The sequence below is a fragment of the Microchirus variegatus genome (assembly GCF_963457635.1).
Source record: "Microchirus variegatus genome assembly, chromosome: 10".
NCBI lineage: Eukaryota > Metazoa > Chordata > Actinopteri > Pleuronectiformes > Soleidae > Microchirus > Microchirus variegatus.
Window position 1 is genome coordinate 4,048,056 of NC_139811.1, and position 56,354 is coordinate 4,104,409.

The 56,354-nt window shown below is 39.6% G+C and overlaps 2 protein-coding genes across 2 annotated transcripts; one reads left to right on the top strand and one right to left on the bottom strand.

The window, feature by feature from the left end:
- Positions 1 to 22,902: 22,902 nt before the first annotated feature.
- LOC310932594 (TANK-binding kinase 1-binding protein 1-like) lies at positions 22,903 to 37,431 on the top strand (the record flags this gene model as incomplete). The annotated part of the gene is given in 14 exon segments (XM_083895920.1): positions 22,903 to 22,970; position 27,642; positions 27,646 to 27,906; positions 28,024 to 28,155; positions 29,198 to 29,302; positions 29,417 to 29,567; positions 29,895 to 30,085; positions 31,020 to 31,084; positions 31,177 to 31,283; positions 32,255 to 32,445; positions 33,204 to 33,506; positions 35,172 to 35,252; positions 35,338 to 35,595; positions 37,303 to 37,431. Coding segments are annotated over 14 exon segments (2,043 nt in total).
- A 1,798-nt stretch (positions 37,432 to 39,229) lies between these two features.
- On the bottom strand, positions 39,230 to 50,541 carry LOC310932621 (oxysterol-binding protein-related protein 7-like; the record flags this gene model as incomplete). The annotated part of the gene is made up of 22 exons (XM_083895947.1): positions 39,230 to 40,143; positions 41,589 to 41,711; positions 41,827 to 41,953; positions 42,774 to 42,924; positions 43,035 to 43,179; positions 43,752 to 43,830; positions 43,923 to 43,986; positions 44,076 to 44,213; positions 44,293 to 44,507; positions 44,603 to 44,677; positions 45,249 to 45,429; positions 45,847 to 45,939; positions 47,429 to 47,562; positions 47,669 to 47,825; positions 47,917 to 48,003; positions 48,307 to 48,425; positions 48,521 to 48,662; positions 49,497 to 49,667; positions 49,780 to 49,893; positions 49,986 to 50,039; positions 50,125 to 50,268; positions 50,377 to 50,541. 22 exons carry the CDS (start codon positions 50,539 to 50,541, stop codon positions 40,035 to 40,037), a joined length of 2,787 nt encoding a protein of 928 aa, XP_083752073.1. The 3' UTR covers positions 39,230 to 40,034.
- Between the last annotated feature and the right edge of the window lie 5,813 nt (positions 50,542 to 56,354).

A 56,354-nucleotide genomic window follows, 5' to 3' on the forward strand; every position in this document is an offset into this window, starting at 1 on the left:
TTTTGGGCTAAAAAAAACTATTTTTTATAAATTTGCAGATTTTGGCGACATAGTATCGCATGTCGTTTTTGTCCAATTTTGGACCACACAGAGCCGTGACACAGCCAGGATTTGAACCCATGATCTATAACTTGAAAGGCAAGTGACTTAACCACTACACCAATGTGTGGGTAAGTTTCAGAGGACATAGCATAATATGAAATTTCGGTCAAAGACATAGTATAGAATGACATTGAGGTCGAAGACATAGTATAGTATGACGTTTTGTCACATTTTGGGCTAAAAAAATGTTTCCAAAATGTTTACAGATTTTGGACGACATAGTATAGTATGTTGTTTTTGTCAAATTTTGGACCAAATTTGTTTTTTCAAAAAAATTGTCAGATTTTGGACGAAATAGTGCAGTATGACATTGAGGTCAACGACATAGTATAGTATGACGTTCTGTCACATTTTGGGCTAAAAAAATAAATCTTTTTTTTTTTGCAGATTTTGGATGACATAGTATAGTATGTCTTTTTTGTCAAATTTTGGACCAACATTTTTTTTTCAAAAAAATGGTCAGATTTTGGACGAACTAGTGCAGTATGACATTGAGGTCGACGACATAGTATAGTATGACGTTCTCTCACATTTTGGGCTAAAAAAAATAAATAAAAAAAATTTGCAGATTTTGGACGACATAGTATAGTATGTCGTTTTTGTCAAATTTTGGACCAAACACTTTTTTTTCAAAAAAATGGTCAGATTTTGAAGGAAATAGTGTAGTATGACATTGAGGTCGACGACATAGTATAGTATGACGTTCTGTCACATTTTGGGCTAAAAAAATAAATCTTTTTTTTTTTGCAGATTTTGGACGACATAGTATAGTATGTCCTTTTTTGGCAAATTTTGGACCAACATTTTTTTTTCAAAAAAATGGTCAGATTTTGGACGAAATAGTGCAGTATGACATTGAGGTCGACCACATAGTATAGTATGACGTTTTGGTCACAATAAGTGCTAAAAAAATAAATAATTTTTTTTTTGCAGATTTTGGACGACATAGTATAGTATGTCGTTTTTGTCGAATTTTGGACCAACATTTATTTTTCAAAAAAATGGTCAGATTTTGAAGGAAATAGTGCAGTATGACATTGAGGTCGACGACATAGTATAGTATGACGTTCTCTCACATTTTGGGCTAAAAAAATAAATCTTTTTTTTTTGCAGATTTTGGACGACATAGTATAGTATGTCGTTTTTGTCAAATTTTGGACCAAACACTTTTTTTTCAAAAAAATTGTCAGATTTTGAAGGAAATAGTGTAGTATGACATTGAGGTCGACGACATAGTATAGTATGACGTTCTGTCACATTTTGGGCTAAAAAAATAAATCTTTTTTTTTTTGCAGATTTTGGACGACATAGTATATAGTATGTCGTTTTTGTCAAATTTTGGACCAACATTTTTTTTTCAAAAAAATGGTCAGATTTTGGACGAAATAGTGCAGTATGACATTGAGGTCGACCACATAGTATAGTATGACGTTTTGGTCACAATTAGTGCTAAAAAAATAAATAATTTTTTTTTGCAGATTTTGGACGACATAGTATAGTATGTCGTTTTTGTCAAATTTTGGACCAACATTTATTTTTCAAAAAAATGGTCAGATTTTGAAGGAAATAGTGCAGTATGACATTGAGGTCGACGACATAGTATATTAGACGTTCTCTCACATTTTGGGCTAAAAAAAAAAACTATTTTTTTAAATTTGCAGATTTTGGCGACATAGTATAGCATGTCGTTTTTGTCCAATTTTGGACCACACAGAGCCGTGACACAGCCAGGATTTGAACCCACGATCTATAACTTGAAAGGCAAGTGACTTAACCACTACACCAATGTGTGGGTAAGTTTCGGAGGACATAGCATAATTTGAAATTTCGGTCAAAGACATAGTATAGAATGACATTGAGGTCGAAGACATAGTATAGTATGACGTTTTGTCACATTTTGGGCTAAAAAAATGTTTCCAAAATGTTTACAGATTTTGGACGACATAGTATAGTATGTTGTTTTTGTCAAATTTTGGACCAAATTTGTTTTTTCAAAAAAATGGTCAGATTTTGGACGAAATAGTGCAGTATGACATTGAGGTCGACGACATAGTATAGTATGACGTTCTCTCACATTTTGGGCTAAAAACAATAAATAAAAAAAATTTGCAGATTTTGGACGACATAGTATAGTATGTCGTTTTTGTCAAATTTTGGACCAAACACCTTTTTTCAAAAAAATTGTCAGATTTTGAAGGAAATAGTGTAGTATGACATTGAGGTCGACGACATAGTATAGTATGACGTTCTGTCACATTTTGGGCTAAAAAAATAAATCTTTTTTTTTTTGCAGATTTTGGACGACATAGTATAGTATGTCGTTTTTGTCAAATTTTGGACCAACATTTTTTTTCCAAAAAAATGGTCAGATTTTGGACAAAATAGTGCAGTATGACATTGAGGTCGACCACATAGTATAGTATGACGTTTTGGTCACAATAAGTGCTAAAAAAATAAATAATTTTTTTTTGCAGATTTTGGACGACATAGTATAGTATGTCGTTTTTGTCAAATTTTGGACCAACATTTATTTTTCAAAAAAATGGTCAGATTTTGAAGGAAATAGTGCAGTATGACATTGAGGTCCACGACATAGTATAGTATGACGTTCTCTCACATTTTGGGCTAAAAAAATAAAAAAAATTTTTTGCAGATTTTGGACGACATAGTATAGTATGTCGTTTTTGTCAAATTTTGGACCAACATTTATTTTTCAAAAAAATTGTCAGATTTTGAAGGAAATAGTGCAGTATGACATTGAGGTCGACGACATAGTATAGTATGACGTTTTGGTCACATTTAGTGCAAAAAAAATAAACAATTTTTTTTTTGCAGATTTTGGACGACATAGTATAGTATGACGTTTTGGTCACATTTAGTGCTAAAAAAATAAATAATTTTGTTTTGCAGATTTTGGAAGACATAGTATAGTATGTCTTTTTTGTCAAATTTTGGACCAACATTTTTTTTTCAAAAAAATGGTCAGATTTTGGACGACATAGTATAGTATGTCGTTTTTGTCAAATTTTGGACCAAACACTTTTTTTTCAAAAAAATTGTCAGATTTTGAAGGAAATAGTGTAGTATGACATTGAGGTCGACGACATAGTATAGTATGACGTTCTGTCACATTTTGGGCTAAAAAAATAAATCTTTTTTTTTTTGCAGATTTTGGACGACATAGTATAGTATGTCGTTTTTGTCAAATTTTGGACCAAATTCGTTTTTTCAAAAAAATGGTCAGATTTTGGATGAAATAGTGTAGTATGACATTGAGGTCGATGACATAGTATAGTATGACGTTCTGTCACATTTTGGGCTAAAAAAAATTTTAAAAAAAATTTGCAGGTTTTGGACGACATAGTATAGTATGTCGTTTTTGTCAAATTTTGGACCAACATTTTTTTTTTCAAAAAAATGGTCAGATTTTGGACGAAATAGTGTAGTATGACATTGAGGTCGACGACATAGTATAGTATGACGTTCTGTCACATTTTGGGCTAAACAAAATAAATAAAAAAAATGTGCAGATTTTGGACGACATAGTATAGTATGTCGTTTTTGTCAAATTTTGGACCAAATTTGTTTTTTCAAAAAAATGGTCAGATTTTGGACGAAATAGTGTAGTATGACATTGAGGTCGACGAAATAGTATAGTATGACGTTCTGTCACATTTTGGGCTAAAAAAAACTATTTTTTTAAATTTGCAGATTTTGGACGACATAGTATAGTATGTCGCTTTTGTCCAATTTTGGACCACACAGAGCCCTGACACAGCCAGGATTTGAACCCACGATCTATAGCTTGAAAGGCAAGTGACTTAACCACTACACCAACGTGTGGGTAAATTTTAGAGGACATAGCATAAAATGAAATTTCGGTCAAAGACATAGTATAGAATGACATTGAGGTCGAAGACATAGTATAGTATGACGTTTTGTCACATTTTGGGCTAAAAAAATGTTTCCAAAATGTTTACAGATTTTGGACGACATAGTATAGTATGTTGTTTTTGTCAAATTTTGGACCAAATTTGTTTTTTCAAAAAAATGGTCAGATTTTGGATGAAATAGTGCAGTATGACATTGAGGTCGACGACATAGTATAGTATGACGTTTTGGTCATATTTAGTGCAAAAAAAATAAACAATTTTTTTTTGCAGATTTTGGACAACATAGTATAGTATGACGTTTTTGTCCAATTTTGGACCAAATTAGTTTTTTCAAAAAAATGGTCAGATTTTGGACGAAATAGTGTAGTATGACATTGAGGTCGACGACAGGGTATAGTATGACGTTCTGTCACATTTTGGGCTAAAAAAATAATTAAAAAAAATATGCAGGTTTTGGACGACATAGTATAGTATGTCGTTTTTGTCCAATTTTGGACCAAATTAGTTTTTTCAAGAAAATGGTCAGATTTTGGACGAAATAGTGCAGTATGACATTGAGGTCGACGACATAGTATAGTATGACGTTCTGTCACATTAAGGGCTAAAAAAAATAAATAAAAAAAATTTGCAGATTTTGGACGACATAGTATAGTATGTCGTTTTTGTCAAATTTTGGACCAAATTAGTTTTTTCAAAAAAATGGTCAGATTTTGGACGAAATAGTGTAGTATGATATTGAGGTCGACGACATAGTATAGTATGACGTTCTGTCACATTTTGGGATAAAAATTTTTTTTAAAAAATTTGCAGGTTTTGGACGACATAGTATAGTATGTCGTTTTTGTCAAATTTTGGACCAAATTAGTTTTTTCACAAAAATGGTCAGATTTTGGACGAAATAGTGCAGTATGACATTGAGGTCGACGACATAGTATAGTTTGACGTTCTGTCACATTTTGGGCTAAAAAAAAATAAAAAAAAAATTTGCAGGTTTTGGACGACATAGTATAATAGTATGTCGTTTTTGTCAAATTTTGAACCAAATTAGTTTTTTCAAAAAAATGGTCAGATTTTGGACGAAATAGTGCAGTATGACATTGAGGTCGACGACATAGTATAGTATGACGTTCTGTCACATTTTGGGCTGAAATTTTTTTTAAAAAAAATGTGCAGGTTTTGGACGACATAGTATAGTATGTCGTTTTTGTCAAATTTTGGACCCAATTAGTTTTTTCAAAAAAATGGTCAGATTTTGGACGAAATAGTGTAGTATGACATTGAGGTCGACGACATAGTATAGTATGACGTTCTGTCACATTTTGGGCTAAAAAAATAAATCATTTTTTTTGCAGATTTTGGACGACATAGTATAGTATGTCGTTTTTGTCAAATTTTGGACCAAATTTGTTTTTTCAAAAAAATGGTCAGATTTTGGACGAAATAGTGCAGTATGACATTGAGGTCGACGACATAGTATAGTATGACGTTCTGTCACATTTTGGGCTGAAAAAAAAAATTAAAAAAAATGTGCAGGTTTTGGACGACATAGTATAGTATGTAGTTTTTGTCAAATTTGGACCAAATTAGTTTTTCCAAAAAAATGGTCAGATTTTGGACGAAATAGTGCAGTATGACATTGAGGTCGACGACATAGTATAGGATGACGTTCTGTCACATTTTTGGCTGAAAAAAAAAAAAAAAAAAATTTGCAGGTTTTGGGCATCATAGTATAGTATGTCGTTTTTGTCAAATTTTGGACCAAATTAGTTTTTTCAAAAAAATGGTCAGATTTTGGACGAAATAGTGCAGTATGACATTGAGGTCGACGACATAGTATAGTATGACGTTCTGCCACATTTTGGGCTGAAAATTTTTTTTAAAAAATTTGCAGGTTTTGGACGACAGAGTATAGTATGTCGTTTTTGTCAAATTTTGGACCAAATTCGTTTTTTCAAAAAAAAGGTCAGATTTTGGACGAAATAGTGCAGTATGACGTTTTTGTCAAATTTTGGACCAAATTAGTTTTTCAAAAAAATGGTCAGATTTTGGACGAAATAGTGCAGTATGACATTGAGGTCGACGACATAGTATAGTATGACGTTCTGTCACATTTTGGGCTGAAATTTTTTTTTAAAAAAATGTGCAGGTTTTGGACGACATAGTATAGTATGTCGTTTTTGTCAAATTTTGGACCCAATTAGTTTTTTCAAAAAAATGGTCAGATTTTGGACGAAATAGTGTAGTATGACATTGAGGTCGACGACATAGTATAGTATGACGTTCTGTCACATTTTGGGCTAAAAAAATAAATCATTTTTTTTGCAGATTTTGGACGACATAGTATAGTATGTCGTTTTTGTCAAATTTTGGACCAAATTTGTTTTTTCAAAAAAATGGTCAGATTTTGGACGAAATAGTGCAGTATGACATTGAGGTCGACGACATAGTATAGTATGACGTTCTGTCACATTTTGGGCTGAAAAAAAAAATTTAAAAAAATGTGCAGGTTTTGGACGACAAAGTATAGTATGTAGTTTTTGTCAAATTTGGACCAAATTAGTTTTTCCAAAAAAATGGTCAGATTTTGGACGAAATAGTGCAGTATGACATTGAGGTCGACGACATAGTAAAGTATGACGTTCTGTCACATTTTTGGCTGAAAAAAAAAAAAAAAAAAAATTGCAGGTTTGGGGCATCATAGTAAAGTATGTTGTTTTTGTCCAATTTTGGACCAAATTAGTTTTTTCAAAAAAATGGTCAGATTTTGGACGAAATAGTGCAGTATGACATTGAGGTCGACGACATAGTATAGTATGACGTTCTGCCACATTTTGGGCTGAAATTTTTTTTAAAAAAATTTGCAGGTTTTGGACGACATAGTATAGTATGTCGTTTTTGTCAAATTTTGGACCAAATTCGTTTTTTCAAAAAAATCGTCAGATTTTGGACGAAATAGTGCAGTATGACATTGAGGTCGACGACATAGTATAGTATGACGTTCTGTCACATTTTGGGCTAAAAAAAAATAAAAAAGATTTGCAGGTTTTGGACGACATAGTATAGTATGTCGTTTTTGTCCAATTTTGGACCAAATTAGTTTTTTCCAAAAAATGGTCAGATTTTGGACTTAATAGTGCAGTATGACATTGAGGTCGACGACATAGTATAGTATGACGTTCTGTCACATTTTGGGCTGAAAAAATATTTAAAAAAATTTGCAGGTTTTGGACGACATAGTATAGTATGTCGTTTTTGTCCAATTTTGGACCAAATTTGTTTTTTCAAAAAAATGGTCAGATTTTGGACGAAATAGTGCAGTATGACATTGAGGTCGACGACATAGTATAGGATGACGTTCTGTCACATTTTTGGCTGAAAAAAAAAAAAAAAAAAATTTGCAGGTTTTGGGCATCATAGTATAGTATGTCGTTTTTGTCAAATTTTGGACCAAATTAGTTTTTTCAAAAAAATGGTCAGATTTTGGACGAAATAGTGCAGTATGACATTGAGGTCGACGACATAGTATAGTATGACGTTCTGCCACATTTTGGGCTGAAAATTTTTTTTAAAAAATTTGCAGGTTTTGGACGACAGAGTATAGTATGTCGTTTTTGTCAAATTTTGGACCAAATTCGTTTTTTCAAAAAAATGGTCAGATTTTGGACGAAATAGTGCAGTATGACGTTTTTGTCAAATTTTGGACCAAATTAGTTTTTCAAAAAAATGGTCAGATTTTGGACGAAATAGTGCAGTATGACATTGAGGTCGACGACATAGTATAGTATGACGTTCTGTCACATTTTGGGCTGAAATTTTTTTTTAAAAAAATGTGCAGGTTTTGGACGACATAGTATAGTATGTCGTTTTTGTCAAATTTTGGACCCAATTAGTTTTTTCAAAAAAATGGTCAGATTTTGGACGAAATAGTGTAGTATGACATTGAGGTCGACGACATAGTATAGTATGACGTTCTGTCACATTTTGGGCTAAAAAAATAAATCATTTTTTTTGCAGATTTTGGACGACATAGTATAGTATGTCGTTTTTGTCAAATTTTGGACCAAATTTGTTTTTTCAAAAAAATGGTCAGATTTTGGACGAAATAGTGCAGTATGACATTGAGGTCGACGACATAGTATAGTATGACGTTCTGTCACATTTTGGGCTGAAAAAAAAAATTTAAAAAAATGTGCAGGTTTTGGACGACAAAGTATAGTATGTAGTTTTTGTCAAATTTGGACCAAATTAGTTTTTCCAAAAAAATGGTCAGATTTTGGACGAAATAGTGCAGTATGACATTGAGGTCGACGACATAGTAAAGTATGACGTTCTGTCACATTTTTGGCTGAAAAAAAAAAAAAAAAAAAATTGCAGGTTTGGGGCATCATAGTAAAGTATGTTGTTTTTGTCCAATTTTGGACCAAATTAGTTTTTTCAAAAAAATGGTCAGATTTTGGACGAAATAGTGCAGTATGACATTGAGGTCGACGACATAGTATAGTATGACGTTCTGCCACATTTTGGGCTGAAATTTTTTTTAAAAAAATTTGCAGGTTTTGGACGACATAGTATAGTATGTCGTTTTTGTCAAATTTTGGACCAAATTCGTTTTTTCAAAAAAATCGTCAGATTTTGGACGAAATAGTGCAGTATGACATTGAGGTCGACGACATAGTATAGTATGACGTTCTGTCACATTTTGGGCTAAAAAAAAATAAAAAAGATTTGCAGGTTTTGGACGACATAGTATAGTATGTCGTTTTTGTCCAATTTTGGACCAAATTAGTTTTTTCCAAAAAATGGTCAGATTTTGGACTTAATAGTGCAGTATGACATTGAGGTCGACGACATAGTATAGTATGACGTTCTGTCACATTTTGGGCTGAAAAAATATTTAAAAAAATTTGCAGGTTTTGGACGACATAGTATAGTATGTCGTTTTTGTCCAATTTTGGACCAAATTTGTTTTTTCAAAAAAATGGTCAGATTTTGGACGAAATAGTGCAGTATGACATTGAGGTCGACGACATAGTATAGTATGACGTTCTGTCACATTTTGGGCTGAAAAAAAAAATTTAAAAAAATGTGCAGGTTTTGGACGACATAGTATAGTATGTAGTTTTTGTCAAATTTGGACCAAATTAGTTTTTCCAAAAAAATGGTCAGATTTTGGACGAAATAGTGCAGTATGACATTGAGGTCGACGACATAGTATAGTATGACGTTCTGTCACATTTTGGGCTAAAAAAAAATAAAAAAAATTTGCAGGTTTTGGACGACATAGTATAGTATGTCGTTTTTGTCCAATTTTGGACCAAATTAGTTTTTTCAAAAAAATGGTCAGATTTTGGACTTAATAGTGCAGTATGACATTGAGGTCGACGACATAGTATAGTATGACGTTCTGTCACATTTTGGGCTGAAAAAATATTTAAAAAAATTTGCAGGTTTTGGACGACATAGTATAGTATGTCGTTTTTGTCCAATTTTGGACCAAATTTGTTTTTTCAAAAAAATGGTCAGATTTTGGACGAAATCGTGCAGTATGACATTGAGGTCGACGACATAGTACAGTATGACGTTCTGTCACATTTTGGGCTAAAAAAATAAATCTTTTTTTTTTTGCAGATTTTGGACGACATAGTATAGTATGTCGTTTTTGTCAAATTTTGGACCAACATTTTTTTTTCAAAAAAATGGTCAGATTTTGGACGAAATAGTGCAGTATGACATTGAGGTCGACCACATAGTATAGTATGACGTTTTGGTCACAATAAGTGCTAAAAAAATAAATAATTTTTTTTTGCAGATTTTGGACGACATAGTATAGTATGTCGTTTTTGTCAAATTTTGGACCAAATTCGTTTTTTCAAAAAAATGGTCAGATTTTGGATGAAATAGTGTAGTATGACATTGAGGTCGATGACATAGTATAGTATGTAGTTTTTGTCAAATTTTGGACCAACATTTTTTTTTTCAAAAAAATGGTCAGATTTTGGACGAAATAGTGCAGTATGACATTGAGGTCGACGACATAGTATAGTATGACGTTCTGTCACATTTTGGGCTAAAAAAAAATAAAAAAAATTTGCAGGTTTTGGACGACATAGTATAGTATGTCGTTTTTGTCCAATTTTGGACCAAATTAGTTTTTTCAAAAAAATGGTCAGATTTTGGACTTAATAGTGCAGTATGACATTGAGGTCGACGACATAGTATAGTATGACGTTCTGTCACATTTTGGGCTGAAAAAATATTTAAAAAAATTTGCAGGTTTTGGACGACATAGTATAGTATGTCGTTTTTGTCCAATTTTGGACCAAATTTGTTTTTTCAAAAAAATGGTCAGATTTTGGACGAAATCGTGCAGTATGACATTGAGGTCGACGACATAGTACAGTATGACGTTCTGTCACATTTTGGGCTAAAAAAATAAATCTTTTTTTTTTTGCAGATTTTGGACGACATAGTATAGTATGTCGTTTTTGTCAAATTTTGGACCAACATTTTTTTTTCAAAAAAATGGTCAGATTTTGGACGAAATAGTGCAGTATGACATTGAGGTCGACCACATAGTATAGTATGACGTTTTGGTCACAATAAGTGCTAAAAAAATAAATAATTTTTTTTTGCAGATTTTGGACGACATAGTATAGTATGTCGTTTTTTTCAAATTTTGGACCAACATTTATTTTTCAAAAAAATGGTCAGATTTTGAAGGAAATAGTGCAGTATGACATTGAGGTCGACGACATAGTATATTAGACGTTCTCTCACATTTTGGGCTAAAAAAATAAATCTTTTTTTTTTTGCAGATTTTGGACGACATAGTATAGTATGTCTTTTTTGTCAAATTTTGGACCAACATTTTTTTTTCACAAAAATGGTCAGATTTTGGACGAAATAGTGCAGTATGACATTGAGGTCGACGACATAGTATAGTATGACGTTCTCTCACATTTTGGGCTAAAAAAAAAAAATAAAAAAAATTTGCAGATTTTTGACGACATAGTATAGTATGTCGTTTTTGTCAAATTTTGGACCAACATTTTTTTTTCAAAAAAATGGTCAGATTTTGGACGAAATAGTGCAGTATGACAATGAGGTCGACCACATAGTATAGTATGACGTTTTGGTCACATTTAGTGCTAAAAAAATAAATAATTTTTTTTTGCAGATTTTGGACGACATAGTATAGTATGACGTTCTGTCACATTTTGGGCTAAAAAAATAAATCTTTTTTTTTTTGCAGATTTTGGATGACATAGTATAGTATGTCGTTTTTGTCAAATTTTGGACCAACATTTATTTTTCAAAAAAATTGTCAGATTTTGGACGAAATAGTGTAGTATGACATTGAGGTCGACGACATAGTATAGTATGACGTTCTCTCACATTTTGCGCTAAAAAAAATTAATAAAAAAAATTTGCAGATTTTTGACGACATAGTATATAGTATGTCGTTTTTGTCAAATTTTGGACCAAAGTTTTTTTTTCAAAAAAATTGTCAGATTTTGAAGGAAATAGTGCAGTATGACATTGAGGTCGACGACATAGTATAGTATGACGTTTTGGTCACATTTAGTGCAAAAAAAATAAACATTTTTTTTTTTGCAGATTTTGGACGACATAGTATAGTATGACGTTTTGGTCACATTTAGTGCTAAAAAAATAAATAATTTTGTTTTGCAGATTTTGGAAGACATAGTATAGTATGTCTTTTTTGACAAATTTTGGACCAACATTTTTTTTTCAAAAAAATGGTCAGATTTTGGACGAAATAGTGCAGTATGACATTGAGGTCGACGACATAGTATAGTATGACGTTCTCTCACATTTTGGGCTAAAAAAAATAAATAAAAAAAATTTGCAGATTTTGGACGACATAGTATAGTATGTCGTTTTTGTCAAATTTTGGACCAAACACTTTTTTTTCAAAAAAATTGTCAGATTTTGAAGGAAATAGTGTAGTATGACATTGAGGTCGACGACATAGTATAGTATGACGTTCTGTCACATTTTGGGCTAAAAAAATAAATCTTTTTTTTTTTGCAGATTTTGGACGACATAGTATAGTATGTCGTTTTTGTCAAATTTTGGACCAACATTTATTTTTCAAAAAAATGGTCAGATTTTGGACGAAATAGTTTAGTATGACATTGAGGTCAACGACATGGTATAGTATGACGTTCTGTCACATTTTGGGCTAAAAAAAATAAATAAAAAAAATTTGCAGATTTTGGACGACATAGTATAGTATGTCGTTTTTGTCAAATTTTGGACCAAATTCGTTTTTTCAAAAAAATGGTCAGATTTTGGATGAAATAGTGTAGTATGACATTGAGGTCGATGACATAGTATAGTATGTAGTTTTTGTCAAATTTTGGACCAACATTTTTTTTTTCAAAAAAATGGTCAGATTTTGGACGAAATAGTGTAGTATGACATTGAGGTCGACGAAATAGTATAGTATGACGTTCTGTCACATTTTGGGCTAAAAAAAACTATTTTTTTAAATTTGCAGATTTTGGACGACATAGTATAGTATGTCGCTTTTGTCCAATTTTGGACCACACAGAGCCCTGACACAGCCAGGATTTGAACCCACGATCTATAGCTTGAAAGGCAAGTGACTTAACCACTACACCAACGTGTGGGTAAATTTAGAGGACATAGCATAAAATGAAATTTCGGTCAAAGACATAGTATAGAATGACATTGAGGTCGAAGACATAGTATAGTATGACGTTTTGTCACATTTTGGGCTAAAAAAATGTTTCCAAAATGTTTACAGATTTTGGACGACATAGTATAGTATGTTGTTTTTGTCAAATTTTGGACCAAATTTGTTTTTTCAAAAAAATTGTCAGATTTTGGACGAAATAGTGTAGTATGACATTGAGGTCGACGACATAGTATAGTATGACGTTTTGGTCATATTTAGTGCAAAAAAAATAAACAATTTTTTTTTGCAGATTTTGGACGACATAGTATAGTATGACGTTTTTGTCAAATTTTGGACCAAATTAGTTTTTTCAAAAAAATGGTCAGATTTTGGACGAAATAGTGTAGTATGACATTGAGGTCGACGACAGGGTATAGTATGACGTTCTGTCACATTTTGGGCTAAAAAAATAAATAAAAAAAATATGCAGGTTTTGGACGACATAGTATAGTATGTCGTTTTTGTCCAATTTTGGACCAAATTAGTTTTTTCAAGAAAATGGTCAGATTTTGGACGAAATAGTGCAGTATGACATTGAGGTCGACGACATAGTATAGTATGACGTTCTGTCACATTAAGGGCTAAAAAAAATAAATAAAAAAAATTTGCAGATTTTGGACGACATAGTATAGTATGTCGTTTTTGTCAAATTTTGGACCAAATTAGTTTTTTCAAAAAAATGGTCAGATTTTGGACGAAATAGTGTAGTATGACATTGAGGTCGACGACATAGTATAGTATGACGTTCTGTCACATTTTGGGCTAAAAAAAATTTTAAAAAAATTTGCAGGATTTGGACGACATAGTATAGTATGTCGTTTTTGTCAAATTTTGGACCAAATTAGTTTTTTCAAAAAAATGGTCAGATTTTGGACGAAATAGTGCAGTATGACATTGAGGTCGACGACATAGTATAGTTTGACGTTCTGTCACATTTTGGGCTAAAAAAAAATTAAAAATTTTTTTACAGGTTTTGGACGACATAGTATAATAGTATGTCGTTTTTGTCAAATTTTGAACCAAATTAGTTTTTTCAAAAAAATGGTCAGATTTTGGACGAAATAGTGCAGTATGACATTGAGGTCGACGACATAGTATAGTATGACGTTCTGTCACATTTTGGGTTGAAAAAAAAAATAAAAAAAAATGTCCAGATTTTGGACGACATAGTATAGTATGTCGTTTTTGTCAAATTTTGGACCAAATTAGTTTTTCAAAAAAATGGTCAGATTTTAGACGAAATAGTGCAGTATGACATTGAGGTCGACGACATAGTATAGTATGACGTTCTGTCACATTTTGGGCTGAAAATTTTTTTTTAAAAAATGTGCAGGTTTTGGACGACATAGTATAGTATGTCGTTTTTGTCAAATTTTGGACCAAATTAGTTTTTTCAAAAAAATGGTCAGATTTTGGACGAAATAGTGTAGTATGACATTGAGGTCGACGACATAGTATAGTATGACGTTCTGTCACATTTTGGGCTAAAAAAATAAATCATTTTTTTTGCAGATGTTGGACGACATAGTATAGTATGTCGTTTTTGTCAAATTTTGGACCAAATTTGTTTTTTCAAAAAAATGGTCAGATTTTGGACGAAATAGTGCAGTATGACATTGAGGTCGACGACATAGTATAGTATGACGTTCTGTCACATTTTGGGCTGAAAAAAAAAATTAAAAAAAATGTGCAGGTTTTGGACGACATAGTATAGTATGTAGTTTTTGTCAAATTTGGACCAAATTAGTTTTTCCAAAAAAATGGTCAGATTTTGGACGAAATAGTGCAGTATGACATTGAGGTCGACGACATAGTATAGTATGACGTTCTGTCACATTTTTGGCTGAAAAAAAAAAAAAAAAAAAATTTGCAGGTTTTGGGCATCATAGTATAGTATGTCGTTTTTGTCCAATTTTGGACCAACTTTGTTTTTTCTAAAATATAGTCAAATTTTAGACCACGTGCCACACAGAGCCCTGACACAGCCAGGATTCAAACCCACGATCTATAGCTTGAAAGGCAAGTGTCTTAATCACTACACCAATGTGTGGGTCAGAATTAAGAGGACATACCATATTATGAAATTTCGGCCAAAGACATAGTATAGAATGACATTGAGGTCGACGACATAGTATAGTATGACGTTTTGTCACATTTTGGGCTAAAAAAATGTTTCCAAAATTTTAACAGATTTTGGACGACATAGTTTGGACCAAACACCTTTTTTTTTCAAAAAAATGGTCAGATTTTGAAGTAAATAGCATTGTATGACATTGAGGTCGACGACATAGTATGACATTCTGTCACATTTTGGGCTAAAAAAATAAATAAATTTTTTTTGCAGATTTTGGACGACATAGTATAGTATGTCGTTTTTGTCAAATTTTGGACCAACATTTTTTTTTCAAAAAAATGGTCAGATTTTGGACGCAATAGTGTAGTATGACATTGAGGTCGACGACATAGTATATAGTATGACGTTCTGTCACATTTTGGGCTGAAAAAATAAATAAAATAAATTTGCAGATTTTGGAGGACATAGTATAGTATGTAGTTTTTGTCAAATTTTGAACCAAAATCTTTTTTTTCAAAAAATTGTCAGATATTGGACAAAATAGTGTAGTATGACATTGAGGTCGAAGACATAGTATAGTATGATGTTCTGTCACATTTAGGGTTAAAAAAAAAAGAATTCAAAAAAATTTCCGATTTTGGACGACATAGTATAGTATGTCGTTTTTGTCAAATTTTGGACCAAATTAGTTTTTTCAAAAAAATTGTCAGATTTTTGATGAAATAGTGTAGTATGACATTGAGGTCGATGACATAGTATAGTATGACCTTTTGCTCACATTTTGGAGCAACAGTTTTTTTTTTCAAAAAAATGGTCAGATTTCGGATGAAATAGTGTAGTATGACATTGAGGTCAACGACATGGTATAGTATGACATTCTGTTTAGCTCAGATAGTAGAGCACCCAACCAGCCCCATGTGTTGAGGTTGTAGTCCTCGCTCAGTGTCAGTCTCGTTGGGACAACCTCATCCGCTCTCTTTAACCATCATTTAAAACCACTTATTTTTTCCAACAAGTTCCAGTAGGGCAGCTTTAAATGATGTCACACCCAAAATGAAAGGATTGTCATGTCCAACATCAAAGGAGTGACAACAACAACAACAACAAGACACTTAAGAACACACGTTAATTTTCTGGATAATAATTCGTTTCTTCAAGACTTGTCTTAGTACTGCACTGCCACACAAAACATGAAGCAAGCATTCGGCACAAGGCACCCCAGAGAGGTGGCTTACCCGAATTTGCCCGAAGCCACGTCGGTGAGGCGCAAAAGGACGCCGCCTCCGCCGTGGAAGAACGCAGTCTCCCAAAGGAAAGCGAAAACTAAAACGGGCAAAGTGTACGACATCGAGAAGGTCAGTCGGATCGCGTCGCAGCCCATGCTCCAGAGGCTGGCGGAGGACAACGACATCAGGCAGATCGACTTTGCGGTCGGCGAGGCGAAATGCGACGCCATCCGCGAAAAGCAGATCCGAGAGAACACCAAGATCAAGGACGTCATCTCCAAGGAGAGCGACTACGACTTCAACGACCCGAACGGCATTAACAGGAAGTTCTGGGACACGATTGACACGAGAGAGCGGAAGCGCCAAGAGTTTTTATTGAAGGAACGGGAGCACATATGTAAGCAGTATCACCACATTATGGAGCTCAAGAAGCTGCGGGACCTGAAGAAAAAGCAGGACAAAGAAGAGATTAGTAAAATCCAGGCGTTACAGACGGAGGAAGACCGCAAGACCCTGGAGATGAAGAGGGAGGTGCAGAAGCGCTTGTGGGAGAACATTAATAAACACAATAGCGTCATCATGGAAAACAAGAACAAGCGAGACGAGCAGCAAAAGATCTCGGAGATGAAATCGCAGGACAAGACGCTGCAGTATCAACAGATGAAGGCGGAGAACGAGAGGAAGTGGATCCAAGCGCACAAAGACAAGGAGGAGAAGCGAAGGGCTCGCTACGAGAGCGTCGTGGCCGACTTGAGTCAGCGCACGGCGGCGGACAACAGCAGGAAGGCCATCTGGCGAGAGGACGGCGACCAGAAGTTCCAGCGCATCGACGAGCACAAGAGCAAAGTCATCCAGGAGATCAAGGAGGCGGGCGTCCCGGAAAAGTTAATATACGGAGCGAGCAGGAAGTCCAACATCATCATAAAGAAGGCGAAGGCTTCGGACCCCAGTCAAGTGCCTGGAGCCGTTCTAGCAACCGCCCTGCATGGGATGGACCAGGGCGACTGTAAGACCAACGAAGCAGCGCCCGCAGCGCCAAACCCCAACCCTGCGCCTGAAGGACACCTCCCTGATGTTTGACATCAGGATGTCCCGATAACAATGCTGTTCAGGGATGTGGCTGAAGGACTGGATCTGGTACAACAGTTTCCCGTTCATGCTCTGTTCTGTAATCAGTGAATTATTTTCCTCCCTCTTCCTCTTTCCCCGTTGTTTTTTATACATACACTACCGTTCAAAAGTTCGGAGTCGCCGATACAATTGTGTTGTGTTTTCCATTAAAAGTCACACTTTTATTCATCAAAAAGAGTTGCAAAGTGAATAGAAAATATAGTCAAGACGTTGACAAGGTTAGAAATGTTGTCAAAGAACCAGCAAAACTGTTTTCAGCTGTGCTAACATCATCGCACAAGGGTTTTCAAGGGTTTTCTAATCATCCAATAGTCTTCTAACGCCATTAGCAAACACAATGTACCATTAGAACAGTGGAAATGGGCCTCTATACACCTATGTACATATTCCATTAAAAACCAGACGTTTGCAGCTAGAATAGTCGTTTACCAAAGTAACAATGTATAGAGTGTATTTATGATTCATTTAATGTTATATTCATAAAAAAAAAAAAGTGATTTTCCTTCAAAAATAAGGACATTTCTAAGTGAGCCCAAAGTTTTGAACGGTAGTGTAAATATAGAGCTTGACCTTTGACGCCCACAATCGATTCATTTTATATTTAAATCCTAGTGTAAAAATGTGCAGCGACAGATAATAATAGGTCAATTCAATGCTAACAACAGGTAGCTTATCGGTAAACAAAGTGGGCAAGGTCAGTGTAGGGAATCACGGCGCTGTTTCGCAATGCTAACGTTGATGTAGAGGGGATGTTGATATGAAATGAAATTAAAGTTATGAATGGATTATCTATAGCGGGGGCTTTTGCTGATGCCTAGGGAAATGGGGCAAACCAAAAGCTGCATTAGAATGGGGGTAGTGAGGGTTGGGGTTGTGTTTCTTTGTAATGGAGCATCTGAGCAAATAAACATTGTTGATCACCACGTTCATTCCATTTTTCTGGCTTTCGTTGATGACATGGTTACATGTCAAACACAGAAGGATATGTGATGATTATGTAAATCTGAAACACGGAAATGCTTTAATAGTGTTTATATTTACATACGTGTTTATATTTACATACGTGTATAATATGTACATCCAGAAATGGGCTATATATCGCTGAGCAGATAACACCACCGGCTGTTATTTGTTTCTAGACTTCAGTCAAAAAGGCTCCGGCGTTGTGTATATGAATGACGCGTTTCCATGACGACTGACGGGAAAAAGACCCAATTGTTAAAATTATTCTCTAAAGCACATGTGTCAAACTCAAGGCCCGGGGGCCCAGATGTGGCCCGTCACGTCATTTTGTGTGGCCCGCGAGTGATTAATTGGTCTTAAAAGTCTGTGTTAAAATAGGTCTATGCTGCTTTATTTGGTGCGTTGACCATAAACTACATTTCCCACAATGCATGGCGATTGCGTTACCCGCAACGCGAAGTCAGCACCATCGCGGACCGGGTTAAATCTATAATGCATCGTATTTGTAACTTGAATAAGTAATAAATACAGAAAGTAATTTAAAAACATGTAACAGAGTACTTACATTTATTTTACGTTATATTTGGTTACATTTAGTTACATTTATTCTGTATGACAGTTACATCTTGGCCCTTTGAGGGTAACCATTATGCTGATGTGGCCCTCAGAGAAAATGAGTTTGACACCCCTGCTCTAAAGTAACGCAGTTCTTCGTGCCAAAAGTCCAGGCACTTTTTACCAGTTAGCTCCATTAGCTGCAAAAAGCAGCTTAGCCGCTAACGTCGCTAACGTGTCCAGCACTAGTATATTCTACGACGCTGCCAATCAAGAAGTGGTCCAGCCTTTTAGACCGTTGCTCTAATCCAGCGGTGTCAAACTCATTTTCACTGAGGGCCACATCAGCATCATGGTTACCCTCAAAGGGCCGAGATTTAACTGTCATACAGAATAAATGTAACTAAATGTAACCAAATATAATGTAAAATAAAGGTAACTACTCCGTAAAATATTGCTAAATAACTTTCTGTATGTATTACTTATTCAAGTAACAAATACGATGCATTATAGATGTAACCTGGTCCGCGATGGTGATGCCATCACTTTGCGGGTAACGCAATCACCGTGCATTGTGGGAAATGCAGCATAGACACTCGCGGGCCACATAAAATGACGTGGCGGGCCACATCTGGCCCCCGGGCCTCGAGTTTGACACATGTGCTCTAATCAATCATGACCCCCAGAGATGCAGAGCTTCCCTGGAAGTGATGTTTTTAATCCAATCAGGGTCTTTCTGTACCTCATAGAGACGACAATAGAAGCTGAGCGAGGAGAAAATGGCGTCAGGTGATCTGTGATGAATGTAATGGAAGTAGAAATGAAATGAAAACATAATAGTACATATTTGACCATTTATTTTATGACATGTTAAAGGAAGCAGAGCAATCACCTCTGATAACGTGCAACATTACACAATCAAACACTATCTCGTGACAACGACGCGTGGAATTTCACGTTTAACTCGAGCACAAATCCTCGTGTTTAATGATGTGATATCACTAAGATCAAAGGAATGCAATGATGACACGTCGCCGAGATGAAAGAAATGAAACCATGAATTTCCTGGACAACGATTGAACTTTTGTCCAAGACTTCATCCCTCAGTGCAGGTACTGTGTTGCCCACAACAACATGAAGCAAGCGTACAGCAACAAGCACAGCACAAAAGGTCCTAAATCTGAGCCGTGCAGAGTCTCAACGGCGGGACGGAAAAAGACAACGCCTCCGCGATGGACCAACAAACGCACCCAGGGCAACGGAAACAAATCAATGGGTTGCCAAATGTACGACATCGAAAAGGTCCGTGAGATCGCCTCGCAGCCGATGCTCCAGAGGTTGGCGGAAGACAACGACATCCGGCAGATTGATTTTGCGATACGAGAGGTGAAATGCGACGCCGTGCGCGAAAGGCAGATCCAGGAGATCTCCAAGATCAAGGACAAGCTGTCGCTGGAGTGCGACTACGATTACACCGACCCAAAGAGCATCAACAAAAAGTTCTGGGACTCCGTCGATCAGAGGGAGCAGAAGCGCCAGGAGTCCTTGCAGAAGGAGAAGGACCACATGTGTCAGCAGTATCAATACACCATGGAGGTGAAGAAGCAAATGGACCTGAAGACAAAGATGGATAAAGAGGAGATTAGCAAAATGGAGGAGATGAGGCGAGAGGAAGACCGCAAGGCCTTGGAGAGGAAGAGGGAGGTGCAGAAGCGTTCGCGGGACAACATTAACCAACTCAATAGCCTCTTAATGCAAAACAAGAATAAGCGAGAGGAGGAGCACAAGATGTTTGACATTAGATCCCTGGAGCAAAGCCTGCAATATCGGCAGATGAAGGCGGAGAACAACAGGAGGTGGATGCAGCGGTACAAGGAGAAGGAGAGAGAGAGGAGGGCTCGCTACGAGAGCGTCGTGGCCGACTTGAGTCAGCGCACGGCGGCGGACAGCACCAGGAAGCAGATCTGGCGGGAGAACGGCGAGAAGAAGAAGTTCCAGCGCATCGACGAGCACAAGGACAAGGTGCTGGAGGAGATCAAGGACGCCGGCGTCCCCGACAAACTGGTGTACGAGGCGAGCAGGAAGTCCAACATCATCGTCAACCGGGCCAAAGCGTCGGACCCCAACGCCAAAGCAGCAAAAACAAAAACAACCCAGACTCAACCTCAACCTCAACCTCAACCTTGACTCCGGCCCTAGAAATAGCACGGGACTGAACTCTGTTGCAAAAATAGAACCACTTTTCTGAATGTGTGATGTCATTTAAGGTTTGCATTTGTGTTTTTCTTTCGTTACAAAACCTGAGCGAGGACGTCAGGACGTCAGGTCGTCAGGACGTCAGGAGGTCAGGAAGTCAGGACGTCAGGATGTAAGGACGCCAGGACGCCAGGACGCCAGGACGTCAGGACGTCAGGACGCCAGGACGTCAGGACGTCAGGACGCCAGGACGTCAGGATGTCAGGACGTGAGGATGTCCCCCATCACAGCACTCGTCAGGGTCTGGTTTCCACGAGGGCTGGACATCTCTTGTTAGAGGCTGGTGCGATAGATACGTGATGCGACTGTCAACGATCTAAATTAAACATTAAAGATATATATAAGCACATACGCAGCAACCGTCAGAGCGATAAGATACAAGAAACGCTGTGAGACGACGTGACGAAATGGACGAAAAAGAAAAGAAATACCCCCCCTCCCCCCCTTCCGACCCCCAACAAAGGAACAGTATGTCAACAATACGATGTATGGCCAATAAATGCACATTGGTAGGTCAGTCAGTCCACTTCATGACACTACGTTTAACTCACTGTTAGGCTGGAGGTTTTTACTAATAAAGGAGGCTGCTTTTGTCACTGATTGTCCTGGAATGAGTCTGACCAATCTCAGGTAGAGTAGAGAGGCGAGCGGAAACGCACACAACAAGCTATGAGGGGCCGTGTAGGCCATAATTCCTTTTTTTTACCTCTCACATACACAATATTACCTCTCACATACACAATATTACCTCTCACATACACAATATTACCTCTCACATACACAATATTACCACTCACATACACAATATTACCTCTCACATACTCTCTTACCTTTCACATTCAATTGTTTACATGTGAGAGGTAAAAACATTTAATGTGAGAGGTAAAAACATTTAATGTGAGAGGTAAAAACATTTAAATGTGAGAGGTAAAATTGTGAATGTGAGAGGTAAAAACATTTAATGTGAGAGGTAAAATATTTAATGTTTTAATGTGTTTTTACTCCTCACATCAAATGTTTTAATATGTTTTTACTCCTCACAATAAATGTTTTAATGTGAGAGGTAAATGTTTTTACCTCTCACATTAAATGTTTTTACACATTACATGTGAGAGGTAAAACAATTGTATGTGAAAGGTAAAAGAGAGTATGTGAGAGGTAAAATTGTGAATGTGAGAGGTAAAAAAAAAAGCAATTATGGCCTACACGGCCCCTCGTAACAAGCGCTGCTCTAAATGAATGGTAGGGAACTTCAAACGGTGGCTAAGTCGGGTAGCTATTCGTTTGCGTCCAACATGGCGGCCTTGTCTTTGGATTCTGCCGTCATTACTACAGTAGATACAGCTGCAGCTCTATGACAGCGAAGGAAGCTCTGTTTCCTCTAAAATGTCATCCAATAAATGGTTAAATAAACGTTGGCGTTTACACGACATTGCTAAACGTGCGCGAGAACATGATGTGAATACTCAAGAGACCGAGAGCCACCGTTACTAGACATCCTCCCGATCGGCTTGTTTGCAGCAACTAGGGAGGTTTTTGACCATAAAAACAAGTTAATGTGTGTAAGTAGACCTCCATAACTCACATACATGTGCAACAGGACCACTCTATGTGAGCTATTAACGAGAAAATAATCGACATGTTCATCGATTGTGAAGATAATCGAATAAATTGGTCGCAGCCCGAGAGGCAGCGCACAGATAACGGCGCGTCATCAATTCACCAAAGTTACGTACTGCAGCTTTAATTTTTTTTTTTTTTTTTTTTGCAATTATCATAATAATCATGAATATTAGCGCTTATGTTGTGTCAGGATATGTAAAAAAAAAAAAAATATTTATATATATATATATAGCGCCTATTCCTAAATGTGGAGAACACAAGGAAGAGCCGTTTTCCCTCAAATGAAAACCATCACTCCCTCCCCTCCTCACTCTCTCTCACACACACACACACACACACACACACACACTGCTGATGTCACACTCCAGTCATGTGGACCCTCCTCAGCAGCATCAGCACCATCACGGCTCTTCTACAGATGCGTAAGTGAAGCGCTTTATCCTTCGCACGCGCTCCCTTTTTACAACCAACTTATATCTGTGTGTATATGCTATGTGCGCGCGCGCGCGTGTGTGTGTACATGTGGCTGCTAAATGATCAGTTAACCGCTGAAAACACACACACACACACACACACACACCGACACACACACATCTCTGTGTTTGTGTAAGCGGGTCAGGCTCGAGCTGCAGTGGTTTTGCTGAGACGCTGAAGCGGCGCGTGAATAAGGAGTCTGTTATTATGGGAGAGGAATAAAGACACACACAGACACACACACGGACACACACTGGACTGCGAATGTGACAAAGGGACAACAGCTCCATGATGTCTGGATGGGAACTCATGAATGTGCAATTTGTACCGTGTGTTGTTTTTTTTTATCCAGATTCCTGGGCCGTGGTTCGAACACGCGCACACACACACACGCGCACAATCATTACACGAGGCTTGATATGAGCATGGATGCACGTGCTGTCTTGTGGTGTCAGGTGTTGTGTCTATTTATTTATTTATTTATTTATTTTTTACACACAACGAATCAATGCTGGATTTTTCTGCTGCTCCAGAATGACAAATAAATCTGTCAGTTTGTTTCGACTATATCGACCTCGATTGCGTCCATTATGGATCAATCTGTTGGATTATTCTCTCTGATTAATATCAGAAAACATTAAAAAGAAATTAAAGGTGCCATATGTAAGAATGTGGCCAAAAACGGTTACTACATTCAAATTCAAAAATACCGAGGTCTTTTAGGTTTCGTTTTCTGACGTAACTGGCAACCCGTGGTTGCTCGGCAGCTGAGACTCTACTGACTGCAATGATCGGTAGACGGCGGTAGGTGGCGCCACATGCCAAAACATGATTTCAAAACATAAACATGATTTGCAGTCTGCAAAATATTATTTTTTTAATGCGAATATTTTGTCTGTACTGTTGTTGTTGGTGAGTTCAGTTTGTTATATGAACATTATTCCTGAGTCTCTGTGACATATTAGGAGGATTTTATGATTTATTACATAATGCACCTTTAACCTTAAAAAGGGCCAGAAAATGTCCTGTAAGTCAGTAGCTTTTGTCCAGTTTTGCTATCTATTTGAATATTTACAATTTACTGCATGTTGAAATATTCAAAACAACATTTGGTCCAGTTTTTGTCTCAATGTCCAAAAACAGGCCGAATCAAACCTGCCACCTTCCTACTGAGAGACAACTCACTCTCCCACTGAGCCACCGTAGCCATCGCTAAGTTCTCAAATGACAACTCCTATGGAAATTTCTCCCAGTTTTTAAATTAGCCTTTTTATATATATGCTGAACAATAACAATAACCACCGCAGGGCAAACCTTCGTCACTGGCAGTGAGAATAATCCTAATCTGCTATGTTAGCGAGTTCATTCAGGGTCCACAAACTCCAGGTAAACGTTCAGTATAAATGTAGTTTTACAGTAAATGTCAATGTTTGTATTTATATATATGGAACTTTTCTCATCTCCATGAAAACTCAAAGCTGCTTTTACAGAGAGATCGGATAAAGTGGTGTGCACTGTAACAGTGTGTGTGTGTGTGTGTGTGTGTGTGTGTGTGTGTGTGTGTGTGTGTGTGTGTGTGTGTGTGTGTGTGTGTGTGTGTGTGTGTGTGTGTGTGTGTGTGTGTGTGTGTGTGTGTGTGTGTGTGGGAGGAGGGTAAAGGTCACAGGATGTTTTACAACACTACAGAGTGTTTACTCAGCACCTGAGCACAAACACATGGAGTAGAGTGAAGAACACAAACACCGACCGACTGATGTGAGCTTTGGTCAGAGGATGAAAAGCTTCTCGTCAAAGCTACAGTGAACCTGACACAGAGAAAACACAACAACAACAACAACTACTAAATACTGTAACTGTTGCACAAAAACTAGATTAGATTAAGATATCCAGGATATCTAAGAAAGCAGGTCTTAACCAATGCTACTAAGTTCATCCTGACTTTACTCCATCACATCACAGAGATGCATTCAGTCCATTTTTCTCCTCACACTAAATGAACGTGCACAGTTTTCACATGCAGGAAGCCATCACATGATCACATGAGGAGGACAGAAAGTTCTTCTGCTGACCTTGTTTCACTGTATCACTCCCCCACTCTCTCTCTCTCTCTCTCTCTGTGTTCAGCCCACGCCACCCTCTCTCTTTCTCTTTCTCTCTCTCAGTGTTTCTCTTACACACCTCACTGCATCCAGTCTATCAGTGAAGCTGCACCAGGCTGCACACACACAGACCTGCATACATGCAGCCGTCTGCTGTTGAAAAGAGTGAAAATGATCAAAAAATTTGAGTCAAATCAGTACAAAACGTAAAAAAAAAAGCATTGTTACGCAATTTTCCCCGTCGACATCCGACAAAATAATAGTAAATATCTAACGTCAGATTTCAAATGTTAGATACTTTGAATTATTTGTTGGATGTCGACGGGGAACCAGTTCCAGACGGACAGTGACGACTTCCAGTCTATTGAGCTGTCGCTCCAAAACTCAGTAGCCAATCAGCCGGCGGCTTCCTAAGGCCCGCCCACAAACAAAAACCACGGTGCAAAGAACGAGTGAGGGAGTGCAAAGAATGAGTGAGAGAGCAAAGAACGAGTGAGAGAGCAAGGAACGAGTGAGAGAGTAAAGAACAAGTGAGGGAGTGCAAATTACGAGTGAGGGAGTAAAGAACAAGTGAGAGAGCATAGAACGAGTGAGCACAAAGAACGAGTGAGAGAGCAAAGAACGAGTGAGCACAAAGAACGAGTGAGAGAGCAAAGAACGAGTGAGAGAGCAAAGAACGAGTGAGCACAAAGAACGAGTGAGAGAGCAAAGAACGAGTGAGCACAAAGAACGAGTGAGAGAGCAAAGAACGAGTGAGCACAAAGAACGAGTGAGCACAAAGAACGAGTGAGCACAAAGAACGAGTGATCACAAAGAACGAGTGAGAGAGCAAAGAACGAGTGAGAGAGCAAAGAACGAGTGAGCACAAAGAACAAGTGAGGGGGTAAAGAACAAGTGAGAGAGCAAAGAACGAGTGAGAGAGCAAAGAACGAGTGAGAGAGCAAAGAACGAGTGAGCACAAAGAACGAGTGAGAGAGCAAAGAACGAGTGAGCACAAAGAACGAGTGAGAGAGCAAAGAACGAGTGAGCACAAAGAACGAGTGAGCACAAAGAACGAGTGAGCACAAAGAACGAGTGAGAGAGCAAAGAACGAGTGAGAGAGCAAAGAACGAGTGAGCACAAAGAACAAGTGAGGGGGTAAAGAACAAGTGAGAGAGCAAAGAACGAGTGAGAGAGCAAAGAACGAGTGAGAGGGCAAAGAACGAGTGAGCACAAAGAACGAGCTAGAGAGCAAAGAACAAGTGAGAGAGCAAAGAACGAGTGAGCACAAAGAACGAGTGAGAGAGCAAAGAACGAGTGAGGGGTAAAGAACAAGTGAGAGAGCAAAGAACGAGTGAGAGAGCAAAGAACGAGTGAGAAAGCAAAGAACGAGTGAGAGAGCAAAGAACGAGTGAGAGAGCAAAGAACGAGTGAGGGAGTAAAGAACAAGTGAGAGAGCAAAGAACGAGTGAGAGAGCAAAGAACGAACGATGGAGCGCAAAGAACGAGTGAGGGAGCAAAGAACAAGTGAGAGAGCAAAGAACGAGTGAGAGAGTAAAGCACGAGTGAGGGAGTAAAGAACAAGTGAGAGAGCAAGGAACGAGTGAGAGAGTAAAGAACAAGTGAGGGAGTAAAGAACAAGTGAGATCTGATTCCATTCAGCCTCACGATCGGCATCGGCATCATTTTTGTGCTCCTGCGAATTCAGAAGCTCAGTCAATGAACACAGACGACGTAAAGGAAGTGGTGAAACACAGATGACTCGCATTGCATTGTGGGTAATGCAGAGCGTTAGCGCATGAATAAGTGAAACAACCATATGATAAAGACATATGGCCGACTCTGATCTGCCCTTGGCTGACACAGTGTGTGTGTGTGTGTGTGTGAGTGTGCGAGCGTGTGTGCGTGCGCGCGTGCGTGCGCGTGCGCGTGCGTGCGTGCGTGCGTGTGTGAGAGAGAAAGAGAGGAATAAAGCAAGAATAAAGATAACAGAGTGAAGGAGAAGAGTGAGAGAGTCCTCAGCATTTTCTATTGCAGGACTCACACCATGATAAAGGAAAAGCGTGGGGTTTTTTAAAAAAAACAGTAAAAAGGATCATATTCTTTATATCTGTCCTTCAAAAATCTGATTTTAAAATAATAATAAATAAATATTATTGATTCGGAGGCTTTTATTCTGAAAAAAGGGCAGCATTGAGTCAAAGAGACTAAACACAGTCAGTAGACCATTTAAACAAAAGAAAATAAGAGTAGTAAACAGTGGAGCAGAGAGACGGTCACTGTGGAGGCAGAGGAAAAGGATGTGGCAGCTAAAAGAGTGAGGAGTGACGCCGCGTGGGCCGTCGTTTGGTGAGAAACACAGTGTGAAAACTTCAGATCCACACTTTCACACTGGTCCAAACGCTAAACAAAACAACCCCAACTGTCCACTGCTGAAGATGCATTCAAGGAACCCCCGTACAAACCGTACAGCCAAATAATTATTCTCTATTTTCCCCTCAAATATCTAAACTCTCACCTGCTTCTTCTCTGTTCTCACAGCTAACTGATGATGGATCTGTTTGGCAGAGGAGAGCTGGGGCTGCTGGGAGGAGGAGGAGGGGGAGGAGGAGGAGGAGGGGAGGGCCTGAGGGACGATGTGGGCGTGTCCGGGTTCGGCTGGTCGGCCAATCGGCTGCCGGACAACATGTACCCGTCGTCGGGACTGGCGCTGGCGGCGGCCTATCACGACATCAAGACTCGACTGGCCAGCCTGGAGCGAGAGAACAGCAGCATCAAGAGGAAGCTGAAGCACTATGAGGTCAAGGTGGAGAAAAAGCAACACACACACACACACACACACACACACACACACACACACAACACAACGACATGAACACACAACATAAAGAACAACAAATAAAGGATTTCTCTTCTCTTTCAGTTCCCCGTGATCAGTGAATTCGGCGAGGAGAGGATGGTGTGTTGCTCCTGCGAGCCGATAACCAAGGACACCAGTGTCCTCCAATCAGAGACCACCAACCTACAGCAGAGGATCAACTCGCTCACTCAGGAGGTACAGAGTCACATGATCACTGAAGCTACGGCTAATAGAAGGCCTAAAGACAAAGGTCAAAGGTCAAAGGTCAAAGGTCAAGGTTTCATGCTCTTTGCAAAGAAAAGGTCAATCTTCACACGAGGGGTTGACACTTAAACATTCATACCTGAGGGAACACACCTTTCAGATCCCTTTGTCTGTTGAAGGGGTCTGCCCCTCCAGGCCGTGCTTTCACAACACTTTTGTCTACCGCAGGTATCGGAGTCGACTCCCCCTGCAGGACGTTGTATTTAGGTCAGAGAGGAGCACTTTGTGAACAGGCAAGGAAGGCAACTGCTTGGGGCCCCGAGCTGATAGGGGGCCCCCCGACACTCGCAGCCTGAGGGCTGTTTTTACTGAAATGTGCAGTGACCATCCGCCTCCCTGTCCCCCTTAAACAACAATGACATCTCAGTAGGAAACCTCCCTAAAGGGGCCCCACCTCACTTTAACCTGTGTGAAGTTATCGTTCTGCAAGTTGGAAAATGAAGAGGATTATTTACAGTGTAATGCATATCTTTTTTACTCAGTTTATATATGTTTTTTTCAGTTATTTACAGTATTTTTGTTTATATATATTCTGTTCTATATATTTATATTGTTTTATAATGTTGGTTCTTTACAGTGTAATGTATTTTTTTACGAAGTTTATATCGTTTTTTTAAAAAGCTATTTACAGTATTTCATTGTTCTTTACATTTATATTTTCACATACTTTTTAATGACAAGGTTTTTCAATGTTATTTCATTCATTTCGAAAAAAAACTCATACATTTTTCGTTGGTGTCAGATTATTTATAACATAATGGTGAAGAACACTGGTTGGAAGGAAGGGCCCCCTGGGAATTTTATGCTTAGGGCCCCTACAGACTCTAGAATCGCCTCTGATTTAGGTGCACAGTTGAGTCTGGACGTCCTAATTTGAATACACAAAAGGACCTGGTATCTTGTGTTAGGAGACAAAGAAATGTAATTTAGCATTACACTTGACATTTGTGCATTTCTTGTTTCACCGTCTCAGCTTCATAAGACGAAAGAGAGGGAGGAGAGGTTGGAGGAAGTCATCCAGGCGTACGAGAAGATTCACCTGGAGAAGAGCAACGTCCAGAGAGACCTGGACAAGATGGTGAACACACACACAATCACAATTCAACGTAAGAATATATTGTGCCATTGTTTTTGGGGGGGAAAAGTGTTTAGTTTTTGTGTGTGTTTGTGTGTGTGTGTGTGTGTGCGGCAGACGACTCTAGTGGAGCAGCACATGGAGCGGATCTGCGGTTTGGAGTCTGCTCTCAGACAGAGAGAAGGTTCTCTGCAGAAACTCAGAGCTCAACTTCGAAACAAAGACGCGCAGCAGTCGCAGATCCACGCGAGCCTGGGCGTACCCAGAGGTACGGAACGTCTGGGTCAAAGTCGTATGAGCACAATAGCAAGTAATGCACATCGCTCGCAGTGTCGTGATTCCCAAAGTGTGGCCCGTGGCCCCCTGGTGGGCAGTTTTGGTACAGTTTGACCTTAAGAGATCATTAAAAACAAGCAAATAAGATGAAATTATCAAGCTTCTGCATCTGCTATTATACGAGCTAAAATGGCAATGTCACCTATAGCTTCGCTAGCCAATATCTGTTTTACACGTTTTTACACCGAAAGCTGTTGCTGTTGCTGTTGCTGTTGCTGTTGCTGTTGCTGTTGCTGTTGCTGTTGCTGTTTCCCGTCAGAAGGTCGAGGGTCGCTGCAGAGCTCACGCAGTCTGGACGCTCTGTCCGACCTGAAGCTCCAGCGTCTGGAGGCCGAGCTGGAGGCAGCGCGACGTCATGCCGAGGGAGCCTGTCAGAGGGAGAAGGAGCTGAGGACCGAGCTTCAGCGGCTGCAGCAGGAAGTCGCTCGACTGCAGGAGGCACAGAGACAGGTGAACAACAACAAAACAAACTTGCATTTTTAACTCAAATCAACTTCACGACGTTACGATTCCAAGATGGCTGCCACCGCACAAACACTGCTACCGCTATCTTTAATAATTGTATATCGTGTGCCGTATCGTGTGTTGTATCTAGTGTATCGTGTATTGTATTGTGTATTGTATCGCGTATTGTATATCGTGTATCGTATCGTGTGTTGTTTATCGTGTATTGCATCGTATCGCGTATTGTATACTGTGCATCGTATCGTGTATTGTATATCGTGTATCGCATCGTGTGTTGTATATCGTGTATTGCATCGTGTATCGTATCGTGTATTGTATATCGTGTATCGCATCGTGTGTTGTATATCGTGTATCGTATCGCGTATTGTATATTGTGTATTGTATTGTGTATCGCATCGTGTGTTGTATATCATAAATTGCATCGTGTATCGTATCGCGTATTGTATATCGTGTATCGTATCGTGTATCGTATCATGTATCGTATCGTGTATGGTATATCCTGTATTGTATATCGTGTATTGTATCTTGTATCGTATCGTGTATTGTATATCGTGTATTGTATCGCGTATTGTATATCGTGTATCGTATCGTGTGTTGTATATTGTGTTTTGTATACCATGCATCGTATCATATATCTTGTATCGTATTGTACATCATGCATCGTGTACCGAATTCTGATGTAAATACAACACTATTATAGCATTTAAATTTTACGTAATTAGCTTGTTTTAGTTGTTCGTTTGCTGATTGATTGATTGATTGGGTCTGAAATGAGCTTCCCCTGTTTCTAAGACCAGCAACTGTCACTGATTTAAACATCCTACTGACATAAAATATGTCTGTTGAGAATTTAAACAAAGCAGAATCATTTGTAGAATATGAAATAAGAATGTCTTTGTCATTGTTTGTCCTGTGTCAGTCAGAGGAGTTGGCGCACTGTGAGCACTGTGACGTAGAATGGATCAAAAAAGCTGGAGACGAACAGTAAGTTTTAATACGATCATATTTGAAATTTCTGTTTGTCACTTTCTTTAGTTCATTAAGTCTACTCTCTTCTTGTTGTTGTTGTGTCGCAGGGTGAACCTAGCGTTAGCCTACACCGAGCTAACAGAAGAGCTGAGTCGGGTTCGCGGTCTGACGGCAAAGCAGAGCGAACTTCTGCGACACGTGTCACAGGAGACTGGTGAGTCGAGCTAAAACCTTACTTCACAACCACATGATGTTCTGAATGATTTTTATTATTTAACGCTGCAGCTCCACGAGCAGACAAACGCTCCGATCATGGCTCGATATCGAATATCTCTTGCAGTAACGTCGCTCAGATTAGGACACCGTAATCTATAAAACAGTTTCTCGGGCCAGAACGTCGCGATACCAACACGGGGAAGTAGATATGCTAACTTTTGCACTGGACCAAAAAGTCTTGTTTTATGTTGAAATAAACATTTTGTCCCTAGCTAATGTGTTTCGTTTAGCTACGTTGTTTTTGTTTACACTAAAAAAGTCTTAAATAAACTTCCTTTACGCTGTAAGAACCCTGTATGCGTTCCATTTTTGACTTAATGCTGAGATCCATTTACATCGGAAACTGGGTTCCAGTTGAGAACTCAGGAACGCAAACGATCTCTTGCTAGCCTTTGTTAGCAATAGCAGTCTCTCTAGCTCTACAGGCTATTCTGTGCACTCACATATTGTAGCAACATGTATACGGTTAAAAATGAGTGCTGGGCACGTTAACACGGCGTCAACGTTACCGCGTGTTAACGCACACGGCACCAGAGTCCAGGCACTGTTTACCATTTAACTTTGTTAGCTGCGTTAGCTCCTTTTAGCGGCGGTTAGCGCGCCAACAGTCGAACTGGAGCGGTCTGTTTATTAAAGGAAAATAGCAGCGCTACAAATAACCAGCGTACCTATGTACTGCGTACGTGTGCCTCTGTTTTTAAAGTTTAGCGTTACTTTAGAGACTCATTTTAACAATCGGGGAGTCACGTAAACATGACCTCACGCGCGTCTTTTTCCGGGTCAGTCGTCATGGAAATGCATCTTGCGTCAACGCTAATTTTTTCTCCACATTTCCGAGTTAAAATTCCGACCCTGTGACCTCAGAAATGAAGCCTAAATCTCCGCCCCACCTTTTCTCTCTCTTTCAAGTCTCCCGTCGACCTCCGACCCCTCAGCGACTCTCGCCCACCTCCCCGCAGCGTTCTTCGCTCTCGCCCGACCGCCTGCTCCCAAGCCCCTCCCCTCCTCTGTCCCTGTGCGACGGCCCCGCCTCCTACGCTCAGCAACCAACCAGCAGCCGCCTACGAGCCAAGTTCCAGGGTCGTCGGAGTTACTCTGAGGTAAAATATTCTCTCCTGAACACAGATTAAGCGAGGCAAATTTATTTGTATAGGCAATTGATAGTGCTTTACAGGCAGGAAATACATTTGAAATTATAACACAATAAATTAAAAAATCAATTATAGAAATTAAAACCATTTAAAACATCAAACAATTTAAATTCAAGCAGAAATTAATGCAATTTAAAATCAAGCAGAAATTAAAACACAATAAATTCAAGAATCAATTATGAAATTAAAACAATTTAAAACACTTAAAGGTGCATTATGTAATAAATCTAAATCAACTGGCCATAAAATCCTCCTAATATGTCACAGAGACTCAGGAATAATGTTCATATAACAAACTGAACTCACCAACAACAACAGTACAGACAAAATATTTGCATTAAAAAAATAAATATTTTGCAGACTGCAAATCATGTTTATGTTTTGAAATCATGTTTTGGCATGTGGCGCCACCTACCGCCGTCTACCAGTCATTGCAGTCAGTAGAGTCTCAGCTGCTGAGGAACCACGGGTTGCCAGTTACGTCAGAAAACGAAACCTATAAGACCTCGGTATTTTGAATTTGAATGTAGTAACCGTTTTTGGCCACATTCTTACATATGGTGCCTTTAAACAATTTAAAATCAAGCAAAAAATAATGCAATTTAAAATCAATATTTTAAAATGATTCAAATCTGTAAAATCTGATTACTGTAAAGAGTTGTCCTGTGGACCTCTTCATCACCTCCTCCTCCTCCTCCTCCTCACAGGTTTCTGACCCGTCAGCCATTCACAGACCCTCCGCTCGCCTGATCAGGGACCCGGTGTCCACCCTCCCCAAGTCCAGACCCCTCCTGGGCGAGTCGCAGGTTTATGGTCAAAGCAAACCTCTGCTCCGGACCTCTCTGGTGGGTCTGGTCAGACCTGCATCAGCCCACGGAGCTGGAGGAGAGAGAGGAGGAGGTGGAGGAGGAGGAGGAGGAGGAGGAGGAGGAGAGAGAGGAGGAGGCAGCAGTTTGAGCAGCAGTCCTCGTCACTGTGCTCTGGACCTGGGTTTTCCACTCGCTGCTGAGGTGAGATTCAAGGTTTTTGAATGAAATGATGAGGAAACTTGGCTCAAAATCTCAAAAAATGTGTTTGATCCAAAATGGCTGGTATACGCGATACGATACAATACACGATATACAATACACGATACGATGCATGATATACAACACGATACAAGATATATGATACGATATACAATACACGATACACGCACAGTATACAATATACAATACGCGATACGATGCACAGTATACGATATACAATACACGACACACGCACAGTATACAATATACAATACATGATACGATGCACAGTATACAATATACAATACATGATACGATGCACAGTATACAATATACAATACGCGATACGATACAGTACACGATATACAATATACGATACGATGCATGATATATGACACAAAACAATACACGATGCATGATATACAATACGATACAAGATATATGATACGATACACGATATACAATACACGATACGATGCACAGTATACAATATACAATACGCGATACGATACACGATATACAATACACGATACGATGCACAGTATACAATATACAATACACGATACGATACACGATATACAATACACGATACGATGCACAGTATACAATATACAATACGCAATACGATACAATACACGATATACAATACACGATACGATGCACAGTATACAATATACAATACGCGATACGATACAATACACGATATACAATACACGATACGATGCACAGTATACAATATACAATACACGATACGATACACGATATACAATACACGATACGATGCACAGTATACAATATACAATACATGATACGATGCACAGTATACAATATACAATACGCGATACGATACAATACACGATATACAATACACGATACGATACGATACATGATATACAATATACGATACGATGCATGATATATGACACGAAACAATACACGATGCATGATATACAATACGATACAAGATATATGATACGATACACGATATACAATACACGATACGATGCACAGTATACAATATACAATACGTGATACGATACAATGCACGATATACAAACGCGATACGATACGCGATATACAATATACGATGCACAGTATACAATATGCGATACGATACACGATATACAATACACGATACGATGCACAGTATACAATACATGATACGATGCACAGTATACAATACGCGATACGATACAATGCACGATATACAAACGCAATACGATACGCGATATACAATATACGAAGCACAATATACAATAAACAATATGATACACGATATACAATACACGATACAATACACAGTACAAGATACGATCTTTTTCACTGGCTGTACCAATGACGGATGTCTTAAAGTAACGCTATCCTATCACTGCCTTGATCTTATAGCCGCTACCTGGCTAGCGTGAGCGTGCGTAGCTTCTGTGAAGCAATTGCGTGTTTCCGTGAGGAGCCATCCCACAAACAGACAGCAGGGGGAGTTTGGGCACGTCCCAGGTCCTGGGGAGCCAGTGTCCTACATGTTTTTAGGATGTTTCCCTGCAACCAACACACCTGATGCAAATAAATGGGTCGATCTAAAATATGCAGGATAGTGGCTCCTCAGGATTTTATAGCGTTTGATATATATCTACAATCATGTTGCTCTCCTCTGCCTCTTTTCTCATCCAGGTGCACCACTTCTGTCGCCTCGACAACCCACCGGAGCCCACCCCACTGGTGACACCCCCACAGTCCTCTGATGATGAAGAGGTGATGAAGCGTGATGTGTGTGTGTGTGCTGTCCTGTGGCTTTAAAGCAGAGTGTAAGAATCGTTGTTTTGTGTCGTTTTTGCAGGACGTGTGCACGTATCTGTCGCCCGCCGCCAGCCCGCCTCGGACTCTGGGCGCGATCGGGATCGCGGCGTCGTCGCCCAGGGAGCAGCCCCTTCACCCCTCGTTCCCGTCGCCAAGGAAACAGCCCCATCATCATCATCACCACCATCACCACCACCATCATCCCTCCTTCTCTGCCCCCGAGGGTCCTGCCGCCCTCTCCTGCCATCTGCCTTCCTACATGAACACAGAGCACGCTCAGTCATGGCCTTCCATTAATGTGAGTACGGAGCGTTTAAGGATTAGAGAAGAGGGGAAAGAGGAGGATAGCTACCACTTTATTAGGTACACAGGGGGCTTTGGGGCAAAATGCCCTTGAGATTTGCATTAAATTGACAAATCATAATTTTAGTCGGTATCGCCCTGAACAAGGATCGGTTGAAAATATTTGCATATCTCTTAAGGAATAATTTTAATTAATTTTTGAAAATCAGGAAATGATCCATTTGCCCTGATGCACTTTGACAGTGAGCTGATTTTCTTCACAAAAACAAAAAGTATCTCGGAATGACTTGGAATTTACCATCATAATAGTCGGCATCGCCCTGAACAAGGATCAGTTGAAAATATTTGCATATTTCTTAAGAAATAATTTTAAGGAATTTTCGAAAATCAGGAAATGATCCATTAACCCTGATACACTTTGACATTGAGCTGACTTTCTTCAAAAAAACTAAAAGTATCTCGGAATGACTTGAACTTTTACACAGTAATAGACGTTATTGCCCTGAACAAGGATCCATTGAAAATATTTGCATATCTCTTAAGGAATATTTTTAATGAATTTTTGAAAATCAGGAAATGATCCATTTGCCCTGATGCACTTTGACAGTGAGCTGAGTTTCTTCACAAAAACAAAAAATATCTCGGAATGACTTGAAATTTACCATCATAATAGTCGGCATCGCCCTGAACAAGGATCAGTTGAAAATATTTGCAAATCTCTTAAGGAATAATTTAAAGGAATTTTCGAAAATCAGGAAATGATCCATTTGCCCTGATGCACTTTGACATTGAGCTGAGTTTCTTCACAAAAACAAAAAATATCTCGGAATGACTTGAAATTTACCATCATAATAGTCGGCATCGCCCTGAACAAGGATCCATTGAAAATATTTGCATATCTCTTAAGGAATAATTTTAAGGAATTTCTGAAAATCAGGAAATGATCCATTTGCCCTGATGCACTTTGACAGTGAGCTGACTTTCTTCACAAAAACTATAAGTATCTCGGAATGACTTGAAATTTACCATCATAATAGTCGGCATCACCCTGAACAAGGATCAGTTGAAAATATTTGCAAACCTCTTAAGGAATAATTGTAATTATTTTTTTGAAAATCAGGAAATTATCCATTTGCCCTGATACACTTTGACAGTGGGCTGAATTTAGTCTCAAAAACAAAAAGTATCTCGGAATGACTTGAAATTTACCATGATAGTTGCCGGTATCGCCCTGAACAAGGATGTGTTAAAAATATTTGCATATCTCTTAAGGAATAATTTTAATGAATTTTTGAAAATCAAGAAATGATCCACAATACACAATACAAATACTATCACGACACAACGGTTCCGTGATAAACGATAAATTACAAGACAATCATATAGAGATATGTCACGATGTCTGTCTTAACTGAAAAGTTAAAGAGTAAAAATTTTGTCGAGAACAAAGTGTACGAAGTCTACGTATTGAACGTGGACGGAGCGTCCCTGAACGCAGCTTCCTCCACCGTTATCCCTCGATGTTAACTCCCTCTTTCTTACCTCAGGCATTAGATTTGATTTGACGAGCCTAAATCTGACTTCCTGTCTCTGTATCCCTGCTGACAGCCATGTTTCCAGTGTCCTTTTTTAAGCCTTTAAAGTCATATTCCAGGATCAACACCTTTCACACTCGTGTTTCCTCCTCTCTATGTGTCTACAGTTATGGATGGAGTCGGAGGAGAGCGCCGTCCGCAGCTGCCCCTTGTGTCAGCTCACCTTCCCGACCGGTTACCCCGACGACGCTCTCATCAAACACATCGACTCGCACTTGGAAAACAGCAAAATCTGACTTTTAATAACAGCTTTTTTGACACCCATTTCTCACGGAGACGAGGATCAGATCGGACCATGCATGTTAACCTTCAGCGGAACGCCTTCCAGATACAGATACTGTTTTTTATACGCTCCAGGGCTCAAGCATCTATCTCTGTTTGATTAATACCTCGCTCACACAAAGCAACACGTTCACAAATCTGCATCGAATACTCTCCCCTTCCTTTCAGACGCATTTGTACATAAAGTGGATCGCCGGTGTAGAAAAGACAGAAGTGCTGCTTTTCGCTTAGATAAGCTGGTCTGAGGAAGAAATGCTGACACTGTTGTTTCCGTGTCCCAGCATGCACCAGAGCACCTGACTGTTATTTAAAAAATTATACAAAAAAAATATAGATTTTCTGAAGATTTTAGCACCCAGACTGGTCTTTGAGGTCTAATTCTGAGGTCAAGTGTTATTATAAAGTCATATTAGTGGTTAGTTATTATTAGTTTAGGTGTGGATAAGATGATAAAAGTATATTAATAAGGTCGAGAAGTCTGATCGCTGGTTTCCCAAATATATGCGACATGCCATAGAAGAAGGTAGTCTAATGGCTGAGGTATTTTCAAGGGAAAAAGATAGATAGAAAAATGGGATCATGTGCTGCCATCTTGTGGTGTGGTCATGAAAGTGCCTTGCAGAAAACACAGCCTTTTTTATTATTTTAAAACAGCAAAAAAACCTTGTTTAAATTGTTATAATTGTGGAATGAGTATGATGTGATAATGAGTTAATATTCCACACTTAATTTAATTATTATAAAACTGTCAATAGCTCAGTTAAACATGTTTTTTTTAATATATTTATTATAGAATTTCTTAGTTAAGCGATTTGGTTTCTCTGATGAGAAACATTCATATATGACTTTTTTTAAACGGTGTGACTTTTTTTTGTATTTCCTACAAACTTGACTTATGCTTATGTTTATATTTAATTGTGCATTTTTAATGTTTTTCCACCCTTTATCATACAAGAACTGCTCCTGTCATAATGAGGGTGATTTTTGCAAGTATTTATTATAATTTATTATTAGATAATTATGACAGTAGAAGGTTCTAGGGTTAGTGTTTTTCATATTTACACATCATAACACACAGATTTGAACCTAAGGATTTCTCCGTCAGCATTTTTAAAATACTGCATGAGCCATGAGTTAAACGCATAGTGCAGATGTTTTTAGTGAAGCTAATCAGGAAGTAAGACACGTTTCAGGTCTTCTTCAACAGACCACGATGTCACTGCTGTGTATCCTGTTTCTCATTCAGAGGACAGTAAATGAGCCTGGCTGTCAATTCCCCGTCAAATCGTCAATTTTAAAGCTTTAAAATAAACGTGAGTTCAGGTTCTTGCGGGTTTTGAACGGCGCTGCCCGTTTGGAGAATGAGAATGAGACTTCTGTTGGCTCTATATAAATAAAACATGGTCTGGTTCCATTTTCAAAGGACTTTCTACAACTCATTTCCTCTGCTGTTGTCGCCCTTTAAAGCAAATAATCCATTAAATCGTTAAATCGTACGGGTCTATTTTTTTTTCTGCTCCAAAACAGGCAGCATGATGGAAACGGTCGACTGCCATAGTTCTCAAACTGTGGTACGTGAGCTTTCCATGTTAGAACATGCAAACTCCACCATAGCCAACGTTTTTCAAAGAGAAAATCATGAACTAATCTCTGCTGTGACGACAACATTTGGCCTCATTCCACTTCATCGATACGACAAGAAATCAAAGCTGAGGACTGAATCTTTTATTTCAAACAAAAACAATGTAAAAACATTCGACTGGGATTAAACAGTAGTCTTTTTTTCCTTATTAAAATCCATTGTTGAAACATCAATTTAAAAAAAAACAAAAAAAAAAACACGAAAAAAAGAAGAAAAATCTTCATCGCATCAACTGAGAGTCGTCCTCGTCTGTCGTCTGGATTTAACCAGCGCGAGGTCAATAAATCAATGATGATACCAATGTGCCACAATTAAAGGGGAGGAAATAAAAATAAAGAGGTTTTTTACAAAAGTTTATACATGAAGACCCCCTGAGGAAGGAAAGCAGGACAGCACCAGTTCACCGACAACACCACACTTCTGACACGATTTCCAAACTCATCACAAGAGCCATTAAAAAAGAGCCTGAGCACAAACAGTCTTACAGAATCATTAAAATTCATTAAAAAAAACAACATAATAAATGACACGTTTGTCATAAATAGATACTTTACATTTACGCAGTAATCTCTTCAATTCTGACCAAAAACAACTTTTACCCACAATCTTCTCAAGGGCAGTGATAAAGAGATAAAGGTTTCAAGTTCAGTGATTATCATCATTACCGTCTTCCTCCATTATCATCAACGGTTAATAACTAAGACATCCGGCTAAATGTGAATCAGTCTTCATTTGTTCCGTTTGAAACACGTCACCTCTAAAAACCCAATGGTGGAGGTTCATGTGTGCTTTTTTCTTTTTCTTTTTTTAAATGACCCTCTCTCCTCTCTTCAGGCTAACAGTAAGGTAGCAGCGCTAGCATGTGTGTATGCATGTGTGTGTGTGTGTGAGGCACCGGGCTGTTTGAGTGAAGTTCTACCACAGCTCCAGATTCTCCGTGTTGGAGAAACCCGGGGATTTGCGGAGCTTCCAGTAGGTTCCGTTGGACGGCCACACTTCTCTGCCGGCTTCGTCCACAGCTTTCCTGTGAACGCAAGACGACGCTTACCGTTAGAGGGTAATCCGAAGGTTTCCGCAAGTCAAATTTAGCACCTTTTTAAGACGTTTTTTTAATGCCACCTTTAAAGAAAGTGAAGACCGAAAACCAGGCCCAGCCTCAAAAACAGACCTCGTACAGCCAACTCTCAATAAGTGTGTACTTAGCCATAGTCGCACACTAGCTAGCAAGCATTTTTGTTTTTTTTCTGTGTTTTTTAAAGCGTTTAAGACATTTTAAATACATTAATTTAAAACTCTTTAAGGACGCATAGACACCCTGTATTACATTCACCTAAAGTGAAGGACTGATTTAACAAGTGGAAAATAAGACTTAAAGGTGCATTATGTAATAAATCTAAAGCAACTGGCCATAAAATCCTCCTAATAAGTCACAGAGACTCAGGGATAATGTTCATATAACAAACTAAACTCACCAACAACAACAGTACAGACAAAATATTTGCTTTAAAAAAAATATTTTGCAGACTGCAAATCATGTTTATGTTTTAAAATCATGTTTTGGCATGTGGCGCCACCTACCGCCGTCTACCAGTCATTGCAGTCAGTAGAGTCTCAGCAGCCGAGCAACCACGGGTTGCCAGTTACGTCAGAAAACGAAGACCTCGGTATTTTGAATTTGAATGTAGTAACCGTTTTTGGCCACATTCTTACATATGGCACCTTTAAATTGCGTTGATTGCAAAAAAGACGCTTGTGACGTTATTCTCGATTGTTAAAACGAGTAACGCTAAACTTTAAAAACAGAGGCACACATACGCAGTACACAGGAACGCTGGTTATTTGCAGCGCTGCTCTTTTCGTTTAATAAACAGACTGCTCCAGTTCGGTGCTAAAGGAGCTAACAGAGCTAACTGGTAAATGGTGCCTGGACTCCGGTGCCGTGATAGGAAAACACGGCGTCTTTTTTCCCGTCAGTCGTCACGGATCGTCATGGATAACCATGCCATGCGTTAATACGAGTTAACGTTGACGCTGTTAACCGCCGTTAATGCGTTTTAGTTGCTTTTTAATGCCACCTTCAATGAAATTTAAGACCGAGAACCAGGCCTCGTCTTGGCCGGCAACAGACGTGAGCCAACTTCAAAAAACGGACGTCGTAGAGCCAACTCTCAATAAATGTGCACTTTCCCATAGTCACAGACTAGCTAGCAAGCATGCAGATAACCATTTATTGACTGATTTAACAGGTCTAAAATAAGACTTAAAATAAATGCAGATTTCATGGTGCTGTGCTGGTTTTAAAGTGGAACTATGCAGTATTTTTGTTTACCCTAAAAAAGCTTATCATGTCAAATCACTGAGTCTGAATGTGCGGCCGCAGTCTGTGTCAGTGTGGGTTGTGTGGTCGTATATCATTCCATCATCCATGTGTGGGTACATAACAATACTTGCAACAACTTAAACACTCACCTGAAAAACCTGGGCGTGTGCTCCTCTCCTGTCTTAGCCATCTCCTTCCTCCTCTCCCTCTGCTTCTCCTCCACCTCGTCCTTCTTTTTATCTGCCTCTGCCACCTTTCCTTCCTCCAGAAGCCTGATGAGGAGAGAGAGAGAGAAACAGGGTAAATGACTCCCCACTCCAATCATTTCAACACAAGTAACACACACACACACACACTTATACTGTACATAACGGTGTGTGTGTGTACCTCTGGTCTGGTCTGAAGCGAGTGTCTGTGGGCGGGAGAACGGCCTTCAGCTCCGACGTCAGTTCATTTAGTTCTCTGGCGTAACGAGAGAAGCCGTAGAACTGGAAGTGGTCGTCAGGCTGTACGTCTGGACGGGTAAAAAAAACAGTCAGTGAGTGCGTTTACATGCACACACATTTTTATTTTTATTTTTATATATTGATTTTTTAAGTTGTATACATGTCTCCAAGTAATCAGATTGACAGAAACCTAGGTGTGTTGAACAGGTTTTTAAAAAAAACGATAATGGCAATATATCGGTTTATTCCGTTTACATAAGCACTTCAATAACAAGATAACTACAAAAACCCGATAATGATCAGGTTTTTAGTGTGCATGTAAAAGCACTCGATATAGAGACGTTTTACACAGGATAATATGGGGAAAATAATACATTTTCCCATCGTCGTCATCAAAAACACTCCATATTTTTGATGGATATAGCTCAAAAGCTCTTAATTGTGTCCCATATGAGTCCGTTTCACAACCATGAATATCTACCAATAAGCTGGTTATAACATATGAGCTGATGCTTTCTAAAAAACAACATAAACATGTTTTCTTATTTAAGCTCAAAGCTTCTCTGTTGCCAAAACACTGTTCGCATCACCAGTTTGGATTTTAAGAACGGTTAACATTGCGAGATGGAGGAGCTTTTGGTATTTTATATATTTAAGTAATTGTTAAAAAAATGTCAGTATTGCTTTGAAAAAAATTAAGTAATTAATGTTTTTTTACTCTCATTTCTCTTTCTTTGTAAGCATCGTAAATCAATTTAATATTTGTTTTATTCATACTGTTTATATATATGTGTGTGTAATGTTATGTAATGTAAAAGCACTTTGTACAATGTTGTTTTAAAAGGTGCTATACAGAAAAGGTATTTTTATTATTATTCAAACACTCACTGGGCTTCCAGATGCACTTTGGTGTCGGCAGAGTGTCACAGTAGATGCCTTCGTGCCACAGGCCTCCAAAGCGATGGACCACCTCCCCATTCCGGTCCAGAACCACACCCTGCACCTCGTTCTTGCTGTTATCTGAGCTCCAGTATCGAGACTGAAACATCATAAAAAGGAGTCGTGGTGTTGGTGAGAGAGCAGCAGCAGATTTAAAACACTGAGACGATGAGGAGGAGGAGGAGGAGGAGAGGAACACCGTGTCCTGACCTTGACGAAGGTGATCTTGCAGGTGCAGACGTCGCTCTGTGTGTTTTTGATCACCACCTCGCCGTAGTGCTCCAACCAGCGCTGCTGACTCAGCACGTTGTGGATACAGGTCACTGCTTTGTTCCACTCGTAGTGGTCGCCATATCTGTGCACACAATAACAGTTTGACACCTTAAAGGGACAATATAGGTGTTTGAAATGCTCTTTTGGCCACTTCACAAATGGCTAACAAACATACACTTAGAAATGTCCTTGTTTTTTGAAGGAAAAGCGCTTTTTTGCAATAAAAATATAACATTAAATGAATCATAAATACACTCTGTACATTGTTAATGTGGTAAACGACTATTCTAGTTGCAAACGTCTGGTTTTTAATGGAATATGTACATCGGTGTATAGAGGCCCATTTCCAGTGTTCTAATGGTACATTGCGTTTGCTAATCGTGTTAGAAGACTATTGGATGATTAGAAAACCCTTGTGCAATGATGTTAGCACAGCTGAAAACAGTTTTGCTGGTTATTTTGAATAAAAATCATTATTTCTAATTTTGTCAAGGTCTTGACTGTATTTTCTATTAATTTTGCGATGAATAAAAGTGTGACTTTTAATGGAAAACGCAACATAATTGTATAGGTGACCCCAAACTTTTGAATGGTAGTGTATAAGAGGTTTAATTGATTTTAAAAGGAAATGATTGATTATCGTTTCTAACTTACTTGGGCAGGCTCACGTTGACCTGTCCTGAAGAGATGATCTCCACTGATTTACCCCAAAACTTGTTCTTCCATCTTTGATCTGAGAGCAGAAATGAGAGCGTCAGGCTGAACTTGTATAAAACACAAACGGGGAGGAGGAGGAGAACTCTGCTGATGATCAGATCAACCTACCTTGCCAGAAAGTGAAATTTTCTGATTCGGCGTGACAGGCAGAGACGGGCGGGTGATGGCTGACCTGACAACGACAAACAAATAAAAGCATTACATGTTAAATCCACAGGTTTTTATGTCGACAAAGTTGTTTCCATTTCCCCTGCTGGTTACCTGCTCACTGACGTACTGGAAGCCCCGTTCTTCTCTGTGACTCTCGTACGTTTCCCCGAGAACAGGATTGAAGGGTTTGTAGCCAAACCTCCAGGACGCCCAGGCGTAGCCAGAGATGGAGAACGTTGCCACGTAAACCTGCCGATACGTATGCACGCGTGAAGTCACGTCGAGTACAACAACGAGTCGCTAACCTCGGTGGAAAACCGAAACTCACCATTCGTTCGTACGGATCGTCGATGGTGTTGGCGACGTCCAGCAGCTCCGCGTACTCCAGCTCCTCACTGAGCCTCTGCAGCAGAGACACCGGCTCGTTGAGCAGGACGGGCATGGAGACTCTGGACAGGTCTTTGCCGATGTTGTTGTACAGGATGGTCATGATGCCAATGTGGCTGTTGTCCGATGAATGTGCGGGGAGGGTGGTGCGACGACCTGGATTCACAGAAAACACATCACTTATCTGCACAATAAAGGGATCGGGTGCCTTGCTCAGGGGGCATCCCAGCCAATAAAGTAAATGTTGGTACCTGTATCAGAAGGCAGTGGGCTGGGTCTCTCAGGAGCTTCTTTCACACTGGCTCTGTAGTTGAGCGTGGCCGTGACTGAGGGAGAAGAGGAGTCAAGAGTTTTAGCTTCCGTCAGTGTAGATTAGAGCTGCAGCCCTCGAATATTTTTGTAAGTATTCAATCAATTATTTTTCAATTAAATTATTATTATTCATTATTTATAATCCGATTAATTGTGGGATAATCGGTAGAAAACTCGATTACAAAAAGATTAGATATCTGCAGCACAAGCAAGCTGCATTAAATCGGCTAACATCATTGTTTACGTTGGCGTGTGTCGGAAGCGTTGGCAACTGGATGCTATTGTCTCAGATGCCGAATCTTTGAAGACGTGCTGTTGTGGTTTACAGTGGTTACACTGCACCTTGTTGGCTTATTGTTCAAGTGTGAAATGGTCCCACACTTTGGACATTTTCTGCCTTTTTTTTCTCCACCATTACACCAGCAGAAATCCAGATGTGTGCGTCTGCTAAAACGGTCCGTGTGGAACAACGATCCCTGCGCTGAACAGGCAGCGCGAGATGGGAATTAAACGAATACTCGAGGCAGAGTTTTTGCCTCGTTTTCGTCTGCAAATGGTAACAGGTAGCGTAGCGCTGATACGTACTGTGTCCCTCTTCTGGCTCTGAGGTGCTGGTGGTGGTGATGTCACTGAGGCCCGACTCATCTGAAGCCTCGGCCTCTGAGGAGCTCTCGCACACGATCACCTCGCTGGCGTCAAAGTACTCCGCCATGGAGTCGGCCACCGAGGGCGCACGTTGAGTGCGGCGCGCTGTGGATGGCGACCTCTGTTTGAGGCAGAGGGCAAAAGGATGGGATACAAATCAAGGCAACGTTTCCCAACAAGTGGAGACCTATCTGTAGCAGAGATACGGTGCAAAGCAGACCTACACAACTCATACACACCCATGTGAGGTTAATTTCCCACTGCCTTTATCAACCAAACATCCACAAACTTAAAACTCAGTGCTCCCCTGTCCCTACAACCACGCGACTCTGAAGACATGGCTGCCAGTGGGAGAAAAAAAACATGAAATAATTCACTTAACACAAAAGGTGCTTTCCTAGGGGAAAGTGTATAAAATGACAGCTCCATCAATGAGCTCAAATGTGATATTGTGACACAAACCCCTCTGACGGCCATGTTTTTATACAAAAAGAAAGAGAAGACAGACTTCCACACACACACGAGATGCAGTACACACCTGGTCTGGGCGGACAGTGCAGAAGGACTCTTCAGTAGATTCAGAGGACAAGGAAAGCGAGTGGACTTTGGTCAGACGCGACTGTATGTCAAGCTATACACACACACAAACATGCACATGCATAACATGGACACACGCATGTACACACACACACAGAGCACCCATGCAGGACACAAGAGAAAAGAAGAGGACAGCACAGATAAGTGGTAAGAATATGATGGAGTTGATCCACATGTCAATCCATTACAGTCAATTAAAACTCAGGGGGAGGACCAGAGAAGAGAAAGTTTCCTCAAGCAAAAAGGGTTCAGAATACGACTGCAACTAACCATTGTTTTAATAATCATTTCATCTGTTGATTATGCATCAATACTATATGTAAATATGCAGGTCTCAACATAAACAAGTCTTAGTTTATTCCCACTTTCCTTCTTTTTGTTAACTAAAGACTCAAGTCATTAAAAACTGCTTTTCTGAAAGTGGCACATTACAATAAGACTACCCTTATAGATGAGTTCTAATTAGGTTATTGGGTTGTTTAGACTTCTAGATTATTAGTAGGACATTATAATAGATTAGATACAAAAGGGCAGCAGTGATTTAAAGCTGCTCATTACCAAGTATGAATCAATAGAACCCAACTACAAAACGCTTATAAATCATTTATGAGGGTAGTCTTAATGGAACAGTACACTTCTCATTATCTCACTCACTGACAGACAGGCCAAGTCAAAACGATCATCAAAATTCTACACTATGAGTGGCTGAGTGGCATCATGGGACGATTTACAATAAATCTAATTATTCCTCTGCATTTCCTGGAACTTTAAGTGCTGCAAGGACTAGAAAAGCAGTGCCAGATACAATAGAAACGATCAATAACGTATTAGTTACAGGTACAGGGGCTGAAATGATACGGCCCAGTTTAAACACGACTGTACAGTAACTCCACACTTTCTCCTGTGCAGAGGAGGAGGAGATGAAGAGTTGGAACACGCTAGTGTGGGTTTGCCGACAGTTAGAATGCAGTGGTGACAGCCAGCTGCCAGGCAACTGAAAACAAAACATTGGCTCAGAGTCACATCAGCACTGCTTCCAACACAGACTGACAGGACGGGAAAAAGGGAGAGAGAAAAAAACCCTCATGCAACACCAGACAATAAGAGCTACAGAGCATCGTCAGTTTGACAGCAGGTATTAACAAGCCTCACACAGTTTCTGTACGCTACAACCATACTGTCATTTCTTCCTTTGTGTGTGTGTGTGTGAGAGAAAGGAGAAAAAGACTTGAGGTGTGTTCCATCTGGTCACACCTGTGTTAACTTGTGCCTATGCAGCCTCGAAACAGCCCAAACCTGCTCCACAGTTTCTACAAAGCTCCTCTCTCTGAGATATTGAGGGCTTGGCCTTGTATTTTACAGGCTGATACTATTATGTTCTATGCAGGAATTCACTGTTTTCAACAGGAAGAGAGAGTACGAACAGAAAGGATAGCCGCCGATACATTGTTGACGTCTGATTTACAGCAGATTGTGTTTCCGAGTTGTGTTTCTCTGTGATTGTGTGTGCGCGCGAGTGTTACCTCCGACAGTGTGCTGCACAGACTAGTGAGCTGCTGCGAGGTGTTCTGCCTCATTTCCGGGCCGGTCCAAGCCTGCCTCAGTCTCTCCCTCTCAAAGGACAGGACATCGTGAATGGACTTGAGAGAAGAATGGACTGCAAAAAACAAACGGCACGAAAACAAAGAGCAGTCCATGAACACATGACTCGCTGCATGAGACGGAGAATAACAGTGGTTTATATAAGTTAAGTTAACGCGTACCCCTCTGAGACACAGAGCAGATGTCCTGGTGGAGCTTCTTGGCCTCGGGTGAGGTCACCTGAGGGTTGGAGAGCTGGGAGTAGACGTAGTCGGGGATGGACTGAACAGACGCCCCCACGCCGGAGCAGGGGTTGGTGCTCAGGTGGCTGGAGGTGAACTAGACAAGAGGGGAAGATTCAACAACGTTAAAGACAAATCATCATAACAGTGTTTATATGGGGTTCAAGTATACGACAGTGGAACCTTACCATTCCCAGAGCTTCAACACGGGATAAAGTCCTGGAATGACCAAACCCTTTTCCGGACTTCTTCTTGGGTTTATCGAGTTGGAGATTCTGCAACATGGAGAACAACGGAGTTATAGCTTCCACGAGAAAATACAACAATTATATTGCTGTATAATGTGTATTTGAAAAATGAGACATGAATATTAGATCATCGGTCTTCCCCCATGAAGATGTTCTCATCTTATTCTAAGCAAAAGCCAATTTGGACAACCATGTCTTAATGGACAAACTAAGCATTTTTAGAGCTTGGAAGCTAATTGCAGGCTACGTAGGTTCCAGTATTCTTGGAAGGGAAGGGTGAGGTGAGGAATATTCCGGTGCAACGTGCAACTTCAACGTCACAAGACTCGCCTGCATGCTGATGCGCATCTCCAGGTCCGAGTGAGTGATCGGCAGGCCTCCTTCCAACCAGTGGAGTCTCTGGATGAGCTGAGCCAGTTCTGTAAGCTCCGCCTGACATCGAGCCAGATCTGACAGAGATAGAGACATAAGGTTAGAGACACACACACACTCGCACTTGTTCCTCCCATTGTAAGGAGAGGCTTCACTCTGAGGAGATTCTCACCGTTTGTGGTTGCATCAATGTCATGCGTCTGCTGCAGCCAGGCTGACACCTTGCTGGTGACTCCAGGGTTGGAGGCGATGGCAGGAGCAGGGCTCCCCATTTCTGGTTGGTAGACGGAGGCTGAGCTGGCATATTGAGGAAGCTGGAGGATAGAACACAGTTAAAGCTGCTGTCAAAGGTTTTGTTTAAACTTCTCTTGTTGCTCTTTACGAAGGTCCGGCTCGTGACTGGATAAAGTGTTGTGGAAAGTGTTTCTCTTAGATTTACAGTCGGATCCTGAGACCGAAAGACCAACGGTTCACTGTTTAGTTTGAAAGTCATTGCGTGTGGCATCATTTCAAAGTTGAAATTGGCGTGTACACAGTGTACGAGGCACACAAGAAAGTACAGTACATCTGTAATAATTGACATCATTAAATGGTGATGTGTTTTGATATGAACAAACGGGTTGGACAGACTTCGCTGAGGGATTACTACATGTCATCACTGTCACGAAATAAGATATTCCCACTGAGGCTAAATGCATTCACAAGGTTACAAAATGACCTGTAAACCAGGGCTGTTCATTATGGGAAAAATCACAATTTGGGTCAAAATAGAAATTATTTCAAACGATTACACATTGACTTGAAACAGCCTTATTTTCAGAATAAAAGCCTCTGTTTTGTAATAATCCTTTTAGTTTTTGTTAGTTTTCGTAATGCTTGAGGCCATAAGTCATAATTAAACACAAGTGTTGATTATTTGCACATCCCTACAGCAAACAGCTTTGCCAGGTAATAGCAAATGTGGGAGTGAAAACTAGAGCATGAGGCTGCTGAACACAAGCTGGTAAAGAAGGCCAAGACAGAGATGGAGTCATAATCCTAACAAAGGAACAGTGGATGTCATCATTACATTACTTTGTCACATTTAAAAACATAAATGCACTTTGACTGTTTAAATACACTAATTAGGTTGAGCATGAATCTCTTACCGTTGCTCTGTTCCTGTAAGCATACGAGGTCATGGATGGCAGGGTACTACTCTGGCCGATGGAGAGCGCTTGAAGGACGCCGTGATGAACGCTCATTGCCTCATTTTTCCTAAAGACACGATGGGCACACAGCTTGGTCAACCAGATGTAGAAGATATCGTGGCTCTTTGCCTAAGAGAAGGGAACGAGGAAAAGGAAAAACATGAGGACACAAGGGGACTTAACATTTTGACTTTTGGTGGTTCTAAAGTCCAAGTCGAGTGCGTGTACCACGTTGCGTTACCTTGAGGTGGTAAAGGTTGTCTCCAGCGTCCAGGTCGATACGCTTGGACTTCTTGTTGATGGACATGACGGCCATGCTGACATCCAGAGAACCGTGGAGTTTTCCCTTTTGAATCTAAAAACAACAGATTCAACACATCAGTTACAGCTACAGTTAAAAGGAGGGCCAGTAAAGTGGCGCAAGCTGCGTTTATCTTCTTCACTTACATCTTGCTGTGTTTTGGAGTACTTGATAATTCCTCTCTCCAAAAGGAAGTACCTCTAAAAAAAGGACCAAACAAAGTCACGTCAAAGTCTACACGTCAAGTAGAATACAAAGACAACCATGTTCAGATGCTGTGCTCACCTTGTGCCACCCTTTGAGCGGGTACTTCCTCCTCTTCATCAAGTAGCCTTCACAGATCCCGGGGATCGTGAGGTCCATCGCGGAGCCTTGAGCAGAAATCATCTCCACGTGATGCAGGTCGTCCATCACCTCCCAGTTACGAGACTGACATTTATTGAGGGTCAAAATTGTATATACATATTTTTTTTTTATTTATAAAAATTCCATGTATGTGAACAGTTCAGTCACATTCTTTGACAGACATTCCCTCACCTGCTTCGACTGTTTGGAGGAGCCAGTGCTGCTGTTCCGCGAGTGGCTGGGTTTAAACGTACTGGCTGGGGATTTGTCGAGGCTGATCATGGACTGGCTGCTGCTCGGAGGAAGCGGGCACACCTGGGGGTCCATTGGGAAAGTGTGGTGAGGATATCGCTGCATGGAAATGACGGGAGCTTCAGGGGAGGAGAACGTGTCTCATGGCAAAGTACAACGACCCTGTAGAGAAAAACAACCATGAGAACCAAAAAGTTTCTTAACACTTTACATGACAATAAAAGCTATTTTGATAATCAAAATGAGCTAAATGCAGCTAACAAAAAGGAAGGATAAGACAAGAATAATAGTCACAAGAGATTTCCTCGAGTGTACAATGGCAAAAAAGAAACACAGTCACAAGCTTGACTTGGAACAACACCAGCCAGTCAGAAAATAGGCACAGTGCCAGTACAGTAAGTACAAAGTGTACTACATGTGAGTGTTCCAGCCGGTTTGTGATGCAACCCTTTCCAGGGTCAAGTGCTTTTTAAATCCCTGCACAGATATTGATAACGATCTCTCCATCCATCTAAAATGTGCTTTAATTGACAGCAAATGTAATGTCATCTTTTTGTGGGGTTGTGACATTTAAAACAGTCAAGTCAATAATCACACAAAACATTTTCATGACTTCAGTCATTGTTAAGACAACCAGAGGCATAATAACATGCATAATAAGGCAGAAACCAGTCAACAAATGGCCCATTAAACATCTAGTAGTGGCTCTTCCTGCTCCTAAAATAAAGCTCAAAACCATCACAACCCCCCCTCCACCTCCTCAGCTGTTGGCATCTCCTTTTGTCATCGAGATGGTGACACCAGCCTAAAAGAGGAAGTGTTTGCTCTTGAAATTCCAGTTCCAGCTCGGAGTAGCATGACCAGATTCAGAGCAAAGTTTGCTGCCAAATTGCCTTATCGCATGTTGTGTTTGTGAGGGTTTACATTGGAGCTTCCTGAACCTTTACAGTACAACTTAAAGTCACTGTGAATGTTTTTTTTTGAAGGGTGTTGTACCGAGTGACAACCCAGTGCATGCCACCTTCATCTAGGATCAAAAGGAGACAGCCAGACAAAAACATTGCCAATTTATCTTGCCATTTTGGAACTGGAAAACAAGGTTTTGCATAGTACTGCAACCCACTCAATCTCCTGCACAGAGAAAATCAGCAATTTAGCATCACGGCACAAGAAGATCTCATTCAAATGTGTCCTTTCATGGCTTCAGTGACTGAATTCCTTCTTTTGAATTAAGTGATAAAAAAAATTACCAAATGAGGCAGCAAATGAATCAGCACCTCCCGTGTTGTTGACAGAAACCCCAGTTTAGAGCCAGAAAAGGCAATTTAACAGGAAGTAGTACTTATTCATTCAGTGAGTCTTTTGGCTGGCAAAACGGTAAAAATCTGTTTTGCCTCGTGTCGGCAGCCATGTTTTCATTGAGACTGTCAGGTTATTGCCACAGGGGGCACACACACACAAAAACTTATATCTAAGCTTCAAGTCACATAAAATAATAATAATAATAATATTGCTTTGAATTGTGGAATGTATTTGGAGAAGGTGGTGATGCCTAGAGCCAGACACGGAAGTCAACAGCTGAAAACATACATACACCATGTGACTTGCATATCGCCACTCAACAACACGGGCACATGAGACACATGACATGAGTTCTTGAAATCAGGAAACTGGGTAGAACGATAAAAAGAAACACACCTCTGTTGGCCTGTTGTCTCAACAAGCCGCTTCCACAAAAGTCCTTCAGCTTTCTCTCAAAAAACCCCCTAAGAAATCCCAGTTAAGTTTTCTTCAGCATCTGTAAACTTCTGCAAATCTCTCTTCAGCTCTCTTCGGTGGTTGAGACCGAGAGTAACGCCACACCTGACTGAGGATGTGCCCGTCAAAGCCAGCAGGTATCTGGGCGGGGCTGAAAGTAGAGCAATACTGACTCAACCTGACAGAACAGGCCTACCAGCTCTGTCACCACCAGGCTTAGTGCTTAACTGATTTGCTGTCAAAAGATGCACGTTACAAACTCGAGCGCTCAAACAATGCATTTCATTCTGAATTCTGCCACGCAGAGGGGAGCTGCAGTGTGTTCACGCTTTGAAAAAGGATCAAAATTCTAGATCGGCTTCAGACTACGGCCGACAGGTTCCGCCTACAACATCACAAGTCAACAATAAACATGGGCAGCCGTTTTGGAGCGATGTGCAAGCCACAGATCAAACAATAGCGAGCTTTGTAATCTGACAAGTTTGAGAACAGATTTTCAGAGTAAATAAAGGCTGAGATTAATCACATTGTTCTGTCTGAGCCCAGCCCGAGCCAGCGAGAATCTTCAGTGACAATTCATTTTGGCACAGATTATCTAATGAGAGCAGCCACACTGCCCCTGAGAGGTGCGTCCTGGGTAAATTGGGCAAATTTCACACAATAGACCGAGAAAATTATCCATCACCACAGTTAAGAGGCAATGTTCCCGTATCAAAGTAAATGCATGCTATCGTTTCAGTTTAATTGTTACCAAGGCTTTTATTGTGAAATATTTGACTGATATGCAGCTTCATCGCAATAAATAAGAGATGGGTTTTCATCAACCTGCTTCATAAAAACACCTGAATTGTGCTTGAGTCACTGAAAAGTTGATAAATCAATAAAAGGTAGATACAAATAAGTCCAAGGGAAAGGGTTTTGGCAAATAAAAGAACATTTTTCAAAATAACATGACTGAAATGTTCCTCATGCTTCCATTCCCATTTTGCTACGCTGGAAAAACGGTGGAAACCATTGACTTAGCGCAAGAAGCTAATATTACTATAATAATAATAAATCAAAGCATCAACAGCTACTGGTGCTCTTCTTTTACTTCAAGTTGCACCTTCTTTATCCCCCTGTGGGAACATGGAATTTGGCACTGCTCATCTCTGAAATAACTGCCAATGTTCGCTTTACAATAATTGATGGAAACGGAACGCTGCTGAATGTTTAAACATCTGTTAAAAGATTGTGATACATACATTAGGCCGCCATATTGGGATAAAACGAAAAAAAGCAGAAACGATCAAGATGACTTTTTTTTGTTTTTTGTTTGCATTAAAAATTATTTATCTTTTTGAGAGGAATCAATGGCTATTGTCACCAAGTAAATTAGAGTAACATGCACAGGTTCACCTACAGTTATGGCTCTGTGTGATTTTTTAAGAGGTGTAAACATGTAAAATCCCAATAATGCCAGGTATTCACAAAAGAGTACTAGACATAGTGAAGTACCCGTGTATGTACGATCCATTAAGTGACTCTCACCATCAGCACAACATGCCTCTGGATGCTGGGAGCTGGAGGCCACAGCATTCTCTGCGTGCTTTACACTGCACATCATTATCTGATCCTCACATGCCTCACAGTCACTTTTTAAGTTGCATTGCAGACACACCGCCATGAGGAACATGCCCAGTTTCAAGAACACTTGGTCATGTTGAGAGTGCATTTTGTCAAAGTTGTACTTTCAAGAACTACTCCATTCTGTCACGTGTGCATTCCAGTCGCACCTTTTTAGGCCCATTTTAGTCAAGGTTTCATCACATATGTAGTTTAAGCTTCTATTAGAGGCATGTTAGATGTCACAGAGTCTGTGCAGTTACAAATGTTTGCACTGGATTCTGCTCAAAAAGGATCCGACCCACCTATCACATAGGGACCAGAACCTATTGAAGTGAATCCAGCATCCAAAATCGTTGCCCTTTGTGTTCCAGGATCTCCGATTTAGCAAATTAAGCACTGCAGATAGCCAATACCTGACCTTAGTAACGGCCAGTCATGGAAGCTAGGAATTGGTCTGAAGAACTGATGTAAAGTTGCCATAATAAAAAACATTGCATTATTGTATATGAAAATTCAAAAACATTACTCCAACCATAACTGCTTCAGGGTTTGTGGCAGTGGACAGACTGATGCTCACAGCACTTAACTGCATCTGCAAAACACCCAACCACAAATCCATATTGGATGCAATATAAAACATAAGGAATATAATAAACTGCTAATCCTGCTCTTTGAAAACAAGCTTTTGGAGCCATTGCTACACCTGTATTAGACGTACTACTGCAGACACAACTCAATTAAACACTGCTCTTATTAAAACACACATACAGTTCTCCAGTGTGCAAATATGGAAAGTACAGTAGTTTTGCACCCTCCGTCATCACTGCCGTAGAAAAACTGTGTGTTTTTGTGTGTCACTTCATGCATCCGTTTGTCCGATGTTATCTTAATGTTTTGGTAATGCTGACGTGTTCGTTTGCACAGGTCTGTAAAAACAAATTTCCTACAAGGAAGACAAGGGAAAAAGAAGTCTAAAGTATTGCGTGGTACAAACTGATGGATGTGATGGATAATGGCACAACTGTCACGAACCCGAGCATGAAATATCACTTTACATGCTCCTGACATGAATAATAAGCAGTGTTGCATAACATGCATGAATACTTCTTGCACGGTTTTGACGTAACCATTGCGTGTTGTGTCAGATTTTCGCCACCTGTAGAAATCTCTATTAAAACACATTTCAAACCACCTCCATTTTTTGTTATTTCTGGAGTAAGATGAAGATAGGTTAGTCAGGAACTTGAAGATGTCAGGATAGGGCAGGTCTGGAATAATATCCTCTCTGGCTGTTTCCAAACTTGTAAAAAACACATTCAAGTTAGGTTTTGTAGTATATTGATCAATCTCTGTGGATTTTGACATTTTCAGCACCAGTCCCAATAACTTTTGCTCTATTATAGGTTTACGGAGCTCTATAAACACTGTGGGCAAACGCTGCATAGGAAACCACTGTGACTTGGATAAAATTGGGCAAGTCTTGAAATTAAGTGATCGCCGTCTCTATCCTCAGACAGATGTCGACACAGAAATACCTCAGAACTGAGGTCAGACCCTGAGTATAACACGTACATGTTTTGAAGCGCGAAATATTTTCATGACAATAACGAGAGGCATGCGGTCAGACCAGTAAACTAGATAATAAGCAGGTTAGGTACGGTCTTGGCAACATTAACAAAAACAACATCTACCTTACGTTACACAAGACCATGTGACAGTATGTAGAATTCAGGTCTGGCATTTACTGCTATGTTTTTCATTGCTGTAAATGTGGCCTACAAATGCAGAATATGACTCTGGTGACTCAAGTGAGTGACACCGACCAAGATCAAAAGCTGTCCTGGACAACTACCACCACTGCTCTACTGAGACAAAGCACAACACAAAGACTGTATTTCCTGAGAATACTCTGAAAAATAATAACCTGGCAGGAAAACTGCAGTCGTCTTTTTACACATGCTACATAGAGTTAGTGCGACAAAACACACTGCCTCAGGAGAGCACAAAAATCATGAGAGAGCCATCTCGCCCTGGTCACCACCTGTTTGAACCGTTGCCCTTAGGGAGGTGTCACAGGTCACAATCAAAGCCTGAAAAGCTTTTGCCCCAAAGCTGTTATCGCTGTGCTTGCACAATATTTTTCTGTGCTCGGTTAAATCCCATGCACCATTCTAGATATTCTATGCATCATTCTACTGTGCCATATCCACAGCAAAATACTGTTCTCACATAGTTTTTTCATTTGTATTTCCATAAAACTGCATTTTAGTTGCAAATAGCTTAATAGCTCACCCTGAGCTGAGCTCTAAATTTATTTTATATCGTAATCTCTAATCTCGTTCATGCTCTTATACTTAATTTTCTATTTTGGATCTAAATATTCTGTCATCTCGTTTTTTTTTTTTTTTTTTTTTTTTTTAAATATGCTGGGTATGAAAGACGCAGATGAGGCGTCTTCTACACAAATAGGTTGAGGTTTACTAAGATTTACTCAGATCCTCTGCACTTCCTCACGACTGTATTTGATCCTCATCATAAAGATCATTACTTGG